This window comes from Triticum urartu, chromosome 3A (genome assembly GCF_056163025.1).
Source record: "Triticum urartu cultivar PI428250 chromosome 3A, HENAU_Tu73, whole genome shotgun sequence".
Classification (NCBI taxonomy): domain Eukaryota; kingdom Viridiplantae; phylum Streptophyta; class Magnoliopsida; order Poales; family Poaceae; genus Triticum; species Triticum urartu.
Window position 1 is genome coordinate 23,411,060 of NC_141875.1, and position 68,815 is coordinate 23,479,874.

Here is a 68,815-nt window from a genome sequence, read left to right on the forward strand (position 1 = left end):
TCAATCTGATTTTCTCAAAACTGAGAATTCGAAAGTATTTCTCCTTATATCCGTGTTACCTATAGCCCCCAAGTGCCGGGTTGTCGTGCTTGCATCAATCTGGGACTTGTAGTTGTCTTGTGCTCACAAAAACTTCAACCAGTGTAGCCCTAAGGGCCGGGTCATTATGCAATAATGAGCAGGGACTTTGTAAATAGGATCATGTAAACTTGAGCAGCAATGTGCAGCCCCCAAGGGCTTGCTCAGTAAGATAATATTGAGCTAGGACTTTATATATATTTCCTTGAAAAGAATACCATATGCTGTAATCCTATCCATGGGGCTCGAACCCACGTCCATAAGGTTAAGAGCTTTGCACTCTTCCAACTGAGTAGTGGACCTTTCAATATAATGGATTTAAACTTGTGTACCTTGAATTGTTGACAGGAGCAATTGGTAGCCCCCAAGGGCCGGCTCATTACAATGTGATGAGTCGGGTTTTCAATAAGGCCAGTAAAAATGACTTTGCATTAGCCCCCAAGTGTCATGGTGCATGCTGGCAGTGACATGGGACTTGCATATTTGATGTAATCTCAATTTAAATAATGTAGACCCCAAGTGCCGGGTCATAGGCCTGCAGCAACTCGGGACTATTCCTTCCATTGTAGAATAAATCATATCCATTGATAAAATAATAGCCATTGCACGAAAGCGACTTTGAATACCTCATTTGTTGATAAGTAAATCCGGAGTTTAAATACCCGACGGCTCTTGGCCGATGGCGATTTAATACGCCTCCATTGTAAGCCGGAATTTTTATAACCCGGCGGCTTGTAGACTTTGAGAAAATCAAGAATTGATAACCCTTTTGAGACACCAATTTCAATCTTTGGTGATGGGATTGAACTTAATCACTTATGTAAGTCATAGCTCTGTAAATTCTGCATAGAGTTTAAACAACATATGCCCTGGCGACTTTAAAGTCAAAAGCCAGGGCGGGTAACCACCCAAATGTAGTCTTATCCCGCACACAACTAGATCACAAGATCCCTTGGCGGTTTACCGTAGGGCGGGTCATAATATCTCACATATAACCACTGTGATATTGAATTTGTACTGCCGGTTTTCATGACCTGTGCAGTAAGGGTGATAACCCAAAACTTAGAAGTCAAACCTTCCAAGTATTAATATTGTCATATGCTGGCGACTTGTTCGTCGAAAGCCAGGGCGGGTTAATAGAAACCACATATATATGCTTCAGATATGAGCAAAAAGTCTCAAAACCCAAAAGGTTGTGTTCAAAAAACTTAATCCAGACAAAAAGAAAATCAAGGCTTCTGATTCGAATACGATCAGTAAACCGTTCCAAAGGGGTTAAGCTAGGATTCGAATACGATCATGTAGCCCCCAGTGGCTTTGGCGTTGCCGATCAAGAGGGTACCGACAGCTATGTTCTCTTTGGTTCGAATACGACCTATGTTTGAACAGGAAGCCCCCAAATGACCTTGAGAGTTGTTTAACGATGCTGATTCAAATACGATCCACATTAGACCCAAAAGGGGTTGAGCTATGATTCAAATACGATCAAGAAGCCCCCTACTGAGTTTGGCAGTGTGCCGATCAAAAGGGTACCGACAGCTTTGTTCTCTTTGATTCGAATACGACCTATGTTTGAACAGGAAACCCCCAAGTGCCCATAATAAGATAGGCCGTAAGGCAGGATACCCATATTTGAACCGCGCATCATGGCAGCAAGTTCTCTTTTGGCAACCCTTAATTTGTTTGAGAACTCGAACTTGCGAGAGATTAATTCTTTTTGAAACCGGATATTGAGAGCTTCAAAGCTTTGTAAGAGACAAATTTACCTTGAGCCGGATGTTTGAACCGGATTTGAGAGCTTCAAAGCTTTGCGGGAGAAAGATGTCTCTTGAGCCGGATTCTAAACCAGAATATTAAGAGCTTCAGTGCTTTGTGGGAGAGAGATGTCTCTTGAACCGGATTTTAAACCAGAATCCTTCTTTTTAAGCTGGAAATTTTCTGACGGCCTTTAAATTTTTCACCAATATAACGGTAGCCTCCGGAACCGGGTTACCTTCCCTCCAATGACCCGGAGTTCTTGAATTCACTAACACCGGCCAATTTCGCCGAGTCATGTCATGGAATTGTCACGGCAAATGTCCTTAGTGTGAGGACTTAGTCGCGAGGCCAACGCATCTATGTGGTAGCTTGAGAGGGGTTGAGCGGAATCGAGAGACGCAACACAAGACAAGGGTTTAGACAGCTTCGGGCCCCGGGAAACATCATCCGGTAATAACCCTACATGATGTTTGTGGCTAGGTCTCATTATGCTCATGAGGGAGTCACCGGTAAGCCGGCTCTTTGTGTCTAGCCCTAAAGATTGTTTCTTCTCCCCCCTCTTGGAGAGCCCTGCCCCTCCTTATATAAGTTAGAGGGGAGGGTTACATATGGAGTCCTAGTAGGACTAGGACTAGTTTATTCTCTTACTAGTTGATTACAAGTCCGTGTCTTGCTTCTTCATAAAGAAAATATTCCTCATGCCTTCCGTCTTAAGCCGGCCCACAATAACATGAGCCGGCCTACTGGGCCTTGGGCCGTTGTCATCCGTCTGACTCGCCGTTGGGGCCATCATTAAGTTGCCAGGCTCGTGAGTCGTCACACCGGTGAACCGCCAGACCTGTGAGTCGCCAATCCTCCGGCGGGTTACGATGAAGCGCCAAGTCCGGCCGGGTCATACTTTCGGCCGAGTCATGCTGCGGGGTATATCCCCGACACACACCACAACATATAAACAGGGGAGAACAAAGAGGGAAGACATGCCCCGACACAACATGAAGCTCCATCAGTGAGATCGAACGGCATGGCCAGCCAAGACAAAACCACGGTACTGCACCATCGGCGCAATCGGAGGCCTAACACAACCGAGACTGCACAACGCCACGACACCATCTGCGTCGGGGGTGCCTTCGAAAAGTCACGTGAGGCCGAGACGGCGTCACGGCGCCTGTGTACCACAGGCAAAGTCGGCATCGCCAAGCAGACAAGCCGATGACACTGTACCGTCGACGCAATCGAAAGGCTCCGCGGAACCGAGACTGCATAATGCCGCAACACCACCTGTGCTGCGGGGCACATTCGAAAGGTTACGCGAGGCCGAGACGACGCCACGGCACCTATGTGCACACCGACGAAGTCGCTTGACATCGCCAAGCAGAGACACACCGAAGAGCGCTGGAGCATGAACATAAGAAGAACACCGCCAAAGAAGGGCTCCAACCACCATCGACCCCAAACCGGCCGCACCACCACCACCTCAACCTCCTCAGCATAGCCAGCCTGAAGAAGGACGCCAACTTTCATCTTCATCTGACCAAACAAGGCGGAGCGCCTTGAACATTGGCTGTCTGGTCGCCACCCAACAAATCCCCGAAGGGGGAGAGATGGGAACGAGGAGATCTAGTACAGGACCACACCTCGCTAACCCGGCTTCCGACGAAAGAATCAGCCCCACTTCAGGGCATGGCCGAGCCAAGATCACGAAGATAGAGCACCACTTCTCCGCCACCATCGCCCCCACGAGCCACCAATGGAACCACCTCGAGCCACTGGTCACCCTAGCCAAGGAAAGCTCAAAGACGAAGCCCACGCAGGGAATGTGACGTTGAGCGCCACCATCGCCTGATCCGGGAGTCTGGGATCCAAAGTTTCCTCCGGAGCAGACAGGAAGGAAGACGAACACCGCACCATGACGCCTTCAACAAGGAGACGACGCCCACAGGCACCGCCGTCATTGGCTATGACCGAAATCGGGGCCCGGCATTACGCCGGTAGTGTGCGCGCCCCAAAAACCTGTAGCCTGCTAGTCCTCCTAGAGCCAAATCCACAGAGCAGAGGAAGCACTCGCTGCCAGCCCACGAACAAAGACTGCCGCGCCATGCGAAGCCTCCAGATCGGGGAAGAAGCGGGGACGAGCGAGAACCGCACCTGCTTTCACGCCTAGACCACCGCACACCTTGTGCGTGGAACCCGGCGCGCTCACCCACACCCTATTTCGAAGTTCCAGCTCACGGGAGAGCAAAGACTATCAGATCCGCCGCCGAGGCAGCGCACACCCAGGCCCGCGCACGGTAGTCCACAGCCGAGGAAGATGACTCTGCCGCAGGAAGACGTCGCCCTCACAGCCAAGGGACCCCCGCTCGCCACACGCGCCGATGGAGGGATAGCAGGCAGGGCCACCGCGCCGGATCTGGGAGGCGATGCGCCAACGCGCGCCCCACAGACACGGAGCAGGGGCGCAGCACCAGCCCGCCGCGAGCACCGCCGCCCTCCCCACCGTGCTCGGAGCACGAACGGCGCGCGCGGAGGAGCGACGCACCACCGCCGCCACACGAGCCCCCTGCTCGAAGACGAGCCGCTCCGGCGTGCTAGAGCCCCGCGCCGCCGGATCCGCGCGGGGCTTCGCCTGGCGGAGGCTGTTGGGCAGCAGCGGGGGGGGGGGGGGGGGACGCCGGGGGAGGCCGCTGCGCTTCGCGAGTTGCACCGCCGCCCGAGTCGCCCTGGGGTGGATGACGCGGGGGGGGGGGGGGCGAGGAATCGGGGACGAGACTTTAAATCTAGTGTTTGGTTAGAGGGATTGGGAATTCACAAGGGAATAGGCATGAGTCTTGAGACTTCAACTCCCACTGTTTTATTAATAGGAGAGGGGGTGGTGGGAGTTAGAAGGAAATTGTTTTAGTAAGTCAGTCTTAACCCTTCATCCTAACTTTCCTTGTCTAGTCTCATGTCAATTCCCACGAACCAAACAAGGACGTACAGTTTCTCCTCATATTATCACACAAAATTTCTATCATGCATCAAACAGAGGATTGGAAATAAAACGACTCATCTTATGTCTAATCTCAACACAACTCCCTACTCTAAACTCCCTTTCTCTTTTCCAAATATTGCCAAACACGATGTCAGTGTCCGGCCATAAAAGGTGATGCATGGGCTTTGATATCAAGTTGTAGAGATTATTTTTTTCTTAAGTGAATTGTTACCACGGATACGCATATGTATTCGAGAGAGAAGAGATGCAAGCGACCCGAGAAGTCAGGCACGCAGGCCTTGGGTGTGGCTAGTATAATCTAGGAGCACAAGTATACAAGACCGAATCATGTAACAACACAAGGTAACGTGCTAACAACAAACCTTGAGCAGGGCCGGCTTTTCGAACGATCGATTAGCCACAAAGTAATAAAAGGCGCGTGGACACATGCAGTGCATTTGATTCGTACGTGTACCCATGCCGCAGTTGAAATAATGGAGGGCGTGCTTCTCGTGCCTGCATGGCTGCATGCATGCGTGATGCGTGGCTGTACTGTCTACACTGTCTACCTACCACGGTCCAGCACCCATATGTGGCACTACGTGTCCAGATCTGAAAGTAAAGTAGTGGTGACCCGCCACGCGTTGGTTTTTCCATGGGTGTCACGCGGCTACATATACGGGCTGGAAGCTAGGCAGCTTCAAACGCACAGGCAAGCTTAGTAACCAGCCATGAAGACGATGAAGAGATGCGTTGTTCCTAGCATCCTGCTGATGCTTTCACTCGTCGCCGCCGGCCGTCCCTCCACGAGCACCGCCGCCGACGATGTGGGCACCATTCTCCTGCCGAGCGAAGGCATAGGTGACCACGACATCGGTTTCTTTTTTCCTAGTTCAGTTCACGTAGCCTGTGAATGAGGAAACTGATCACAACTTGGCTCGTTAACTGAGAACCTGCAGGCCAAGCAGGAATGATGGCGACCAGGCCGTGGAAGTGCTGCGACCGGGCCATTTGCACCAAGTCATTCCCACCGATGTGCCGCTGCATGGACATGGTCGATCAGTGTGCTGCGACCTGCAAGAAATGCGAGCCGGCCACGTCGGACTCATCCCGCCGCGTCTGCAATGACTGGTACCATGGCTTCCCCGGGCCCATGTGCACCCAGCCTGTTGCAACGGCGAAGAAGAAGGCGGAAGAAGAAGAGAGGCCATGGAAATGCTGCGACTTTGCTCTGTGCACCAGGTCGTTCCCGCCGATGTGCCGCTGCATGGACAAGGTCGAGCAGTGCGCTGCGACCTGTGAGAAATGCGAGCCGGCCACGTCGGACTCATCCCAGCGCGTCTGCAACGACTGGTACCATGGCTTCCCGGGACCCATGTGCTCCGAGCCTGTTGCAACAGCGAAGAAGGGGGAAGAGGAAGAGAGGCCATGGAAATGCTGCGACTTGGCTCTGTGCACCAGGTCGTTCCCGCCGATGTGCCGCTGCGTGGACAAGGTCGAGCAGTGTGCTGCAACCTGCAAGAAATGCGAGCCGGCCACGTCGGACTCATCCCGCCGCGTCTGCAACGACTGGTACCACGGCTTCCCGGGGGCCAAGTGCACCGCCGGCGGTAACTAGCATGCGCGTTGATCACCTGTGCAACGCCGTCCAGCCTGAGCTTTAGTAGCTGCAGCAGCCTGCAGTGTGTGTAAGCAATAAAATAAAATGGAAAGTCAGGCAATCACGAATAAAAATGTAATGGAGTTCGTGACCATGCTTTCACAAAATGGAATGCAGTTTTGTTATCTTTGAAGTTGTGTTTCACAATTCACACCACGGTAAATTATGTTAATCTGCAGTTCTGCACGGACGCTGCCTCCTAACCCTAGCTCCCGTTGTCGCCTCGGTCCTTGTCCTCCTCCCTTCTGGAGTCCGTCCGTCTCGTTTCAGTTACCAACATCGATATCGATGAGGTGGTGACGACGGCAACGTGTTGGAATAAGGCCTCTTTCTATGTCCCATCTGACACCGACGAAGGGCCGGTGGGAGTTTATGTCCCCGGATATGTTGGTTCCGGTCAGATTCTGGGAGTTCCAATCTTAGCAGTTCATGTGTCTCTCAAGAAGAGATACTTCGACATCTTCATTTGTGTTGTTTTGTGGCTTAGTCCAGAAACCAGTTTCTCCAACTCTCTAAATTGGTGCGAAGGGATTGCAACCTGTTTCATGTGAGATGATGCTTCAGTCGATGCTTATTCAATGATTGTTAGATTTCGTCTCAAGAGGCAAGTAGCTATTGCGGTCTTAAAAGCCTGGTTGTACGAGTACGACGGCGTTTGCACATATCGTTTTTCTTGTTGTCGTTGGTTCAGCGCAATTCTCAATCTCTAACGAACGATATTTAATTGAAGAAAAGGAAAACTAATATGCTTTAATATAATTTTGCTTTCTTACCGGTCGTTCTACGTCCAATTATATATTCATTGTGCTAGCCTTTGTTTTTCTGGATAGTAGTCAGATCTAAGTTATCCTTTGGGTGTCTTTATTCATAAAAACATTATAATAATCTGCATTGTCTAACAAGTTTAGTATCGTGTACTGAGCCTGGCTGATGAAACCGGCTCGTCAGATTCTTCTCCTAGACTTTACACCGGCGCTCGCATTAAAAAAAAAATTCAGACTTCTCGATGAAGTTCGCTCTGTGGGTAGAAACGTTCGTGTGTGTTTTTTTTGCAGGTAGAAACGTTCATGTTGACTACAAAATTTGACCATCTACGTTTATATTGTGTTTTTTTCTTCAGATCACGTTTATATTGTGTTAAGAAAAACAAAAAATTATAGCACAAAACTGGAGATAAACTGGTTAAGTATATCTAAAATTAGAGTAGTTATTTTTGACAGCTGAAAGAAATGTAAAAGTCTTGCTACATATACGGATAAATTGGCGTAGGGAGTACATATATATAGGTTGCCACGTCTTCACTTCATCTGGCTAACATGTTGCAGACACACCGGATCTCATTGCATTGGATATTGAGATTTCCTCGATTAAGCTCGCTGCAGCCGTACGTGACATGCATTAGATTCGGTCTGTCTCCTTTCGCAGGATCATTGTTGAACGCATCCACGTGCTAAGATGCATGCATGCATGTAGGGATATGCAGAGGGCAATTGATGGTAGTTTTGAGCCACCCTCGCGCCCCATGAGTGCAATTAACAAACAGTAGGTAGTACTACCAAGCACGCAGTGTGATGTACGCGTCGGCCTCGACACCAGGAGGCAAATTTGATAAATCTGACCTATAGACAAAATCAAATCACAGAATGAACTGTCTGTTAAACTATTTCACGCAGCTGACCCGTGGCGCCTAGCTCTCAGACGCTGCACTAGTGCAACGCCCGGGAGCTAGGCGCTGCACTGTATAGTGTGGCGCCTAGCTCTCAGGCGCTGTACACTGTTTTAGTAAATTTTCGGATTACACGGGTATGACGCTGGCCGTGTAGCGCCTATCTATGAGGCGTTGCACAGTGTAGTGTGGCGCCGTCGTGACGGGCGCTACACAAAAGGGTCAGGCGTGTGAAATAGTTTCACGAGCAGTTCATTCCGTGAATTGATTTCGTCCATAGGTTAAATTACAGGCACTATATTATTGCTTGTCGATCCAGATCTAGCAAGCTCGAACAGTCACAAGCTAAGTTCGTCTGCCGCAGATGTAAAAGTTTTTTACTGCTTGTTGATGCCTTTTGTTGCCTTGCATCAACTTTTAACAAGTGATTGTATGCTTTGAAATGATATGCAGAGTTTGGAGGTTTTAAACTTGTAAAAAAACCTAACTAAGTGCATCTAGAGCTGGACTTGGAAAATCCGGCCCTCTAAACGTCCGCAAACGTGTCCACGGACGGTCACAGACCCCTTATATTGGCTGCCAGGCAGCCGCCCTCACCAAATGCAAACCCTCAAATCCATGCACATCCATCGTACCCGTGAATATCACACGTAAATAAACATTTGTCGGTAGCGAAAATACATAGTTTGAACATAAAATTTATTTGAAGTCCACAATTCAAACATTAGCTCTTTAGTTTTCATTGTGGGTCCTCATATGCTTCACAAAATCACTGAGTAGATGCGCGTGCACCTGATAGTCTTGAAGATTATATTATGATGCATCTATAGAAAATTGATAAGCTGATGTGCACCTTCTTGTTCCGGGAAGTGGACTTGTTCTTTAGGTTTGTCAAAATCATTGGTTTGGGAAAACCATCACTCTCGTCCTCGACAATCATATTGCGTGAAATGACACAACATATCATCAACTGCCACAAAGTCTCTGCTTCCCGCATCATTGCAGCTCTATGAACAATTTCCCAACGAGTTTGAAGCACTTCGAATGCCCTCTCCACATCCTTAACAACTTCTTGCATTGTTGTAAAATGGCTTTGTTTGTTGCCTTGGAAATCATATAAACAAGAGGAATAAAAAGAACAGAAAAGACAAAGAACTGGACTACAATAACCCAAAAACACCCATTGTGATGGGACCTAAAGAAAAGCCTGAAAACAAAATGTAAGAGGCCTGCACACCCGGGCCGTTCCACACAGACAAACAAGCAAAGGAAAAAAGGAAAACAGCCCATCACATCCATCCGTGGTGGGCTTCTCTTTGGCAAAGAGCACACAAACCTGCCCATGCGGTATGAATCTTGATGTGCCTAAATCCCTCAAAAAAAATTACACAACTGAGACATTGTTAAATCAATATATTGCAATTAATTTGCATAGCAACATGTGAGGTATTATCTAGTAGTAACATACCTTACCACGTGACATATGTGGTAAGGAATCCAAACAATTTTAAAAAAAGTAATAGTGACATACCTTAAAGTTGATGTATAATGCCGGCGATGCACCCTGATTTTGCCTCAGCTATTAATTTAATAAAAAAGCAGCCAGACCACCGTTTCTGAAAATTTCTGGCCAACGGAGGCTACACTCTATAGTGGAACCACATTTCTTCACCTGCATAGTGTTTCCTTTCATTTCTCTCTACCTCTCTCCTTGCATAAATCAGCATAGCTTCCGAAAGTACCTTTCTACACCTGAACTCATATGCTCCTGCTATGAACAGTAAAATTTCATTTCTCTCTAACTCTCTCCTTGCATACTTTAAGAAATGTTTGTTGTGCATGCAAAATTTCATTTCTCTCTAACTCTTTCCTTGCATACTTTAAGAAATGTTTGTTGTGCATGCAAAATTTCATCACGAAATCACATTGGTGGAGGTCGTCGCAAAAAAAAAACAAAATCAAAGTTCCAAAATGCGTTGAAAGTAACATTTTCAGAGTATCGATTTTGTTTTCTTACCATGCCTTTCACCAATGTCATTTCATGACGAAATTTTGCATGCACAACAAACATTTCTGACAGTGCATTAGAGCTCAGTTGTAGAAACTCCACGTCCCATAGCTTCACCCTTCTTCCTTTCAACGGAGGTTGGTTCTTCTGCAGGCTACACTATCTCGTGTGAGGCTATAGCTTTTGGTCCAAACCTAACTCCGAGCCTACGTGGACCCGGGGGGCAGCAGGCTGTGGCTACCTATTGGCCGTGCCCTTACGTGCCTAGTGCACGTCGGACGAGCCGGACATCTCTGACAGTGCATTAGATTCAGTATAGGTGCGGTCATTGATCATGCACAGCTCATTGGCAGGTACCCATGTGGCCATCGTGCCCACATCAGCAATTGGCTCCTCGTGGAGCACGACTGCTAGACGTTAATGGTAGCATGCCATGCTTAGCTGATCCACTGGTGTCACGAGGCTACATATACGGGGCCGAATGCACAGGCAAAGTCAGTGAGTGAGTGACCACCGATGGAGATGAGGAGATGCAGTATTCCTAGCATCCTGCTGATGCTTTCACTGGGGGCAGCCCTCCTCATCGCCGGCCACCCCTCCGTCGCCGACGAGGCGAGCGCCATTCTCCTGCCAAGCCAAGACAAAGGTACGGTGATCCATGCCACGCGCGTGGACTCCTTTCTCTTCTCTCTAGTTCAGTTTAAACTTATCGCTGCTTGGCTCGTTGAGGGCTTGCAGACCAAGTGGTCATGGCGACACCCAGGCCGTGGAAGTGCTGCGACGTGACCGTCTGCACCAGGTCGATCCCGCCGACGTGCAGCTGCCAGGACGTGGTCGACAACTGTGCTCCAACCTGCGAGGACTGCAATGGTTATGTGCACCCACCCCGCCGCGTTTGCCTAGACCGTTACACCGGCGACCCCGGGCCCAGGTGCACGGACGCCGGCGCCGGCGGTAACTGAACTCTACGTACTACTCTACGCGCACCGGTTGGACCTACCGGTATGCGAACGTACGCCGTCGACGTGTGTTACTACATGAATGGCTAATTATGTTGTGTGTGGTCCTGCATGCCTAGCTGCTTGCTGTGCATGCTGCCTGTGTGTGTAATAAGAACGGGTGGCCTTTCATCAAAAAAATAAAACAGGTGGCGTCGGCCTACGTACGATGGATGGGTGGTCCTAGTAATTTACATCATTTTCTTTTCCTGGATACGACAGTCAACAAAAGCCGATATACAAAAATATAGATGAATACATGCATATATTATGGGCCCCAAAAGAAAACAACATCCAGAAACTTATACTAACAAGAAAAAACCTGCGGACTGGTACGTTAATTTCTGTCACTTCACTCTCGTCTCTCTCGCTCGTTCAAAAAAAAACTTTCGTCTCTCTTAAGGGGGTGCAAAGTAGTAAATTTGAGGCATGGCCGGTCAGTGCTTGCGGACACGTTCGGATCTACGCGGTCATCAAAAAAATGGGCACTGTAAAGTTGTCAGAAATACTAAGAGCAAGGTTAATAGTTTAGTCAACCAACCGACTATATGAAGTTACCATGTCAACTATATCGAACGTAATAGCGCACTGGTAGTTAGATCTATTCCCATGCTAAGTTATTAATGGGTGGCCCATTTTTTCTCACACAAGTGATGTTGCCACTCATGCTAGAGTCGACCGTATATCTAGATCCCGCTTCTCTTCTTTCTTCTCTTTTCTTCAACTAGGGAAAATAGTATGATGTTGCATTTTTTAATGGGGCATTTACATTTATGCCACTAATCTGGGGCCACTCTCAGATTTACCCCTAAAAAATCATATACTCAAATTTGCCCCTGCGCTTATAGAAATACCCTTCCATACATTTTCCGTCCAGTCAAAGGCCTTTGACCGCCTTTGACTGGACGGAAAATGTAGCGGAAGAGCATTTCTATAAGCTCAGTTAACAGAAGAGGGGCAAATTTGTGCACATGATTTTTTAAAGGTAAATCTGAGTAGGTGGGTCGAGTTAGGGGCTAAAATGCAAATGGCCCTTTTTTATAACCCGACTATGCATGTGACCCTATTATACTTTCTCTAATACCACTAATTCGTAGACAAGGAAACTGGCGGAGGGTAGTAGAGGCGGAACTGGGTCGCGACCCCCCCCCCCCCCCCCCTTTCCGAAATCGCAAAAAACAAATTACTAGGCATAGTCACCAGTTTAGTCCAGCCCATTAACTGATAAAGCCCACCTATAGGTACGATCATGGACTGTCTTCCGCATACAGCCTTCAACCCCAACTCCCCGTGCCTCCACTCCTCCGCTCGGTCTCCAATTCTCCATGGCCATGGTGATCTGTCGTCTGCCGACTAGATTTGAGCGACCGATACCGCCGACCCAGAACTTCTATGTTCTTTGGACCTCTCCTTAATCCCCTTCTCAGTTGGAGCCTCATGCCTTCGACGCCCTCAAGCTGAACACCCACGCCCTACACACTTGACCTGTTCCTCCACTGTTCGTCGTCGCTTTGATTGGAACCGCACGCCTACACCATCACGCCACCGACACCCATGCGCTACGCCGTTCATTACTAGTTAGTGCAGTAATGCCTTAGACTTGGTAAATATAGACTTGCGAACTTCTCAGTAGTATTGTGCAGTTGAACACCCATCAGTCTCTGATGCATATTGTGAACGAGACAGATCTATATATGAGTTTTTTTCACACTAGACAGAAATATTATTATGACATGGTCATCTAATTGTCACATATATCTGTTTGATGTCTTTAAGTAGCTTGTTTCATGAGTGAGGCGTTCTGGAGGCCGAGCTGCATGCAGGCCGTAATCACGTTAAGCATTGCCGTGTTGGTATCTGCGCGTCCTGACTTAGGGCATGTATAATGGTTGATAAAATAATCTTATCTTAAGTCTTGCATGTGATTTAGAGATGACAAAAAAACATGTCCACAATGGGTCATCTCTTAGCCTTATCTTCAATACCAGTTATTCCTAAAAAAGTGATGAGACATATTGTGCTAAGAGATCATCTCTTGTCTTCTTTTATTTAAAAGAAGACAAGCCTTTTCTTATGATTTCTCTCTCCTCCACCTCATCATTTATCTTACGTGGTGTGTCTAAGTTAGAACCATTGTACGTGCTCTTATCAATTCTATATGCTGACTATTTAGGAGAAAATACATCGGTGCCGCTGTCCAGTGTTCACTATTTGTACGTGGGCCTCCGTTGTGGCAGATGATGGTTGCATTGACAAGATGTTCCTCGTGTGCGGCTTTAAATTTGGGGAAACGTTAAACACCGGCTGACCGGCCGAAGCCAGCGCCGGTCTCCTCGCGTAGTGGGCTCAAAGTAGGTGGGTGGCCTACGCACCGCTTTGCGTTGCCTTTATCTCATCCACGAGACGCCCTCCTCCACTCATTTTTCCAACCCAAACATAATCTATCTTCCTCTTTCTCTGTGCTTCCTCCAAATAACACAAATCCATGGCAAAATAAATCATGCACAGCTTGCAGCTCCGGCGAGACTAGCATCTGCTGGTCGCGGACACGCGCAGCTCGCGCTTTGCCCCAGTAGCACGCCGCGTGCAGCTCTGGCGAGGGCAGCATCTACTCGCCGTGGCCTTCCCCAGCAGATGGCTTGCTGCAGACGAAGATCTGCGCGCCCCGCTCCGCTCGCAGGAGAGGGCAACCACCAACAGAAGATGATGCAACCTCGGCTCGGCAGAGCTACAAGCATAGGCTCGCGGAGCTGCAACCAGCCACACAAATGCTGGAACCGGCGACGGCCGTGCTGCAACGGCTTCGGCGGCGATCCAGCTTTGCTGGAACAAGCTACTTTTTTTTGCTGGAACCATCATTAATTTTTGCTATCACTCACCCGCCCAAATTTTTGCTACTAGGTGATTTTTGCTGCAACCGATGAACCATTTTGCTACAACCGTTTCGATTTTTTGTTACTATCGGTGTTTGTGGATTTTTGCTACATCCATCTTCTGTTTTTCCTGTCTTTTTTGTTACAACCATATTTTGATTTTGCTGAAACTGAAGACAATTTTTGCTACATCCACCCACGGCGGTGTTGCTCAACGGCGGCAATGGTTGTTATTTTGCTACAACTGTCTCGAATTTTTGCTACTACCGGAGGTGCCATTTGCTACCACCGGAGTTTTTGCTATGGCAAATGTTTACAGCCGGACGACCGGCTAAGTTTTGGGCCGGTCGCGCGTGACGCGCGTCCCATGTGGACCCACATCCAAACTGCCACGCACTTCTCTGGCTTCCGTTCTTATCCTTTCGCTCTTATCTCTTCCTCCATCGTTCTTTCTTTTTCTCTCTCCCATCGTTCCCCATCTCTCTCAAGCCATCGATGGAGCACCTCTCTTTTCGATCCGCCGGCTTGGTTCTCCGGCGTGCTCCCTTCCCACTATAACCCTCTTATCCAATGTGAGCTCCTCCATTCTCTTCCCTCCCTCCCTCCTACTTCATCAGCCCTCATTTTTCTATTGCGTGCTGCAAGGGCCGGAGGCGCAGATGCTGCGCCCAGGCGACCATCCCTCCAAACGGCGAGCCAGGGGACACCGATGATGCAACCGGTTTCGCGGGCTGCTACAACCGGCATCGTGTGGTGCTACTACCAGCACAGCGGGGAGCTGGAACTGGTTACACCAGAGCTGTGATGACACGTGGCTGTTTGCTGGAACCGGCACTCCGAGGAGCTGCAACCAGCTTACATATAGCTGCAACCAGCAATCTGCGGTGCTACAACCAACAGAGGGCGGCGGGCAAGAGAGGTATTTTTGCTGGAACCATCAGTTGATTTTGCTACCACCATCTAATTTTTTTGCTGAAACCGACGATGGGACCAGCACCACGTGGGAGCTGCATAGGTTGTTTTTGCTGGAACCTTAGTTATTTTTTGCTGGAATCAGGGCAATTTTTTGCTTCAAGCCATTTACTGGGTTTTGCTGGAACCTTAGTTGCTCAAGTCGTTTTGCTGGAAACTGTATTTTTTTTGCTGGAACCAATTTTTGATTTTGCTGCAACCGACCACCGGAGTCGTTTTTTATGCTGAGATATGTTTTCCTGCTGCTATCCGGTGGTGCAGGTCCACAACGACGGCGAGCCAGGGGCAGCGGCGTCGTGCTATATTGGGTGGCGTGAGTTGCTGGAACCGCGTATGGCAGAGCTGCATCCGGCAGGGGCGGTTGAAACGACAGCGAGATGAGGAAGGCGTATGATGATGGTGAATTCGGGCTGCGGAGAGAGCGGCAAGCAGTGGTGATCCAGCGCGCAACGGTGATCCGGCAAGCGGCGAAGATTCGGCAGGTCATGGGGCCCGTCCATGGCGCTCGCGCCTCTGTAGGTGCTCCCGTGATTTTCAAGGGAAAAGAAAAGGAAACAGTGATCGAGACGAAAGGGTCATGTATCTGACGGTTAAAAGGGGTGTCTCGGACATCCCGGATGCGACCGGCCCAAATTTGGGCCGGCGCACCGGCGCCTATGAGTGCCCTTTTGCTATTACCAGTCTTCCTGTAAGCATTAGGAGTTTTTGCTACCACCCTTTGTTTTTGCTGGAACCATCCTAAAAATTTGTTACCAACGTCTTTTGATTTTGCTGGAACCGGCATTTTTCGCTTCGGTGTCGGCGGTGATGGCAGGTGGTGTTTTGGTTTGCCGGCGGCGATGAGGCTGCAAGCGCCGGCGACGAGCAGGGGCAGCGGTGGTCCAAGCGAGAGCAGCGCAGCCCAGCATGCGGGATCCCGTGAGCGGCGGCGGCGCTTGCTTTTTTCTCCTCTTTTTTCCCGTGGAGGAGGATGGCAATAGAAGATGCGGGGCTGATCTGACGGTTACGCGCGTCCAGATCGAGCGGCTCTGGTTTGACCAGCCGAAACGTTCCGCCGGTGCGCTGGCTTAGAGTACTGCCCTTAAATTTGCCTCATCTAACGGGAGTCTCGGGATGGACAGAGAAGCCGGTAGGGCAGTAAAATCTCAAAAAAAAAAGGCCGGTAGGGCAGTAAATGAGTTGGAACGCCCCATGCTGGAGAGTATTTGGTTCGCATAGTAAGCTTGGTCGGCGCATCACCTCTTACCTCCCTCCCGCACACCATAGGAGTAGCGCTTTCGCCATGGATGGGATGCAGTTCTTCGAGGAGTGCGATACAGGGTAATGTTCTGCCTGATCTGAAGTGTTGCGTGCTTCTTACTCTTACGGGGTGTACTTGGGTTAGATTTCATCGTCTTGGCTTGGTATTAATTTCTCCCTTTTTCATCACTTAGGATCAGATCTAACCGGCTGTCGCTTTCCGTACTATTTGGGCTCGTTTGGACGCCGGACTTTTGTTAATGGAGGGAGTTGCTGGCGAGCAATCGGTTGATGATCAGACAAACAGATCTCCTGGTGTCTGACATGCTGGTTTCATTTTTACTGAATCAGGCGACGGCGGGACGCTCTGCAGGACCAAGGAGACAAGCATACGGAGGAAACAATCATCAGAGAGGATTAATAACTCGGACAATGGTGGTAGCAAAGGAGGATGGAGATGAGGACAGCGTGGTCGTGTCCAGTCACAGGGGTCTTGCTGGACGCGAAGGTAATAGCATTACCACAAAATCGGATGTGGTGTCTGCCGGATTAGTCAAATTTGTTCAACGTGTTCATTAGGCACAAGTTCTTTTGATGTGGCCTCAAATTTTGTGGGAAGATGGATGCGTATCTGTCGCACGGCACCTTTGAACATGATGGGTTAGACGATGGCAACTGTGCATGAGCTGGTAGGGCCGAGTGGTTAACATGGGATGGTACTGTGCATAAATGGAGAATACAGGGTCATGCAAAAGTGTATCAGGTGAAATACGTGCATGTAATACCAGACTGCACCTGATTCCTATGCAGACGGACGTGCCAGATAACGGCCTGCACGGAGCTCGGCCTCAAAACAGCATTTCCGCATTTTTGTTTCATACTGTACATACCGTAGGTTTTTATATGGAATTGTCACCTTCTTAAGCTTTGGTCACGCTCCGCCACTGATCAAGGACCCGCCGTCGGTGATGGGCTCCGGTTTTGGCATATCAGTGGTAGACCCAACTTTGGCATTGAAGGCAAAAAACTCACCGCATTCCTAATCTCTCTCTCTCTCTCTCTCCAGCCCACGAAGGTCTGTTGTGACATCGTGTGTTTACAAAATATGGACATCATCAATATTAAAGAAGATAAAATCCAGAATAAATAAATGTGTGCATGATTTGCTTCTTACTTGGATCTTCTTAGATCAATTCAACTAATATTTTGACAAGCAAATAAAATGTGATAAATGCAACGAAGATCATCTAATTACGAAAAAGGGTTTCCCCTCGCTTTGTATTACAAAGCAACCAACTTCGATACAGCCAACGATAGGTGCTGGGGCGGAAGCAGCACAGTCACGCCCAAAAAAAATGAAAGAGAAAACAAAAAAGAAACAAATGCGAACAACGACGGATCAACGAAAACGATGAAGACCCACAACCGTTGCGACCACCGGAGAGTTCCACCACACTCCGAGCACTCCGGACCGCCGCGTACCAAGCAACAACTTCAAGAAGGACCGCGACGCCGACGACGCTGCTGCCCGGACAAGTCCTAGGGTTTCCCCCGGTATGTAGAGGATTGCGGGGGAAGGGGCGAACCCGACGTCCTTCAGGAAGGCAAGGCGGCGCCCACAGACGTCACCACGTCGGTGCTGGACAAGCCGACACGGATTTCTCCGGACCACCAACCACCCACGCCTCCCGACGATCCATCATGCGCCACCAAACACACCGCCCACCAACATGCGCCACCACGGCCGTGCAGTCCCCATCGCCGTGTCACCGTGGCAAACGAAGCGAAACCGGCGGGAGCATAGAAGGCAACCGGGAACGAGGGGCGGCAGCAACAGCAGCCACGCCGGAGGGGACAACCTCCACCGCCCAAGGCGGGAACCGACCGGATGTAGCAACAGGGGCAAACCGGGCAACCGTGACCAAATCGACCGGGGGAAAGGGAAGGTGGAGAAGTGGCCCATGGCCACGACCGGCGCTGTGCCGGCTCCAGCTCCCCCGCGAAACCATGTTTCGCCCCCGCGCCGAAGGCCCAGATAGGCCCGGCCGAGCCCGAGACGGGCTCGTGAAGCCCGCGTCGCCGCGCTGCAGTACACGCGCCGCCGTCGCCGCTACCCCCCGCACGAGTCGCCCCGCCGTCCGCCGGAGACGCCACAGAGGAGTTTCGGCCAGGCCCGCCCAGACCCAGATGGGGCCCAAAAGGGCCCAGATCTGGGCCGGAAGGGCCTCGCCACGAGCTGCTGCAGCGCCCCGCCGCCAAGCAGCAGCGCCGCCGCCACCTCGCCACCCGGCACCGCGCCACCCAAGGAGCCACGCCGCCGCCGGATCCGCTGCCGCAGAGGTACACCGCCGCCAGCCGCCAGCTACCCGAGCCGTGGCGCTGCGCGGGGGGGAAGGACGCGCGGCCGCCGCCGCCGGCACCACCCGAGCAAGGCCCGGTGGCCCAGGCCGACGGCGGTGGGAGGGGGGAAGGGGGTGGGAGGTGCTGGGGAGGGCGGGGAGGGAGCCCCCGGTCGCCTCGCTCGGGGAGGCGACGCGGGGGTACGGTGGGGGGAGGGGGGAGGGGGGAGGGGGAAGGGAGGTAGACGCGGTCGGGGAGGACTAGCGGCGGCGGGCGCCGGCCGCGGCCGCGGCTACCCGCGACGGGGGAGCCGGCGGCGGCGCGGGCGGAACCCTAGGGAGGGGGAGGGTATCCCTGGGTTGGTTTCGTGTCTGGTTTTGGTTGAGTCCCAAGTGGGATTGTTCGCAAAAATATTTGCAGTTAAATTAATTTGGAAAAAAACCCTAAATGTTTCCAAAACATGAAATTGTTAAAACCATTTATGTGTATAGTATTATAAAATTATCTATCATCCCACTTCAAAATAAAAATTTACAAGTATTTTTGTATTTTTAAACCATCTAACAAATGCTAGAAACTAGCTATGATATTAATATCACATGTTTTTTTTTTGCGGGAACACATGAATATTGTCTAGTCCAAAACTAATCATGGTTTGATCAGGATGTATTTTTGTATTCCAAACCTTCCCAAGTGAAACCCTCACTTTGCAATGCTCGGAAATTTTAATACTAAATTACAAAAACAGAGACGGCTCAAATCAGGTTTAGCAAAAATGCTTGACTAAAAACCTTCTTAAAAATCCCGGGAAACATGATTCAAGAAACCTAGTTCTATTTGTGTTTTGCCATGTATTTGCTCTCAAAAATGGGTTTCTCTTTTCAACCGGAAAAGGCATATGAAAATCGATGATCGTATGGCTGATTGGCTCATAAATCTTGAGCCGCCGACAAAGGGACGCCTGATGGAACTCCATACCCGGAAATAGGAAATTGTGAGAAAGTGAACCATCTCACTAGACACTCATCCAATGCTTTGTTAACTCAATCTTGCCTTTTAAAACTTTTCCAAAACCAGATTTGTTTTTTTTAGCTAGAGGCCCTCGAATGTCCAAACACAACGAAACTTCTAATAGGTCATTGCACACCTGAGCATCATTGATTCCAAAAAAGAATATCAGAATTGTTTTTGAATTTTTTTAGTAATTATTTTCATTTACTGTTGATCAGATGGAGATGAGCCTGAGCTCAGACGCCAATTACCGCTATATGTGAGCTAATCTATGACATGCAAGTGTATAGATAGATCTCTGAGATGGCTGTGGTCCATACCCTGGAGTAAACAGGCCTGTGTGGCACTGTTTCCCAACTTGACCCTCGAGGAGGACCCGCTTTTCAAACTTTTTAGAATTAGCAAATCTGGATTTGGGTGTGTCTAGCTCTCATTTAGAGGAGAAAATTACTATGTCTCATCTAAGTTCTAGTACATCGTTGGGTGTTATGCCGAGATTCGTAGGAGTTAATCAAGTAGTGTAGGAGTTAGACGAGACTTTGTTAATTCTCATCCAGCAAATCCGGATCTTGTATTAGCCACGAGGGAAGAAGCGTGGTGTGCACGCAATGCATTTTATTCATCAGTCAATTCCAGACGTACCGTCACTTATCCTGTTCCATTGTCAGCGTACCCATGCTACAATCAATGGAAAACGCGCATATACGGTTTTAGTCAACACTTTATCATTAATCGATAGTCCTTATCCACACATATGCGATAGCGAGCTGCCATGTGTGCGTATTCAAATTTGCTCGTTGCATGGTAGCGATTTCCACGCGTTAGGTGATCCATCGGTGTCACGAGGCTACATATACTACGACTGGTTGCTAATTCCAAACGCACAAGCAAGCTCAGTAAGCAACGCCATGGGGATGAAGCGGTGCATCCTTCCCAGCATCCTGCTGATGCTTTCACTGGAGGCAGCCCTCCTCGTCGCCGGCCGCCCCTCTGTCGACGGCGAGGTGGGTGCCATTCTCCTGCCGAGCCAAGGCCAAGGTACGGTTGCGCGCGCGTGAACTCCTTTCTCTAGTTCGTGGCTTCATCATGCATCCATGATCCATGAAGAAACTGATCTCAGCTTCACCACGTTAACTGAGGGCTCGCAGTTGCAGACCAGCAAGCAGCCATGGCGGCGCCGAAGAGGCCGTGGAAGTGCTGCGACCGCGCGCGGTGCACCAGGTCCATCCCGCCGATCTGCACCTGCGTGGACGAGGCGTTCGAGTGCGCCTCCACCTGCAAGGCATGCGTGCCGTCGACGCGGAACCCGTCCCTCCAGGTCTGCGAGGACCAGTACGTCGGCGACCCCGGGCCCATCTGCCGGCCGTGGGAGTGCTGCGACTCGGCGGCGTGCACCAAGACCGACCCGCCGACGTGCCGCTGCGGTGACGAGGTCGAGCAGTGCGCTCCCACCTGCAAGACCTGCGAGCCGTCCACGTCGGACCCATACCTCAACGTCTGCAAGGACGCGTACACCGGGGCCATCCCGCCCACATGCACGCCGCCAGAGGCTCTTGCCGCCGGCGGTAACTAGCACGCACGCGCACGCGTTGGTGTGCACGCTACGTCTCTACTCCTGCCTTGCTGCTGCTGCAGCCCGCAGTTTGTGACTATACATAAAATAAAAAATGGATAAGCAATCATGTATAAGACAGAGTGCTATTTAATCTTATCTTTTTAATTACTGAATGGTGCGGGTTTCTTCCATTTCATGATGAAACGGCATTAACCATGAAACTTTCATCCAGTTTGACCAAAGTTCTATTTCTAAAATCACTTTAGCTACTTATAAGTTGCCTGATTTTTGAATTTGAGTCATTCAATATCTTGGACGTTGATTGTTGTTCTAAGATCCGTGCTTCGTTTTTTTTCCACGACTGTGATGTTTGTTCCGTTGGGCTTGTATTTTCAACTGACCCCACGATTTGCTACTGGGCCGAAGCCCAGTAAATGTGTGATCCAGTCCTCCTCGCTAACTGTTTGTTTATTTTCTGTTTTTATGTGTGTTTTCCTTTTTTTTGTTACTTGATTTTTATTTTATTTTGCGGGTACTTTCTTTTAAACACAGTACAGACGCAAGCGCTCATATGCACGCGCATACACTCATTCCTATGAACGCACACTCACACCCTATTCCTATGAGCATCTTTGAAAGACTGAGCCGGCATATCATCATGAAATTTACGAAGTCACCGTAGGCACCTCGTCGTCGACGGGAACGTCTCCTCTCACTGAATGCGCATCACCGGAAATCTTGAAATAAATCCAGGAATAAATGCAAGCACCAGGACTTGAACACTGGTGGGCTGGTGATACCACAGTCCCTCTAACCATCCAATCACAGGTTGGTTACTTTTGGAATGTTGGGTGAGTGGAAATGTACTCACATAAATACAATGCAACATCTGTGAAAATTGCACTATTTTATTATTATTGCATGCTATAAAAAGTGCAAGTTTAAAACGAAGTTGTGTGGATGTTTTTTGAAACTTTTTTGTTGTGTTTCTTCTTTAAACGGCAATACTATTGCTACTAAGAAGGTGAGTGTCCAAATCTTATTCAATCGCTGCCGTACAGCTAGCACACCAGCACCTAGCGTAGTAGAGCTACAACATCACACACAGCAGCTTATTAGCACCGTCCATCTCGAACAAGAAACAGATATCAGAATCAGAGCATGCACTTGGGCCCGGGACTGCCGTGGTAGGCGTCCCGGCACATGTAGCCGGAAGGGGCCGACTCGTCCGCTCGCTTCGCCGGCTTGCAGCTCTTGCAGGCGGGGAAGCACTGCTCGACCACGTCCTTGCAGCCGCACCAGCTCCTCTTGGTGCACACGGGGTGGTCGCAGCAGTCCCACGGCCTCGTCTCCTCCGTCCTCACTGCATCTGCAAGATCCGTAGATCGATAAACTCACGAACTCCTGGAGCAGAGTTGGCGCCGAGCTGCAGTTCAAATCGGAGGAGCAGACTAATTTGAAAGCTCACCGGAGTGGAGGCGAATAATGGCGTCGTCGGCGACGGCGGCGCCGACGAGGAGGAGGGTCGCGAGCGAGAGCATCAGCAGGACGGCGGTGCTGCTTCCCTTCTTCATGGCTGGTTGATTGATTGTTACTGCTTCGTTCGCTCTGTGTGTATGTGTGCTTGTGGGTCGTTCGCATCGCATTTTGTACCGGTATATGTAGCCTCCTCGGACCAATCGGGAGGTGGCACGGAGAAGAACCTAGTAGATCTGGATCTGGAGACGAGCTGCATGCACAAAAGCTACTGCGACATGGATAAAGGCACCGCCGACGCGTGCATCACTTGATCTACTGCTTGTTAATTGCACGCATGGGGCGCGTGCATGGCTCGATACCTTCAGTTGCCATTTGTTTTCCAATATCCATCCGGCCAGGATTCCTGCCACGAAGAGTAGTAGCATCTAGCATGTGGCTACAAACATGGATGGACGCGTCATCAATGATCGTGGGAGAGACAGGAGACAGATCGAACCAAATGCATGTGCCCGCGTAAGGCTGCAGCGAGCTTAATCGAGGCACTCTCAATCTCGATGCAATGAGAACTGATGTGATTAGAGTATGTCAACAAGATAAGATGAACACGTGGCAATCTCTTTTTTTTTTCAAAAAACTTCTTATATATCCATTAACTGTCATCATAGTACAAAGAACACCAAAAGTAAAATTACATCTAGATCTGTAGATCACTTAGCGAAGACTACAAGCACTAGGGCAAGCCGAAGGCGTGCTGCCGTAATCGCCCCTTTATCGTCAGAGCCAGGCCAACCTTTTTGTAGTAGAAAATTAGGAAGTCATTGTGCGAAGGCCCTAGAGGACCAGCGCACCAGAATAACAACCGCCGACGATGAAGAGAATCGTAGATCGTAAGGATCCAAACATGAACATAGCCGAACGAAGATCGGATCCACCGAAGATAAACGCCGACCCAATCCCGCGAGATCCGCTGGAGACAAATTTCCACACGCCCTCCGATGACGCTAGAAGTATCGCCGAAATGGGGGTTATGCGAGGAGAACCTTATTTTATATTCAGATAGCTGTCGCTGCCTCGCCTTTCTGAGCAGGACACAAATCTTATCAAAACTGTATAAAAATAAATAAAAATGAAGCCCTCTTGTCGGCAAGGACCGGGATCCACCGCGTCTCCATGACCCTAAGGCCAGACAAGGCGAGGTACGCCGGCGTTTGCGCGGCGAGAGGCAGCAAAACCCTAGCGCTGGGTGCATTGGTGCGTGAGCACGAAGGGGTAACCTCACGTGGCAATCTCTATATAGTAAAAGCCATCAAAAAATAATAACAGATTGGCTTATTCTCATCAAAGTTGTGGTCGCATGATCTTTTTTTTTTAAATGAAGGTATACCCCGGGCCTCTGCATCATGATGATGCATGCGGCCCTCTTATTAAAAATCCAGAAAGTATCATCGTAAAGGTCTTACAGCTCGCAAACGGAGCAAAACAGAGTACATAAACCTGAAAATTACAAGCGGACAAAGACAACCGATACGGTGATAATAAGGATAAGCTCTCTAGACTCCTATCTTGTTATGCGAACACCATCCGAACCGGTTGAATATAACCCGAACAACCATTCCCCATTGGTTGCACCCAGTAAGCAAAGGCTTCCTGGAGTCCATAGAAGTGAATAAGGACCACATACGGATCCAAGCTATAACTCTGAAGATAACCTGCAAAAAAGTTAAGTTGTGTTGTCTGTTAACAATCATATCATTTATGCAGTTCCATATAGCCCATAATAACGTACATATTCCAATCCGAATACAAGTTGTCGTGATCTGTTCAACCCCAGCTAACCACGTCCCAAACAAAGACACATTACCTATTGGAGGATTGATATTAAAAGCTATATGAATCGTTCTTCAAAGTAACTTGGCAAGTGGGCATTCAAGGAATAAATGTTGGATTGTCTCATTCTGAGCACAAAAACAACACCGCGAATTGCCTATCCATCGCCTCTTAAGTAAGTTGTCATTTGTGAGTATTACTTGCTTGTGGACAAACCACATAAAAATTTTAATCCGGAAAGAAACCTTAACCTTCCATATATGTAGTGACCTAGAGAGGGGCCCATAATTGATCAGATCCGTATAAAAAGATTTCACCGTAAATATCCCATTTTTAGTTAACTTCCATTGTGTTGAGTCTAGCATGTCGGAGAGTCGAACTCCAATCAATCTCTGAACCAAGTGCATCCATGCTGTCCATCTCTCACCCACTAACGTACGTCTGAACTGGATGTTCAAGGGAATAGTTTGAAGGACGATACCTACGTAATCCTCCTTACATTGCACAATATTGTATAGGGTGGGATATTGTAAGGCCAGAGGCGTCTCTCCTAACCATGTATCTTCCCAAAATCTTGTTGACATCCCGTTGCCAATCAAGAATTTGACCATACGAAAGAACATATCCTTCGCTCTCATAAGTCCCTTCCAGAACGATGAATTAGTCGGTCTGATGGTAACTTGGGCTAGCGTTTCCGAGTGTAAATACTTATTGCGTAGGATTTGAGACCACATGCCCTCCGGCTCTGTCTCTAACCTGTACAACCATTTGCTCATAAAACATTTATTCGTAATTTCCAAGTTCTTAATACCTAGACCCCCTTGGTCTTTAGGTCGACAAAGGATATCCCATCGCGCGAGGCGGTATTTTTTCTTGGCCTCATCAGACTGCCAAAAGAAACGAGGTCTAAATCCATGGGGCGGCAGCCCCTGCCGGTGCGGCATCACCGTTCTTGCCTTGGACGGCGTTCACGTGGTGCTCGGGCTAGCATCCTCAACCACGGGGGTGGCTGGGCATCGGTTCCTGGCGGCTGCAGCGTGGAGGCCTCCTTCCTTGCCAAATCGGGAGGTCTGTCGCCCCCCCCCCCCCCCCTCTGCGTTTGTTATCCTACGGCTTGTTGCTGGATCCCGTGGAGTTTCGGGTTGGTGGTGTAGATCGGGGCCGAGGAAACCCCTAGCCGGCTGGTTTGGCCCGTCAGCGACTTCAACCTTGGCCGGCATTTCATTCTTGGAGGCGGCCTCTGTTTCCTCTCCGAAGTGAAAACCCAAAATTTGGCCTAGATTTGGCAGTGGCGGCGTCGTGTGTGGTGTTCCCTCCATGGTGGCGTTGCCCGGGAAACTTTGGATTCGGGTGTGGGTTCCTGAAGGTGGGGTTTGGCCAGCGGCTGGTGCAATGTCGGTGTGGTGTCTCAATGCCCTGTTGTCCGCATCTCTGCTGCTGCTCTCAGTGACTTTCCTGCTTCCTTTAAACGTTCCAGGCTCGGGTAGGTTTGATCTTCTTGGTATGCTATCTTCGTCAAGCAGGCCATGACCTGTGTTTTATCTAGACCTTGGGATAGTCTATCTCTACCTCTCGGTGAGCGCCTCCCATGTTCGACAGTACGCCATCTTTCCACCCAAGACAAGAGGGTTGTGGCCCTCTACGGCGGTGGAGGGAGGTGTTGTTTTTACCTTTTCAGAGCTCAACCTTGTTCATGCCATCCACTCAGTTCGAGTTGTCCCAGTGGTGCTCCTCCTCTTTGTCCTTTGCGCCTGAGAGTTGCAGTCATCTGCTTATGCTAGTTGTGCTCTAACTATGTATCTCTAGTAACTATCTCTGCGATGTGTTGTAAATTCAGATTGCCCTCTTGTATCTTTCAGGCGTTTCTCGCTGTTCTTTTCTGTCTCATTTATATTTAGTTCATGTAATCCTGACCAGTTGATGCCTTTGTTAATTGAAAGCCGGGTTTGGTCCGAGCCTATGTCAGGCTTGGGCCGAGTCTTTTCTCTAAAAAAGAACCAATTCTGATCTTCTCTCCTGCATGCATGTTATGAGAAACGATCGAAATAGTGCCCGACTATGTTAATGTATATATGGCATATGATCGTATGTGTATCATATCCTGATCGTATAGCGTTTGTAGTGATTTAGGATCCTGTAGATTGATTCCATAGAGATTTACCTTGCTGTACAAGTTGTAATGCTAATCATATATTGAATGGAATGCCAAGAGGCAATAAACGGCAAAACACATTCTTTCTATCTTAACTTGGTAACCAGAGCCCGATCTCATCTTCTCGCCATGACCGGCACCACGGCCGGCGCGCTCGTCACCACCACCGCCGGCGCGATCGTCTCCGGCCCCACCACCACCATGCCGTCGCTCGTCGGACTCACCACCGTCTGGCTCACCCGCGCCAATTTCCTGCTATGGAAAGTGCAGGTTATACCCAACCTCACCGGCGCCGGCCTCTTCGGCTACCTCGACGGGTCCGTCCCTGCGCCACCGAAGACGGTCGTCCAGGGCACTGGTGACGCCGCACACTCGGTGCCCAACCCCGAGTACAAGCCATGGCGGCACACTGACCAGGCCGTGCTCGGCGCGCTCCTGTCCTCCATGACGGAGGAAGTGCTCGCCCAGATGACGCGAGCGACCTCGTCGGCGGCCGTTTGGTCCTCCCTCGGCGCCATGTTCGCCGCTCAGAACCGGGCCAGCGTGCGTCAACTTCGCACGCAGTTGTCGCACACGAAGAAGAACGACATGTCAGCGGCAGAGTTCTTCCACAAGATGGCGGGCTATGCGGATGCGCTGGCCACCGTCAGCGATGTACTGTCCGATGACGAGATCATCGGGCACATCATCGGTGGGCTGGGTCAGGAGTACGACCCACTCATGACAGCTCTTTCTGTCTTCACCGGCCAAGTGAGCCTCTCTGAGTTTTACTCATACCTTCTCAGTTTTGAAGCCCGCCAGGAACAGCACGCTGCCAACAGCGGCAACTACTCTCCGTCCGCCAACAACGCCATGCGCCATGGCAATGGGTCCCGTGATGGCAGCCGCAACAGCAACGACAATCATTCAAATAGGAACGGCGGCCACAATGGTGGCAATGAAGGCCGCTGTGGCACCAGCGGCAATGGTGGCCACAATGGCGGCCAGAACCGTCGCCCACCCCGGTGCCAGATATGCCGCATGGAGGGGCACTACGCCATCAGACTGTCGCGAGCGCTACAATCACGCCTACCAGTCGGACGAGCATCGCAGCGGCAACATGATGACGTACGGTCACCGCGACAACAACTGGTACCTCGATACCGGTGCTACCGACCACCTCACCAACGACCTCGACCGCTTGACGATGCACGAGCGCTACGGTGGGAAGGATCAAGTTCAAGTCGCAAACGGTGCAGGTTTGAAAATTTCTCACATTGGTCATACTAAACTAGCTCGCTCACGTGATCCCATCCATCTTAATAATGTGTTGCATGTTCCTGAAATTCACAAACATCTCCTTTCTGTTTATCGTCTAGTTTCGGATAACCGAGTGTTTGTGGAATTTCACAAATTTTTCTTCTGTGTGAAGGACAAAATCACGAGGAGGGTCCTTCTTCACGGTAGAAGTCGGCATGGTCTCTACCCCATCCCGTATGGTAGGCCATCATCCTCATCTTCACGTCAAGTGTTTTCTGGAGTTCGATCTTCATCGAGTCAGTGGCATCATCGTTTGGGTCACCCTTCAAATAATGTAGTTGAGTCCGTCGTTCAGTCAAATAAACTCCCTTGTTCGTCGAGTCATGATACTTTCGTTTGTGATGCTTGTCAACGCGCCAAAAGTCATCAATTACCTTACAATAATTCTTCACGTGTTTCTTCGAAGCCGCTTGAGCTTATTCATACCGATGTGCGGGGGCCTGCTCTTGCCTCCTCCGGAGGTTTTAAATTTTATGTTAGCTTCGTTGATGACTTTAGCCGTTTTACCTGGATTTATCTTCTCAAACATAAATCTGATGTCGAACAAGTTTTCTACAATTTTCAGGCCCATATTGAACGACTCCTCAACACAAAATTCGTGCGGTTCAATCCGATTGGGGAGGCGAATACCATCGCTTGCATAAATTTTTTCAGCGTGTTGGTATCTCTCATCGCATATCATGTCCACACACATCCCAACAAAACGGTATTACTGAACGAAAACACCGTCACCTAGTTGAAACCGGGCTTGCTCTCCTAGCTCACTCCAATCTTCCTTTGCGTTATTCGGATGAAGCTTTTCTCACCGCATGTTACTTGATCAATCGCATGCCTAGCCGGACCCTTCGCAATATGCCACCACTCACACGCCTCCTTAACATCACTCCCGATTACTCTTTTCTTCGTGTCTTCGGGTGTGCATGTTGGCCTAGTCTTCGTGAATATAATTCCCGGAAACTTGAGTTCCGCTCCAAGATGTGTGTTTTTTTCGGATATAGTCCGTTTCATAAAGGGTATAAGTGTCTTGACAAGTCCACTGGTCGCATCTATATCTCGCGAGATGTTGTTTTCGATGAAAAAGTTTTTCCTTTTGCGACTAGTGTGTGTCCTGATTTGTCTCTCTTAAATCCTCCTGTGATGACTTTTCCTTCCGATGAGCCAGTAGATCAGGATGCTAATGTGAGGAACTACAACCTGTGTTTTTTGTTTCCTGAATCTTATTCTGCAGGTGCAGCAGCGCGGCCCTCCTCCACGACCAGCATGACCGGTGTAAACGACGTGCATGCTACGCCGCCATGCACCCAGCCGGCCTGCGCCACGCGGCAGACAGATGGCCCAGCCTGCGCCCCGTCACCATCGGTTGCTGGGCCTTCTGAGGCTAGCCATAGTGGGAGTAATTTAGGTAGTAACTTAACATATCCCAAGACAATTTTACTTATGTGGCAACTATTTAATGAGGAAAGAGGTGCTTGTGGTAACATAATATGTTACTATAACATAGCGCTTCCCGAGACAAAAAAGAGTCTATAAGCTAATAAATGAAGCAATCTATGACACTAGTACTATGTTACTTTGCACTATGGAGATAGTAACTTAGACTAGTGTCATATGCATGACACTAGTCTAAGTTACTCCCCACTATGACCAGCCTGAGTCCGCTGGTGCTTCCTCACTGCATGGCCCGGATGTGGTCCAGCCACCCCAACCGATGCGCGACACCGCCGACGCGCCCGCGGCAGCTGGGCGAGTCACGCCTGCTCCAGACGCGCCTGAAGTGTCCACATCCGACGCGCCCTCACTTGACGCATCTGCTCGCATGCATGTGCATGCAGATACGACCGAAGGGGGATCGGCGGCAGTTCCTTCGTCATCGCCTACGCCCGCTGTTCCTTCGTCGTCGCCTGCCACTTCGGCTGCATCACCGCTGGAGCGTACTCGCACACGCTCCAAGAACAACATCCGACGTCCCAAGATTCTCACGGACGGTACTGTCCGCTACAATCCATATCGACGCGGTTTCAGTGCTATTGTCTCTGTTCCGACTACGCATCGGCAAGCCCTCGTTGATCCTGCTTGGACAGCTGCCATGCGCGAGGAGTTTTCTGCTCTTCAGCGCACCGAGACATGGACGCTTGTGCCTCGACCCCCCGGCACCAATGTCGTCAGCTGTACGTGGATTTTTAAACTCAAGGAACGGTCGGATGGCTCTCTTGATAAGTACAAAGCTTGACTGGTTGCTCGTGGGTTTACTCAGCAATATGGTGTTGATTATGTTGCCACTTTTAGTCCGGTTGTTAAATCGGCCACTGTTCGGCTTGTGCTATCCCTTGCTGTTTCACAGGGCTGGTGTTTGCGTCAGATTGATGTCAATAATGCATTCCTTCATGGTCTGCTTGACGAGGATGTGTACATGCAGCAGCCCCTGGGGTTTGAGGATTCTCGGTATCCCCATCATGTTTGCAAGCTTCGGAAGTCTATTTATGGACTCAAACAGTCCCCTTGGGCTTGGTACTCCCGTCTCACTACTCGGCTGCACCAACTTGGTTTTCATTCATCCAAGGCTGACACCTCCCTCTTTATTTTTCGGCAAGGAGCTGTTGTCATTTACATGTTGGTCTATGTTCACGATATTGTTATTGCTGGCTCTTGCCCCCGTGCAGTGGATCATTTGCTTCGCACTTTGGCTGGGTCTTTTCCCATCAAAGATCTTGGTCGTCTTTCGTACTTCCTTGGGATTGAGGCCACCTACAATCCAGGGGGAATGGTGTTGTCTCAGCGAAAGTATGCTGATGATCTTCTTCATCGTGCTCATATGGAGAATTGCAAGGAGGTCTCCCATGTCAGTCACTGATAAGTTGGCAGCGAATCTTGGTACTCCCCTCACTGATGATGATGCCTTCCGCTATCGCAGTATGGTTGGAGGACTACAGTATCTTACTCTTACTCATCCGGATATTTCATTTGCGGTCAACAAGGTGTGCCAATATTTGGCCAAACCCATTAATGTGCACTGGGAGGCAGTCAAGCGCATATTGAGGTATATTAAGGGTACTCTGGCCACTGGACTCTCCATTCGCCGGTCAAGCTCCACACTTCTTAGTGTCTTTGCGGATGCTGACTGGGCAGGATGTATTGATGACAGACGCTCTACTGATGGTTTTGTGGTTTTCCTTGGCCCTAATTTGATTTCGTGGAGTGCTCGAAAGCAACCCACCGTTTCACGATCTAGTACCGAGGCAGAGTACAAGGCGCTTGCCAATGGCACAGCTGAAGTCACTTGGGTACAAACTGTGCTTAGGGAACTGGGAGTGTTCCTACCACGACCACCAGTGTTATGGTGTGATAATTTGGATGCCACCTATCTGAGTGCAAATCCAGTATTTCACGCGAGGACAAAGCATATTGAGGTGGATTTCCACTTTGTGAGAGAAAAGGTGGCGCAAGGAGCTTTGGATGTTCGTTTTGTGTCCTTCGGTGATCAAGTGGCAGATGCCTTCACTAAACCTGCGACAAAGATCATGTTGGAGAAATTACGACGCAATCTCAACCTTGTGGCCGGTTGAGATTGAGGGGGAATGTTAATGTATATATGGCATATGATCGTATGTGTATCATATCCTGATCGTATAGCGTTTGTAGTGATTCTAGGATCCTGTAGATTGACCCCATAGAGATTTACCTTGCTGTACAAGTTGTAATGCTAATCATATATTGAATGGAATGCCAAGAGGCAATAAACGGCAAAACACATTCCTTTTATCTTAACTGACTAATGGCTAGATTCCTGAAGACCAGGCCACCTCAATGCTCCGAGCATTTTTTAGGTCCCTCAAATCCGGTTGATAACTCTAAGTTGTTCTCGAGTCCGTAGGAGGGGCTTCATCCTTGTCTTCATTTGATTTTTTATTTTCCCAGAGATTAGATGAGTACTTAAATTTTGATCCCAGGGCCGGAAAATGGCAGATAAGCAGGAGCATTTTACTCACTACAAGAATATGCGACTTATAAACTTCTAAATGATATACAAGACCTGTACGTTGACTGTCCAACTCTATGCAAGATTGAGAAAAAACTAAGTGATAGGCACATCATGTAGGAAAAATGAAAGAAATCCACAAATGAGCACATCCATGCATGTCTATAAGCAGTAGCTTATATAACAAATATTGGACAAACGAATGAATATCTACACAAATCAAAAAATATAAACGACTACCGAACGGATTAGTGAATATCTATATACAAATAATATATAGTGCTTGTCGGTCTCATCAAATTTGAATAGTAAGGAATGCCCCAAGTCTCTAGAATTCAACACCACCATTCTGTCGAAGCCTGGCTTTGCGCTCCTCTGACAACATGCGTGCGAAATTGACCAACTCCTCCTCATTTGTGCCCCTGTTTTGGTCGGGCTCGTTCTTGCCCGTCTCGATATTCACCTTGCACACCTGCCTCTTAAGCAGTGTCTGGCCAACGTCGACGAGCCAGTTGAGATTCTCTGGCGTGGACACGCCGACGGAGGCCGCTTCTCCCTTGAGCTCGCCGTCCTGGATCCGGAGGTAGCGCTTCTCGCAATGCAATGCCTGGAAAAGCACAGACGCATGGATGTCGACGAGGTCCGCGCTGGCCTGGCAGAAGCTGTCGATGATGGGTGTGGCAGTGGCACCCTTGTTGGAGAGCCACCCGAGGAGGCCCCACTTGCTGCATTCAGCGGCATCGAACTTCTCTTCGATCTTGGCAGTGCCGGTGCCCAATGAAAGGATCATGAACTGGCCGTAGTCCGCCGGCTTGATGGGGAAGAAGTCCTTGGTCCCCATCAGGATCTGCTTGCTTACATCCGTCATAGCCAGCAGGGTCTGTATCCATGCCATTTTGTCAAATAGAGAACGAATGATACATTAACGTCACATCGAGATAAGTCAACTGTTACTAGCTTATAAGCCTAGTTTAGATTATCAAGTTTCATCGAGGTTGCTTGTCGTGTTAGAATTTATAAGAACAAAGGACTCACCGGGTTGTTTGCGGCGACGCCACTGTCGATGAGGTTGAAGTCCCGGAGCTTGCCATCCTCGCCCTCTGTCTGAAAGTGGTGGCCGGGGAGGTAGGTCGGCGCAGCGGACGTGCTGATGCAGACGTCCGACCGAAGAGCGTTCTTGGACTTATCCTTCATGGCCTACATTCAAGTTCCATATAGTTCAGTCATTCAATGGGCGTGGTGCAACCGCGCAAGCAACACGCGTGCATGCATGTACCAATAATGGGTGACAAGCACGCTACTAGGAATGGCTTATTAATCTATTCTTCACACATCACATACGTTGTAAGTGGAGAAGATGGTGGGCTGCAGGAGCTTGATGTCGAAGGTGGGGACGACGACGTTGTTGAGCGTGTCGCGGACCGTGTGTCTTCGAGGAGCTTCTTGACGATCGTATGGAGGTACACCGTACTCGTCGTCGTACTTGGTCCCATCATGCTCCTCATCAACCTAAATGGCCATTTGCTGCACGCACTACAGAACAGTAAATTGCTCAAAACCATCACATTTGTGGATAGGGTACTCTAAAACTATCATTTTTACCAAAAATCATCAATTCTGTGGCAAGTGAGGTACTGGCGGAGGCTGGGGGCTGTTGCCCCCCCCCCCCCCCCCCCCTCATATTTAAATCCTGGCTCTACCCCGGGCAGACAGGTTTGACTTGAAAATCAAGTGTGTTAGTATGTACTGTATTACATCTTGTTGTTCTTGCAAGCGTGTTAAAATTGTCTTCTATGAAGACTTCTTAGATCGCTCACCGAACATCCATATCCGCGGACTGGTCCCCTTATCCGCAGACAGATGTGGGAAGAAATTTACGGATTACCGTTGGTGATGCGCATAAAGGATTCACACAACCATCTTTATTAAATTATTCAACAAACATCTTGCAAAAGTATACATCAAATAACCTGAAATCATCACGTCACACCTACAATCTCGACGATGAGAATGCCATCACAACGCCCCAGCTAGATCCGAGGGCATCACCGAGCCACATGCATGGTGTACTGGGAGCTCACATCCGCTCTAGCACACCTTAAGCATGCATCGTTTGCACACGTTCTAGAAGCCGCCGCCACCAGAAATGAACCGTCGACCTGTCTTCATGGCAGCGATCCGCATTATCCTTACCAGGCCAACCGTCGACACCGGCACGGCGCCAAACAATGCCATCTGGTCTAGTTTTGTGGTAATAATTTTGTTAGGATAAAGTAGATTAATATAATTTACCGTAGGGCCAACTACAACTTCAAGAGAATAACATATCCCATCCTAATAGTTACATAGAAATAGCTTCCGCGAGGCGAAACTGCATGAAACCAAAAGAGCCACCATTTCATTTGAACATTGTCACGTACTCCGTTTTTATTTTATTGCTCACACACTGCAGCCTGCACTACTAGGCGTGTGTGCAGCGCAGCACATACGCCACGACTAGGCACGTAGCGATTCAAGCTCAGGCTGGACGGCGTTGACCAGGTGATCAGCGCCGCGCGCTAGTTACCGCCGGCGGCAAGAGCCTCCGTGCACGTGGGCCCCATGTCGCCGGTGTACCGGTCGTTGCAGACGCGAGGGGATGGATCGGACGGTGCCGGCTCGCAGCTCTTGCAGGTCGGAGCACACTGCTCGACCTCGTCAAGGCAGCGGCACGCCCGCAGGAGTGCCCTGTAGCACAGACCGATGTCGCAGCATTTCCACGGCCTCTCTTCCAGTCTTCCTCTCCCCCCTTCTTCTTCGCTGCTGCCACGGTCACCACTCCTGCCCGGCCTGCAAATCCTCGGTTAAGGAGCCAAAGCTGTCATCAGTTTCTTCCTGCACCAGCTAGCAAACTGAACAAGGAAAAAGGAAATGTCGGCAGGCATGGTCACCTTTGCCTTGGCTCGGCAGGAGAATGTCGGCGCCCATATCGTCGGCGACGGTGACCGTGGATGGGATGCCGCCATGCCGGAGACGACGAGGAAGGTGGCTCGTGTGAAAGCAGGAGCAGGGTGCTAGGAACAATGCATCTCTTCTTCATCTTCATTGCTGGTTACTAAGCTTGGTTGTGCGTTTGAAGATGGGTAGCTCTCAGCCCGTATATGTAGCCGTGTGACACCCATGCATGGATACCGAACGCGTGGCGCGTCGCCATTAATTTAATTCCAGATTTGGACACGTACCGTACTTGATACATATGTGCAGTGATGGAAGCGGCACATGCATCCAGGCGCGAGAAGCACGCTGACCATTATTTTTGTACGTACGAAATCAAATGAGCTGCGCAAGATCAGTCACGTACGCTACGAGTCAAATGCCTTTTACTTGTGGCTAATCGATCATTCCAAAGCCGGACCTGCTCAAGGTTAGTAACCCGCGAACTTTGTTGTGGATTGTGAGAGATATGAAGACAAGTCCGAGAGGACTGTACTTAAGAAGAAGTTCAACAAGTTCACAAAAATAAAAGATGACAAAGCGCTTGTTGACGAGGAGTACATGTTCGGAGATGAAGATGACGGTGATGATGATAATGTGGGAACGGCCGCCATTGTCATGCATTGATCAAGGTTGAGAAAAAACCAAGTGACAGTTACCCAACATGTATGGGCAATGAAAGAAACTCACAAATCGGAACATCCATGCCATATACGCAGTAGTTTATACAAGGAATATTGGACAAACGAATGAATATCTACACGAATTAACAGATATAAATGACTATCAACAAATTAATATGTACACAAATATGTCTATCTATACAAATAATATAGGTAGTGCTTGTCGGTCTCATCAAATTCGAATACTAAGGAATGCCCCAAGCCTCTAGAATTCAACATCGCCCTCCTTCCGAAGCCTGGCTTTGCGCTCCTCTGACAACATGCGTGCGAAATTGACCAACTCCTCCTGGTTTGTGCCCCTATTTTGGTCGGGCTCGTTCTTCCCCGTCTCGGCGTTCACTTTGCACACCTGCCTCTTGAGCAGCGCCTTGCCAACGTCGACGAGCCGGTTGAGGTTCTCCGGTGTTGACACGTCGACGGAGGCCGTCTCGCCCTTGAGCTCGTCGTCCTGGATCCGGAGGTATCGCTTCTCGCAGTGAAGCGCCTGAAAGAGCACAGAGGCATGGATGTCCACAAGGTCGGCACTGGCCTGGCTGAAGCTATCGATGATGGGTGTGGCGCCCCGGTTGTAGAGCCACCCAAGAAGGCCCCACTTGCCGCACTCAGCAGCGTCGAACTTCTCTTCGATCTTGGCGGTACCGGTTCCCAGCGAAAGGATCATGAACTTGCCATAGTCCGCGGGCTTGATGGGGAAGAAGTCTGGGTTTCCCATCAGGATCTGCTTGCTGACGTCCGTCATTGCCAGCAGGGTCTGTAATGTATCCATGTCAGTTGTCAAACAGAGAATGTTCGATACATCAACATCATTACCGGATGATAGTCAACTGTTTCCATACATCAACATCATAACCGGATGACAGTTAATTAACTGTTATACTATTAGATGATAAGCTAATTAATTAGGTTAACAAGTCTCACTAATTGAGGTGGCGTGCCGTGCTAGCACGACGGACTCACCGGATTGTTTGCGGCAACGCCACCGTCGATGAGGTTGAAGTCCCGGGGCCTGCCGTCCTCGTGCTCTGTCTGGAAGTGGTGGCCGGGGAGGTAGGTCGGCGCAGCCGAGGTGCTGATGCAGACGTCGGATAGAAGAGCATTCTTTGATTTATCCTTCATGGCCTACATATGCATGTTTCACATATAAATCAGCAGGTGTGGTGCAACCGTGCAAGCAACATGCTTATTAGTAATCTGTTCTTCACACATCACATACGTTGTAAGTCGAGAAGATTGTGGGCTGCAGAAGTTTGATGTCGAAGGTTGGGATGACGACGTTATTCAGCGTGTCCCCGACCCGCGTCTCACCGAGGAGCTTCTTGACGACCGTGTGGAGGTACTCGCCGTTGTACTTGGGTCCCATCATGCTCCTCATCAAGCCAAAAGGCCCTTTGCTGCACGCACCATAGAACATACATACATCAAGATGTGGTCGATCACGCATGCATAGGCTCTCATCCTGGAGATAGATTTGTGCGTGCATGCGATTTGTGTAACCTGGCTTGAGGGAAGATATTGGGGCAGTGGTCGAGGTAGAACTGGTTAATGTCCTTGGCGGCGAAGAGCGGGCGGCCTGCGTCATCGGGCGCGCTGAGCATGGCCGTCACTAGACCGCCCGTGCTCGTTCCGGCGATCACGTCGAAGTAGTCGGAGATCCTCGCCTCCGGTCCGTCAAGCTCCTAAATACGTATATTCATGGCAACTCATTAGAACTAGCAGTGTGAATTATATCACACAAAGCCAAAGGTGCGTGCATGTAAGTGTCTTCAATTGGGAACGTACCTGGAGCTTCTCCTCGAGGAAGGCGAGGATGGTGCCGGGGATGATACCGCGGACGCCGCCACCGTCGATGCTCAGCACGGTGACGATGCTCCCGTAGGAGGGCGGCGGCGACCTGGGGCTCCCCAGCGACGACGACGCGCCGCGGCTGAGGGCACGCTGCGCGGCGTTCATCAGGATCCGGGGGCCGCTCCTCCTCTGCCCCGCCCCTTCCGCTGCTTGCATGGCCGGCGGCATGGCTACGCTGGACCTTGGCAACCTCAAACTAAGACCACCTGAGAAGAGATTCCTGAACTCTCGCTTTACGAAAGTTGTACGATCGGCTCGCTGGTTCGCCTGTGACGATCGACGGCGTTGCTGGTGGTTGAGGTGCACGCCCGTGCACCATATTTATATCCATGGAATTAGGAAAAGTCGTGCTCCCTGCCGGAGCGCCGGAAGCATCGTGCATATGCAGGTGGTCATGGCCGCACCGTACGTGCGACGAGTCCACAGGTTGAATTGAAGGAGCCAAAGACGCGGGGACGGGCGCCGTGGACCGTAGCCTGCCGGTCATGGCCGCACCGTGCACGCACGCGATATAATAGGAGAAAAATGATTCTAAATTCTTTCTAGTTTCGATGGACCAGGCTGGCAAGAACTCTTCATCCAATCGGGTGGTGCCACTAGATTTCGTGTGGCAAGCTCTGCGTCCATGTCCAGCACAAGGTACTCATTCTTTGTTGTTTACCTGGTTCGTTTACTCTTGTGGAATGTTGGATGGGTAAACGCTCCTACGATGAGAAGTTTCTCCTGCACGGAAATGTGCGGAAGGCTCCTGCAGTCGAGAGCGCCAAATTAGTAGCTTCGCTGTGTCCTGTGTGAGAGAAAGCACGTAGTACACCAGATGTTAGCGCGCGTGGTTATTAATTACTTGCAGGTGAAAAAAACTACTGGCTTGTCATCAGAAACAAAATCACAAGTGACAGGAGAACGGGCTTCCGTCGTCTTCTACCTAGCTGTTTCCAGCACAAACTCGGTATGCTTATTCAAGCTTTTTTTTTTGACATCACATAGACTAGTTCAAGCTGACGCACACGCAGAAATTCCTATTTGAAGCTCTACACGGCAAATTGCCGAGAAATCAAAATTTAAAAAATGAAAAACTTAAACCTTTTATGAATATTTTTGTGAAATTATATATCTTTTAGATTGTGAACATTTTTAAAGTTTTAGAAACTTTCTAAGAATTGTGACCATCTCCAAAAAAATAAAAATCAAAATAAATAAATAAAAGAAACAGAAACCCAGCAGAGAAAAGAACAGAAAAGAAGACAACATATGCTGAGTTGGAGCAATGAGTATTCTGGCCTAACTGATATGAACTAATACTTAGGGGCACGAGCACGCGGTGACTTTCCCGGATGCTATAGGTAAGATCAGGCTGACTCTGGTAAGGGAGGGGCGATAACGGTGCTTCGACAGCTTGCTTTGATATGTTGGTTTTTTTATACAGCTGACCACATATATAGGCAATTGCTATTATGTTTATGGTGCTTCGTACTTCTGATTAACTTATATAATATATTCAATCCTTTTCTGTTTCAATCACAAAATTCATATGTATACTAGTTCAAGCTAACACATACATGTTCTGTCTGATACCTTCTCTTGATTTGCAACTATGGTTTTGAGTTTAGTCTGCTGATTTTTATCGCAATAACCATATATTTTTTGCGAGTGATGGAAATAACCATTAGTGATATTTTGACATTATTTTGCTGATACACTACTGGTGTGTTGGCTGATGATGGCTATAAAATGCATGACTGCGGAGCACGAGAAGAGTTTCTCTTCCAAGAAGATCTAGAGAAGTCTCGTGCGGTGGTGCTCCCTCTCTGAGCACCAGGGATTAGTATAGGTTCGTGAGATAACGTACGTGGACCAAATACCAGTGTGGTTCCTTCAAGGTGAAAGAAACTTCACGGTTGGTCATCGAAAACAAAATAGAAAAATAAGAAGTGACAGCAGTACTATTTTGGTCGCGTTCTAGCTGTTTCAAACAGAAACCCTATAGACAAGTTCAAGCTGACACAAGAAAGAGACATGTTCTGCCTGATACTTCTCCTGAGTTGGAGTTGACGGTTATGAGTTTGGACCACCGACTTTTTCCACAGCATGCCATATATTTTTTTTTGAGAAGCACCTGCAATTTTATTCATACTCATAACAATTAGAGGTACACTAATTCCAATCTAAAATACAAGAAAATACAAAGTAACTTCTATGACTAAGAATTACTCCCTCTGCAAGCTAATATAAAAGCGCTTAAATCACTACTTTAGTATTCTAAACACTCTTATATTAGTTTACAGAGGGAGTACAATGATATCTCTTGAAACACCTTCTTCGCACCCCCAGCTACAAGAGCCCGGCCCATGTAATGCACAACATACGCTACTGTTGTTTCACCTTGAAGGAACCATCACCGCATCACCGCCTACATCCAAAATCTGGGCAATCCCTATCTCACACTTACTGCCTCAACTTGACGAAAAATGCACAGCGACAGTATGTAACAAAATGCCAGTGAAAAAAGACAATATGGCACAAAATCATAGGACGTTGTCTCAAGACAGGTTTTGGGAGTGACCATGTTATTTTTTATTTTTCTATGGATTTTCTGCGATTTTTCTTCTGATTTTTTTCATTTTTTGTTTATTGGTTTATTTTTACTTTGGAAAATAATTTTGTAATTTCAAGAATCTTTTCTCAAATTTATTATATTTTCTTGAATAGGCATAATTTGTTTTCTAAACTGAATAATTTTTTATAACTTTATGAACTTTTTCCAAGTTAATGAACATCTTTTTAAATTAGAAAATATCTTTTATAAATTCCTGAAGATTTGTTTTAAAAAATAGAATTTTTTAAAATATTTTTCACTATCTATAGCAAACCAACCAGCCAGTTTTTGAGGGAAAACTGGCTAGAAGACACCGGAAGAAATCAATTAGATGAAATAAATTCTGGAGAATTAGAGCCCTCCAACCGGACACCTACCCAATTGCTAGCTATGTGTGTTTCCCCGACATTTCTTCGCAAAGAGCGTCAAATAGAATCTCTCTACACAAAAAGATTATCAAACATCTTGGCGACATAGAGAACACAAAAATGCCATGCAGAATGGAAGCCCATATTTTTATAAAAGGAGGTTTCAACCTCCTACCTATGTATGTTTGAGATGCACAAAATAATATAAAAACTACTAAGGAAAACACAAAAATAATAAATAGGACTTAATATATTAGATGTTTTGTCTTCTATGTGATCATATATATTCTTATTTGCCATCTCATAAATATCTAAGTCCTCCCCCATTCCAACAGAGCTAAATCATGGCTTTGTCCCTATGCAGCCACATTTGACTGGAGAATCAATTGCGTTTGAATCTATTACTATGTTAAATCTTTTGTTTGACGAACTGAATGGTACCGAAGGACCCATAGATTCATTAAAAATAAAATGGTACTAATGCAAACTACAACTCACACATGACCCCAGAATAAGAAGAAATTATAACTCGGTCCAAGAATTTTATAGGAAGGACCCTAACGATAAGCATAGATTGTGATTACACCCTTGTCCTTCCACGAAGCTTCAGCGCAACATCCATCTTATCGTCACCGGTGATCATACCACTTGGGATGAGAAAATGGATGTAGAACGGGCATCAGAACTTCCCAGAGGTGGATGAAGCATATGTTGAACTAATCACCACTGACTTTTTATTGGCCTCCATCGAGCTTGAGGAAGAAAATGGGAGGCGGTGCACACTTGTATCCGCCTTTTGGCAAGAAGAACAAGAGGCTGAGAGAGGCATATCCGCCTTCTATCACCAAGCACCGCCAATAATGACCTCAAGCAGCTAGAACAACCACAACTTCTGCACCATGCTACATCGCTCTTCATCTCCTTGTCTTCCCATCTCCTCTGATGTAAGATACACTTCGAAGGGTAAAGAGATTCTTCCATGCCGCACCAGAATCCCCCCTCCTCCTCCATCCACATGCGAGCCGGAGGGAGAGGGCCTTGAGAAGTGCCCTAAGATCCACAAAATATACCTATAGATACATATATATATATCACGAAGGATCCACCATGTACATGTAAGAGCAACTATAGCAGAGTTAAGAGCTACTTTAGCAGACCAAAAGATTAGCCTCCATAACCGTTATGTTATGCACTTCAAAAAAACCATGAGGGATTGAGATGCAACGTGCAAACTCAAAGTCTTTGTTTTAGTTTTTAGTTAGCAGAGCCTTTGCATTTCAAAAAAAAAACTATGAGGGATTGAGATGCAACATGCAAACTCAGAGTCTTTGTCTTAATTTTTAGTTAGCAGAGCCTTTGCATTTGCTTCCTCCATAATCATGGGACCCATTTGTGAATGGGATATCCTTTTATCTGAACCACCCAACCATGGAGGCATCACATAAAAATCTCTACATGAAACTGTCATATGCAGTTCGCTGCAAAAGTCAGCCCCCAGACACCATAACGAATCTGATAGTGTGCTTTCTTTTTGTTAAACATGACTATAATAGTGGTTAGTACGACGATCAAACCAACTCTACTAGAGTTGCTTAACACAATGGACTCTCTTTTTTTTTGCTGGGAAACCCACACACTTTTTACAACTACTTTTATGTAGGACCTTGATAAATCTCAAACGTTCAGATTTTAAGCATTTCATCCGAACGTTTTTTCATGGCAATTTAATTGACGCCGGGTGGCAACTTTAGTTGTTAAAACATGACAACTTTGTCCTAGTTTATTTTTTTTTGCCAGAAAATTGCCATGTTTGACAATCTTGTGTGCACTAAAGTTGCCATGAAAAATATTCGGGTTGCCATGCTCAAAATCTGAACGTTCAGGTTTTATCATTTCTGTTTATCTATTTGTCACAAATACAACATTTTTTTGCGAAGCGAAACAGACATTTTTTTCCTTTTTGCGGGAAAAGAAATGCACACAGAGTTTTAACGGCTGCTTTTATCTATTTTCCAGAAGAGAAACATCGATTAGGACTACAACAAAAAGGCACACCTCCTCTTCTTTTTCCTTATTCGAGTCGACATACCCTACCATTTCTACACTTACATGCGGCACGGTTACGTGCGCCATCCCACATACCATGATGCATGGCGTCGTCCACAGTACTACCATGAAAGTACACGCAGGCATCTAACGACTCTGGATAAATAACAAGATGAGAGAAACCAGCAGTAACTGCGTCGGTGCGGCGGCAGCGAGGGATGGCGAGCCGGCTGGGACATCGTCGTCCTTGCCGCACCTGGGCCCCGGGTCGCCGTGGTACTGGTCGTTGCAGACATGGCGGTTGGGGTTGATCCCGAACGGCTCGCAGCGCTTGCATGCGGGGGCGCACTCCTCCACCTCGTCGAGGCAGCGGCACGTCGGCGGGAACGACTTGGTGCAGACGGTCCGGTCGCAGCACGTCCACGGCCTCTCCTCCTTGGCACACGTCGGCCCTGGGTCGCCGTGGTACTGGTCGTTACAGACGTGGAAGGCCGGGTTGAACCCGGACGGCTCGCAGCGCTTGCACGCGGCGGCGCACTCCTCGACCTCGTCCAGGCACCGGCACGTCGGCGGCATCGACTTGGTGCACACGGTGCTGTTGCAGCACGCCCACGGCCTCTCCTCGTCTTCGAGGACGTCGCCGACGTTCTCCTCCCTCGCCGCCACTACTTTGTCAGGGAGTGCGAGGGTCAGCTCCTCGCCTCCTTTGCTCGTTGCGAGACCTGAACGAACGACGTAGGTGCTCAGTAAGATAGATGAACTACCAGTAATTTAAAAGTTGCGGCATCACCTTCGCCGCCGTCGCTGGGGAGGCGGATGGTGTCGACGCGCACGTCGTCGGCGGCGACGAGGAGGGCCGCCGCCGGGAGGGTGAGCATCAGCATCAGGATGGCTGCAGCGCGTCTCGTCATGGCTGGTTAACTGTAGCTAGTTAAGCTGAAGATGGTAGTGGTGTGGCGTTCACGTCGACTAGATGGAGTATATGTAGCCCCGCCGGACCAACGGCGAAGCGACGGTGGAGACGATCTTGTGGCGTGGCCCGGCGATCGCGGACATCGAGTTTGGAGCCAGAGCATTTGTAAACTGCGTGCATTCATGGCCTGGCCGCGTGGGACGCATGCGTTGTATGCATCTGGCACGTACGTACCCACCGGCCAAAACCGAACCCCTATGCGCCTTTTAAAAAAAAAACTCGAACGCATATGCGCTGACTATACTACTAGCTAGCTGATCAACGCACGGTCGGTCGCTGGCCGACACTTAACCAGGCCACGCACTTGCCTCGTCCTGCTCGCCGAGCCGATAAGGCCAACTCCACCGCGCGACCCTAAACAGACGTCTGTTTTATCTAGATTTTGTCCGTTTGGATAGAGATTTGGGATCGTGTCCGGATGTGTTCTGGGATGCGGTGGCCGTGCGCCCAACGCGCGGACGCATTCTTTTGCCCCATCCAGTTTGTCAGGGTCAAAAATGCCCAAATTTTCATCAAAACTAGTTTCCAACCCAAATATTTGTCTGAAAATTAAAATAGTTTTACAACCCAATTGAAATTGTCTTTAATAAAATAGTTTTACAACCAAATCGAAATTGTCTTGACTAAACATAAAATGGACCAATACATATATTGGTTGCCAATGTGATCCCACACATGCTCAACCAAGTCATTTTGAAGATTCAAATGAGTGTGACAATCACGCATCTCATGGTGGAATTGGGCAAACTGTTCAAATGTGGCCGGGTCTTTGTGCATGGGCTCAATATTTTCACCTTGATAGTCAAATCCTTAGTCGAAGATACTCTCATCACGCTCGTCCTCGACGATCATGTTGTGCATGATCACACAAGCAGTTATCACTTCCCAAAACTTCCTTTCATCCCATGACAGTGCAGGGTTTCGAACGATACCCCACCGGGATTGAAGCACACCAAAAGCACGTTCCATTCTAACACTCTCTTGCATTTGGGCAAATCTCTTTCTCTTCTCACCTTGGGGTTTCGAGATTGTCTTCACAAAAGTTGACCACTGAGGATATATACCATTTGCTAGATAGTATCTCTTGTTGTAATGATGGCCGTTGATCTCAAAATTGACAGGTAGGGAGTGGCCTTCTGCAAGCCTCGCGAAGACTGGAGAACGCTGCAGCACGTTGATATCATTGTGAGAACCTGCCATGCCGAAGAAAGAATGCCATATCCAAAGATCCTGTGATGCCACCGCTTCTAATATGACAGTGCACGCCTTGACATGCCCTTTGTACTGGCCCTGCCAAGCAAATGGACAGTTCTTTCACTCCCAGTGCATACAATCTATGCTGCCAAGCATGCCTGGAAAGCCTCTAACTGCGTTGGTCGCCAACAATCTCTCTGTATCAGCGGCAGTTGGCTGCCTCAAGTACCCTGGGCCAAACACCTCGATCACAGCCTGGCAAAACTTGTACATTGACATCAGACATGTTGTCTCACTCATACGCACATACTCATCCACCAGATCGCCTGGAATTTCATATGCAAGCATGCGGATGGCCGCGGTGCATTTCTGGTAAGAGGAGAATCCAAGCTTGCCAAGGGCATCCGTCTCGCACTCGAAGTATGGGTTATGAGCAACCACTCCCTCTCGGATATGATTGAACACATGCCTAGCCATTCGAAAACGGCGACGGAATTTATCCGGCTTGAAGTGAGGGGTGTTGCCAAAGTAATCAGCATAGAGCAGGGCGTGGCCTCTCTCCCTGTTGCGGTTCAGGTTGGGAGCACAGCCAGGGAGTGACCCGATGTACCGAGGAAGCTGCTGTTGAATGTGTTCTTGAACGATCAGTGCAGCCACCACAATATCTTCATCATCCGACGACGAATCGTCCGATGAACAAAGGAAGTGATGGAAGAAAAACTCGTCTCCACTGTCCATACCTTTGTGGGCAAAATGCCGAACACCTTGCGGGCGTGGTGACGAAGAGGCCGCGATGATCACCTCGGCGCAGCAGGGGTGGTTGCCGGCCGGCTACTGGCCGCTGTGGAGCTCTCGTCGGAAGCTGCCGAGGAAGCTGTGGTGCGTCGCTGGCGGTCATGTCCTCTCTGCAGCCGGCAAAGACGGCGGCGGCCAAACCTCCGATCGACGGCCAAAACTACGGCCACAGCACGTGCGTGGTGGCGGCCATGTCGAGAAGTGGTTTGGTAGGGACGGTCGGAGGCTGCGCGGTGAGGAGGCGGCCGAAGAATAGCGGCGGCGCCGGCGGCGGGGCGGGGCGAGAGAGAGGGTGGAAGCGTTGGGAGCGGAGGGACTGCTAGTGTCCCCGACAGACGGGCCACGGGGGAGGGGGAAGGACAAGGGCGTGCATCCGGGCCGTCCGCGCGCATCCGTTTCATCCCAAACCGAGTGCAAGTTTGGGCCAGGGATGGGTCAAAAATGGACGAAATCCGAACATTTATCCATTTGAGACCGTGCGCTGGGCCGTACTATTCATTCGTTTTACCTCAAACGGACGGGAACGGATAGAATAGGGTCGTGCGGTGGAGTTGGCCTAAGGACAGGTTTGCTCCGTCACGGGCCGCTACATCCCATAAATCTTTCCCCAAAGTACGTCGTGCCCTTGAATCTTATTTACTCATGGATTTTTTTTTCCTTCTAAATCTCACGTGCCTGGGATTCTGTTGATTTCGTAGCGAGACTGAAAGCGGTGACGGCTTGGGGAGCGACGGCCACGGCGAAGCCAGACCAGAACCTCGCCGGAGAGGGGATAATGTTTGCGAGCGGCAGCGAGTTAGAGCATCTCCAGCCATTGGTTTCCAGGAGGCGCTAAAAATCGTTTCTTAGGGCACATCGACGCAAAACGCACGCTGGGGATGTAATGCCATTCAGTCGCAGCGCCCACAAATTTTTTTTAAACGGCACAAACACGGCGAATTCATACATATTTCGGCGACTTCATACCAAATTAAACCAAACATGGCACAAACACGGCATGTTCATACATATTTCGGCGACTTGAAACTAAATTCAACTAAACACGGCACAAACACGCCCGCTCATACATATTTAAAATATTTTACAAAAAGAAAAAACACACTACTAGGCCCGCCCGCCGTCTCGCTCGCCTCGCCGCTCCTCGTCGGCCGCCGCCCTTGCGGTTCTACATGCCGAGGAGGCTGTAGAACCGCGTGTAGTCGCCGCCGCCGTCGTCGTCGTCGTCGCCGCCGCCTCCCTCGTGGCCGCCGTCCCTGCTGCAACCCTCCTCCGGTTGGCACGGCGGGTTGGATGGTCCGGCGGCGTCCTCATCGTCGTCGCTGTCGAGGATCACGACGCCGTGCTCGTCCTCGCGCCCACACTTGCGGGTGGCGATCTCCTCCGGGGCCCGGGTCTGCCGGGCCATCTCAGTCCGGAGGTAGTCGTCGCGCGCCCACCGCAGGGCGTCCACGTCGGAGAAGCCGCGCCGGGCTATCTCCTCGTACTCCGGGGGGAGTCTGGGCTCCGGTTTGGGCACGACGAGGACGAGGCGCTCGGAAGCGGGGGTGGAGTCGGCGATGCGGATACCGGAGCTGCGGGTGCACCGGCTGACAGGCGTGTCCTGGGGCTCCGGCTTGACAGGGCAGAGGCAGGGAGAGCCGGTCGACCGACCGGACGAGGAGAAGGACGCCCCGGGGTCCATGCGCCTCGGCGTCCACGAGCCCCCACGGCGGCGAAAAAAGGACAGGGGGAGGGGTACTCCAGCCTCGGCGTGTTGCCGCCCTCGATGTACTCGAGGACGGCCTCCAGCGTGCGGCCGGGCACGCCCCACCATCGGCGCCGCCCCTCGGAGTTGAGCCTGCCGGAGGGCACGACGCCATTGGTGGCCTCGAGCTGCTCGGCTCCCAGAGCGGGCTGTCAGGGACGTAGCGCGGCCCCTCCCTCGCCGCCCGCGGCAGAGAGGCGTGGATATGCGCGATCTCCGCATGTCGCGCCATCCTGGTGGGCGGTGGTGGCACCGGGACCCCGCCGGCGCTGATTCTCCACGCCTCGGGTACCCGCATGTCCGGCGGGACCGGGTACTCGGCCTCGAAGAGGAGCCGAGCTTCGTCCTCGTGAAGGTGGCGGCGGCCGAAGCCGTTCGCCGCCCGCCGTCGCCTGGAAATCGTTCGGCCATTTCTTTGAACTGGGACGATGAGGGGAGAGGGAGGAAGGGGAGAGAGAGCGCGTCGGCGGTGGAGACTCTGTGCGTGCCACCTGCGCGCTGGGGTCGGCTTATATAGACAGAGGCGGCGCGAGCACACGCGGCATGCGCGGGGACGCGCGTCGGCACGCCTTCACTGCGCCGCCCGTGAGGCATCAATGGCGGAGGCTGACCGGCGCGGCAGCGCGCGGCAGCTTTGGCATTGATTCACCGTGGGAAACGAGGCGATGAGGACGACGAAGCGGCGAGAAGCGAGACGAGTCGCTGGCAAGGAGGGCCCGCGGCTCTTTCGCGCCAAAAAGATTCGCCCGGCGCCCCCGAGCGCCCCCCAGCACGCCGGGGTTGTGTCCGTCGGCGCTAATTTCAGTCCGAGCCGGTGAAAATTGGGCTTTTAGGGACGCGATTGAGCCGATTTTTTAGCATCGGTGATCGAAAAGTCGCCTGGGGGCTTTGTTGGGAACTCGGTTGAAAATGCTCTACGGTGTCCTTTTGACGGCTCCAAGCACGATGGTATGAGAGGACGAGGAAAGGCGGGATGACACACGGTAACAATGATTGCAAACATGCTTCATGCTTCACAAAATGTCAAAAATTGACATGTCGCATATCATGATGAGTGTTCAGTGCTGTGGTTTGGAGAGTGATTTTTCTTTCACACTTGGGCTTTGCCGACTGTTTTTCACTCGCACTCCGCTTTAGGGAATCTCTAACCGAACTACTAAAATTTAACACTTCAATCTTTTTTTTAAGAAAAAGTGGACCTAACGGAACTCCTACAGTAAGCTTTCTAGAAAACTTTATTTGCCAACTCTTTTATCTTTGTCTATATACTTCAATTCATCCCGATATTTACACTCATATTAGGTGGAAACTTGATAATTTAGCTTCACACAATTCAACAACATTACACATATAGTTATCAAATTTCAAGCACATGAAATGGTTCAAATAAAGTAATAATCCATAAGAAACTCGATAAAAGCACAAGAATCAAGTGCTGTGAAGTCGCCACAAGTTCTCAATAAGATCATCTTCGAACAACGTATGAACCTCTCGGTTCTCAATCCTTCGATGTGTTGTGCGCAATTTCTGGATTATATTTGTTTTGTGTTCTGGCTTTGACATGATCCCTATTGGAGACGTGCCCAAATTTCTCTGGCATCCCTCTAATATCTTTGATTGTCATGTTGTGCAATATGATGCAACATGTCATGATTTGCCAGAGGACCTGTGGCTTTTCATACTTGGCAGAGCCAGGAAAAATTAAAAGGCGCTTTTGAAGCACATCGAAAGCTGTCTCAACGTCCTTTCTTGATGACTTTTGACATGTCGCAAAGTGGGATCTCTTGTTGTATTGAGGACGATGAATTGCCTTCACAAATGTCAACCATGGAGGATAGATGTCATTGGCAAGGTAGTATCACATCGTGTACCTACGACCATTGAGAACATAGCTGCAAGGTGGAGCATCTTCGACCACAAGCCCTCCGAATAGTGGTAATCTTGAAAGGACATAGAAGCCATTATGAGGGCTAGGGTACCCAAAGTACGAGTGCTAATCCACTGATCCTCTGATGCAACTGCCTCGAGGATGATGGTTGGATCTTTGCAATGCCCTTTGTACCGACCTTTTCATCCCGCAGGACTTCTTCCTTTTCCAATTCATGTAATCAGTTGATCCAAGCATCCATGACCACCATCATTCCTCAATCAGACCCATGAGCCTCTCGGTGTCTTGATCATTGGGTTCCCTCAAATGTTGTGGTTCATAAATCTTGATCACAGCTTGTGTGAATCTTCGAACCGCCTCGAGGATTGTTTATTCTCCAATGCAGATGTAGTCATCAATGGCGTCGGTCGAGCACCCATAGGCAAGGCCTCGAAGAGCTGCTGTACACTTCATCAAAGGACATGCACTAATTTCCCCAAATGCACTTCTTGTTAGTTTAATCCAAGAATCTTGACCCTCAACAACTTTTGCAATGGTGTTGAAGAGACTTCAGTGCATCCAAATCACCAGCTAAAACTGACTGAGCAAAAGTAAAAAATTAAGTCACCTGACATATAGCTAAAGGGCAAAAGTTGTAGCTTCTTGCAAAATTTCGTGACCAAATAACCGAAATTCCGTGACCAAATAACGTTCGAGTAGAAAATCCAGTCTTAACTAATACTTGAGGTTCAGATTGCGACATGCCCATCCCTCGCAAAAAAAAAGAGATTGCTACATGCCCATGCATGCGTACGTACGTATCTACTGCTCGTTGTGTATGGAAGAATGTAGCAAATGAAGAATAATAGGCCGGGAGGCACCATGGTTGAGAGGGAAAAAACTTAAGGATATCGCCCCCTCATCTTCACAGCCTCCAAGCGAAGGAAGTGAGTGGTGAGGGATGCACTGTGAGACAATGCTTGGTTGCGCAAGATCGATCCTTCCATCAACCTAACGATCAACCACATTGAGGAGTTTCTGGACCTTTGGGTCCGCTTGGAGCAATTCCAGCTTTCACCGGACATTGATGACGCCATATCCTGGAAATTTGAGGCGAACGGTGAGTATTCGGCGGCCTCTGCTTAAGGATCCAATTCTTGGGCTCCACGACGACGACCATGAACAAGACTATTTGGAAGGTTTGGGCACCTCCCAAGGTCAAGTTCTTCTCTTGGCTAGCGATTCAAAACAGGATATGGACGGCGGATAGATTGGAGAAGCGAGGTTGGGAGAATTGCGGCCTATGCACCCTCTGCAGAAGGGCAATCGAGACGTCCGCGCACCTCTTCTTCCGGTGCAGGTTCACCTTGCGCGTATGGAGATTGGTAAAGGAGTGGCTTGGCCTAGGGGCTCTCGAGATCCATCAATGGCAGGCGGAGCGCAACATCAAACATTGGTGGACAAACATGTCGAAGCCCAATACGGCGAACCGGAAGGCCATGGCTTCCCTTACTATGCTTGTCGGTTGGGCCATCTGGAATGAGAGGAACGCTAGAGTTTTTAGGAAGAAATCAACGCCCCCCTTCTACATTCTAAAACTAATCCAAGATGTAGCCAAACTTTGGGTCATGGCAGGAGCTACGCACCTGAGCATTATCATGCCGCGAGAGTAGTTGTTATTTTTCTTTTGTTGACGGACGGGCTATGTTGTGGAGCCACTAATTTATACTTTAAAACTCTTCTCCTTTATTAATGAATGAGGCAAGTTTTTTGCCTTTGTTTCAAAAAAAAAGAATAATAGACCACGCATGCCTGATGCCCTCAAGAATCCTCTTCCCATGTTCAACCTAATTCAAACCGAACTCCATGGCGCCACATTTGCGTCGCATTGCTCCGGCCAACTGATCCGTCCATCGCATTCTTTCTCCCTACAGATCGATGGATCGTGAAAACGCACTCGTATAAATCTGTACCCATGGCATGCATGTTCTTCTAACACCAGCCCGGCCGGAGGACATTGTCAACTTTCTCCTTACATACGAAGCAAAGTGAGTGAATCCACATTCTAAAATGCATCTACATACATCCGTATGTGGTTCATAATAGAATCTCTTCAAAGACTTATATTTAGGAATGGAGGGAGTATATTGCAAACGTGCTGAAGAAAATATAAAATTTGGACATGTTACCCATCTTAATGATGAGTGTTGAATGTGAAAAAAAAAATACAAGCCTAACAGTCGAACTAGCGGTTGCCTCGGTTCAAAACCTGACCCGAGAAAGAAAAATAACGGAGAAGAAAGCAAAGCTAAGAAAATAAAACAAAAATGTCAAGAAAGACAGAGGAAAAATATAATATAATATAGCAAAGAAAAGAGAAGAAATTGCTTTGCCAAGTATTGTTTGTCTGGCACTTGGGAAAGGTGACCGCACTTGGGAAAGGCGGACACATACCACCTTGTTTGTCGAGTGTCCTTTTGAAGAGTTCGGCATAGGTTGATATTGTCGAGTACCAACGTTTGTCAAGTGTTTTTTTTCTTTCACACTTAGTAAAGGTGGGCTATGCCGAGTGTTTTTCACTGGCACTCACTTTCGGGAATCTCTACCCGAACTACTAAAATTTAACTGCTCAAACACCTTCTCATTTTTTTAAAAAGTGGACCTAATGGAACTCCTGAAAGTTAATTTTCTAGAGAGCATTGTTTTTTCCAATTCTTTTACCATTTTGTCTATAACTCTGGAAAGCTTGTTTTTACTTTTTGTCTACTATAATGGGATCTCTTGTTGCCTTGAGGACACTGAATTGTCTTCACAAATGTGACCCATGAAGGATAGATGTCATCAGCAAGGTAGTACCCCATCGTGTACCCACAGCCATTGAGAACATAACTGCAAGGTGGAGCATCTTCGATAAAAAGCCCTCTGAACAGTGGTAATCTCGAAAGGGCATAAAATCCGTTGTAAGAGCCGGGGAAACCAAAGTACGAGTGCTAATCCACATATCCTCACATGGAACTGCCTCGATGATGATAGTTGGATCTTTGCAATGCCCTTTGTATAGACCTTTTCTTCCCGCGGGACAATTATTCCATGTCCAATGCATGTAATCAGTTGATCCAAGGATCTCTGACCATCCTCATTCTTCAATCAGACCCATGACCCTCTTGGTGTCTTCATCACTGGGATCCCTCAAATACGGCGGTTTGTAGATCTCGATCACTGCTTGTGTGAATCTTCGAACCTCCTCGAGGATTGTTTCTTCCCCAATGCAGACATTGTCATCAATGGTGTCAACCGAGCACACATAGGCAAGGACTCAAAGAGGAGCGACACACTTCATCAATTGACATGAACTAATTTCTCACAATGCACTCCTTCTCAGTTTAAATCAAGGATCTTGACCTCAATTTTTTTTTTGCAATGGTATTGAAGAGACTCCAGTGCATCCAAATCGTCACTAGAAATACTTCTCTGGATATGTTGCATTGAAGTAATCCCTGACAAGATTATCATGGACTTCAACCCAATCACGGTTGATATCCAAGCTGCCGAACCGATAATCTAGCCTCGGACTCCTATGTTCCTTGCCAAGAATCACGACAATGTCCATCGTACTCATCCTCATCTTCTTCTTCCTCTCCGAAGAAAAAGTTATCGAAGAACATCGTTTTTAACCTCTTCATCTACCATTGCAATATTGAATGATGAATTTGATTGCAAAAGCAATAAAGAAAATAGAAAAAAGGTTAAAAAAAAGTTGTATCTAGGTGATTTGTCAAACACTTGGCGGGCAGAGGAGGTGAGAGCCACAATGGGAGGCGTTGCGGCGATGACGAGGCTGCGAGTGAAGGCGGGGCTGAGGGGATCTTCTGTTGGCGTCGAGGACCTAGATTCCCCTCGAAGACATGCTCGCACTTCATGGAAAAATCCCATCACGGCCAAACTCCAATATTCGGAATGACCCCGATTTGGATGATATTTCGGTGCTCTATGCCATCGTGCTCCTCCGGCGGATGCATTTCCGTCGACCAAGAGTTCCCCATGCATGGTGGCATCCAGAGAGCAAACCGAAGGAGGGACATGGGGTCGGCAGGGCTATAAGGTGTCGTCGGGCATGCGTGGTGGCCGGCTGAGACAACGAACACGAGAAGGTGAACGAGCCAGAGGAGCAGCAGCCGAAAATGAATCTTTTGCTAATACTTTGTTTCGGCTACTCAAATTTAAGAGCCCGTGGACATTTCTCCTCAAATGGTTAAGGAGTTGAGCCAATGAGAGATACCCTAGAACGAAAAAGCATATTTGCGTAGGAATAGGATTTTTGTTTGAGGAGTTAATCCTTTTGCAAGTTCGGCCAGAGATGTCCTCAAGGCATGTATAATGGTTGATAAGATAATTTTATTTTAGGTTTTGCATGTAATTTAGAGATGATAAAAAAATGTCTATAATGGGTCATCTTTTAGCCTTATCTTCAATAACTAGTTATTCCTAAAAATATGATAAGACATATTGTGCTAAGAGATCATCTCTTCTCTTATTTTTAAATAAGAGAAGGCAAGCTATTTCTTATGAGCTCTCTCCTTCACCTCATCATTTATCCTACATGGCACTCATAAGATATCACCATTGTACATGCCTAGGTGGCCGTTTGCCAAGTATCCGACGTAATGTAGTCGGTAAGCAGGCGAGCACTGCATACAACCATTTCCCCGTAGCTCAACTAGTGTGCAGGTAACTGAGTACTCCCTTCGTTCCGAATTACTCGTCGCAGAAATAAATGTATCTAGATGTATTTTAGTTCTAGATATATCTATTTCTGAGACGAGTAATTTGGAACGGAGGGAGTAATTAAGTTTGGCAGCAAACAAAACAAGTTGGTAACACATGCGTGCGTACGTATCTACTGCTCGTTCTGTATAGAAGAATGCAGCAGATGAAGAATAATAGGCCACGCATGCCTGATGCACTCAAGAATCCTCTTCCCATGTTCAACCTAATTCAAACCGAACTCCATGGCGCCACATTTGCGTTGCATTGCCCCGCCCAACTGATCTGTGCATCGCATTCTTTCTCCCCGCCCCCCAGCAGATCAATCGATCTATGAAAACATAGTATAAATCCTTACCCAACGCATGCATGTTCTTCTAACACCAGCCGGAGCCGGAGGTCGATACGATACAGCGTCAAGAAGTAGACAGAAAGAGTGATCGATCGAGATGCCGGAGTACTGCGTGACCGGCGGGACGGGGTTCATCGCGTCGCACCTGATCCGGGCGCTGCTCGCCGCCGGGCACACGGTGCGCGCCACGGTGAGGGACCCGAGCGACGAGGCCAAGGTCGGGTTCCTGTGGGACCTGGAGGGCGCCGACGAGCGGCTGCAGCTGCTGCGCGCCGACCTGCTCGTGGAGGGCTCCTTCGACGCGGCCGTCAGCGGCGTGGACGGCGTCTTCCACGCCGCCTCCCCCGTCATCGTCAGCTACGAGGACGGCAAGGACGCGCAGGAGAAGCTGGTGGACCCGATCGTGAAGGGCGCGGGCAACGTGCTCCGCTCCTGCGCCCGGGCCGCGGTCCCGCCGCGCCGCGTGGTGTTCACCTCCTCCTGCTCCTGCGTGCGGTACCGGCATCACCACGTGCACGGCGGCGCCCCGCCGACGCTGAACGAGTCCCACTGGAGCGACGCCGACTACTGCCGGACGTACGGGCTGTGGTACGCGTACGCCAAGACGGTGGCGGAGAAGGAGGCGTGGCGGCTGGCGACGGAGCACGGGCTGGACCTGGTGGTGGTGAACCCGTCGTTCGTGATCGGGCCGGTGCTGGGCCGGGCGGCGCCCACGAGCACCGCACTGGTGGTGCTGGCGCTGCTGAAGGGCGACCTGGGCAAGTACCCGAACACGACCATCGGGTTCGTGCACGTGGACGACGTGGTGCTGGGGCACGTCCTGGCCATGGAGGACGGCAGGGCGTCCGGCAGGCTCATCTGCTCCGGCGACGTCGCGCACTGGTCCGAGGTGCTCGGGTCGCTCCGGGAGCGGTACCCGCAGTACCCCATCCCCACAGAGTAAGCTCCTAGCTCTAGCTGCAGCAACTCATGGATGCATCTCATGGTGTTGGCATATTGAATGGAACAGGTGCAGCGGCGGGAAGGGGGACGACAGGGCGCACAAGATGGACACGAGCAAGATGGAGGCGTTGGGGTTCCCTCCATTCCTCTCCATCCAGCAGATGTTCGACGACTGCATCAAGAGCTTCCAGGACAAGGGTCTTCTTCTTCCTTGACATGGCATCGAGCCATCCATCGATCGGCATAGTTATATATATCGAGGAACTAACCGGAGGTGGTGGGTTCGGTCCAAAGTGTCAGCTTCTGTGTATCAACATTATGTATCAACGTGGAGGGCTACAATAGGAACCTCCAGTGTGTATCAACATTATGAACTGTTTCTTAAGGTACAGAAAAATGAAAAATTCGAATCTGAGCCCGAGCTCATCTGCACCTGCGCTCACGAAAAAAAACAAAATAAATACTAGAAAAATTCAAAAAAATTCAAAAAAAATTTGGGTGGTGGACAATTTGATGCATGAGGTACGCTCCAATTTTCAAAATATTTAGACTTCTGTGCAGCTCTCAGCAAAAAAGACAAATCGGAGGTATGTAAAGAGAGAGAGAGAGAGAGAGAGAGAGAGAGAGAGAGAGATCACAAAGCAGCAGCGGCGGTGAGGTGGCCGGCCGGAGCAGAGCAAAGTAGAGCAGACGGTGGATGGAGATGGCCGGGCCGGCAGGAGCGAAGTCGCCGAGGTGGATATACAGTTATCCACATAGTACCCCCAACGTGTGGATCAGAGGAGGGGAGAAAAGCAGGTGGTGGGCGGTGATCTGATGAGAAGGCTCAAGAGACTTCAAAAGTAGGTGGTGGTGGTGGGGCTGGGGCAAGAAAAGGAAAGATTTTTTTAAGATTGGAGGCTATAGTGCAGCATACCTTTCTCCTCCTGCACACGAACGATCGGTTCGGAATCTGGGAAAAAAGCACCGTGTTTGGCTCGGAACATCGACCGATCTTCTGTTGTTTTCGCACAAAAAATTCTTTCAGAGTACAGTACGCATGCTCTGCAGCTGCTAGGTTGGTACAGTAGTGCATTCGTATTTCGGGTGGAAATTGATTAATTTTTTGGTTGGGTGTGGTCGGCGGTTGACGATTTACTGCTGCTCGCGGTTCAGCAACAATGCATGCTGTTACACGATACTGTAGACGAATTTAATGAATGAAATATATGGGATCCTAAGGTGCCAGTGCTGCTCATGCTCAAACACTCTGTCAGTGCATGCTTTTCCCGGGACGCTGGAATTAAGTAGTCTCCGCCGGTTCATCACGCAGATCAGGTTCTACCATCGTGCCACCGGCTGACCGGCCTATACAACTTGGATGTTCTACGGATATAATTTTCACTAAACCAGAAATACAATGTGCACGCATGAATGTACTATGTCACTTCAGTCCGTTCATCAAGAGACTGATAAACAAAGCTCGAGATGGCTCGAAGGTGTATGTGTTAAGAGATTAATGTAGTTTCCCAAGGCACCAAGAAGGGACCCACAACCTCAACGCACAGAAATCGTATTCGACTCGGCAAGCCGACCCTTAGCCGTCCTCAGATCCAACCAATTTTGAAATATGCAAAGACATAGTAGGACCCCAGTTTGAAATCAGCAAAAAAAAATTGTTGGGGCGGCCGACGAACTTATTATAAGCAACCAATAGAAATTTGTATTCATTTGCTACTTGCAGACTACATCGTGCATGTTGGTGAGTAATTTTAGTGATTTAGTTTTGCATAAGTTTATACAAAGATTTGTTTGATCATCATGTGCAGAGGTAATTCTGCATTTTGCATAAAGTTTTTTTTAGAAAACAAAGGTAGTTGATTTTGATCCAAACCCAATGATGTTTTTCTCAATTCCTTGTGAAATCTATGGAAGTGGAATATATTTGATCGATGATCTGGTAAAAAACTTTATAGACCAATGTTACATAAATATATAGACAATATCATTTTTTTTGTTTGTTTTTAGGATCGATGTTGTAGCCCAATAGTTACACACCAATGGCAAGATAATAAACATAAATTTTTCTCCCGTTGCAACGCACGGGCATTTGTGCTAGTATATATATATATGAATGAATGAAACTCAACACAAATGATGGTAATAAAATAAAATTATGAATGTTGTTATTTACGCACTTCATATTGTTTGTCAGAGTAGCCCCGCTCACAGGTCGTGTGGCGGATGGACTCGCAAACGTAGTATCCACAGAAATCATTTCCTTGTTCCTGCCACAACCACTTTACAAGAAATAGAGGTCAATCAAACTGATAAGCAAGAATGCCAAATGGTATTGATGAAACTAGCGCTTGAATCAATAGGAGATGCGCGGAACATGCTACTATAGTACTTACTTTCGGGTATCTAAATTGCACCTTCTTCGGGAGTCCCGGAGCTTTTTTGGTAAAAATTTTCCAAACCCTGCCAGACAAAGAAAACAATTACTTGATATATCAGGAAATGAACAAAGTTGCTGATATGGTGGATAATGATCGATTTAACTTACTTCTCGAACATTTGAGTCATGTCCGCATAGTCCTGGGGATCTTTTCGTCGTGAGTCTAAGACAGTTACTAGTCTCTGCTCAAGCTTAATCTCTAGGAGAATATAGTGGAAACTGCACACGCATGCATAACTCATCAATTACATTACTATAACCTTGACTAATATATAAGGGAAACCGAATACGCACAAGACAGTAACACTCACTTGAAGTTGTAAGGAAAGAGTATTATATCTTTGTTTTCATTTATTACCAACGATCGTAGCAAGTTGTTCTCGATATCTGCGGCATGAAATTTAACCTGAGTTGCATCTATGATATTTGTGTTAATGAACCCAATATCACCGATTTGTCGTTTCTTCAATTCGACGATATTCAATCTGCATAATATAGTGAGGATAATTATAAATACATGCAATGAAAGAGCTGAGCTATATAGAGATATATAGAGAGACTTAATGATAGAAGTAGTACTATTTACAGACAGTAGCAAGTGACCGTTGCTTTATCGAGGGCCAATTGATTGAAAAACTGAAAGAACTCCTCAAATGGAACATGCAATAGGTCAATTCCAACGAGGTCATGCTCCTTTTTAACTCTCACATACAAAGTACTCCTCCCCTAGACTCTCTGCAGATTTTTAAGTATCAATCATGCAATCTTCGCATCATCGTTGATAGAGATCTTTCATCTTTGACGAGAGGCTTCCCGTAATCGTATCTTTGTATCTGCACCTCCATGAAACCATAATGTACATCGTCGGGCAGGTAATCTCCAAGATTGCTATAACCGGGCACCATCCTCGGATCATTAGCGACGATGTCACTGGCCTCCTTGAGCGGGGGGCACGATTGCTTCGCTTGTTCGCCGAGCTGGGCAATTTGTTTCCCGGCTCGTCGTTCTTTCAGCCTTTGATCACTGACAGTACTTCCCGACCGCTCCGCTTCGGCAAATTCCTTTCCAATAATGCGCTCATAGTTTCCTTTCGGCGGAGACTTGGGTGGTTTTGTCAGGGCAGCCAGAGTGCGCTTCGCTTTCACCGGATCTACCTTCTCCTCCGAAGGTGGATGTTTCTTTGCTTTCACCCCTTCAAAGAAGTTCCTCATTTCTTCTCGCGCGATCTCGGTGTTCTCCTCCGGGGTCCTCTCGTATGGTAACTTCTCTGGAGTCTTCAGAGAAGGACCGAATCTGTATGTCCTCCCGCCTCTGGTTGTACTGCTAGACGTCGGCAGAGCAGACGGAGCGGTTGTCTTCTTTACTTGCTTACGAGGCGGAGGAGAAGGACTATGAGAGGACCAACCGGGACCAATGGTGGTAGGCCAGGAGCGAGGCCATTGGTCCTCGTTCGTCCCACCAACCGAGACCAAAAGGTCCAGACGAACCGGGACCAATGGCCCACGTGGCCCGGCCGGCCCCCTGGGCTCACGAACCGGGTCCAATGCCCCCATGGGTCCCGGTTCTAGACTGAACCGGGACTAATGGGCTGACCCGGCCTGGACCGTTGTCCCTTTTCTACTAGTGATGAAACCCTTCCCTTAAACCGGCTGATAATCATCCGGCGTCGGTTGTCGGTAGCACTACCAAACGACCTATGAAACCCTTCCCTTAAACCGGCTGATAAATGACTGACCATCAGTTGCGGGCAGCACTGTTCGATTACACGCGATCCTGCGGCTGGGAAACTACCATGTGATGATTCGGGTGCCACATGCCCCACCACACCAACCACTAGCCTTACCTCTTCACTACATCATACATGGCGATGCTTCTGCAACAAGGGTCATTACACAATTGCAACAAGGATCTTATTGCAATGGCATGTTGGCTGTCGTGAGCCAGAGATGCTTGGACAACAATGGTCAGTGGAAGGCGATTCATCCATAGACCTCCCTGTTTTATTTTGCAACCTTGAGCCTTCCAAAAAGAGGCCTTCGTCCGTTTCTACTTATTCCGAACATTAGCTTTTTCCAAAAGTGAAACTTTATAAACTTTCACCATGGTTGTAGGAGAACATATTAACATATGCACCGCCAAATCAAGACCATTAGATTAATCAATGAATATATTTTCATATCATATAGCTCTTTTATTGTAAAATCTCGCATTGCTTTCTATACACTTGGTCAAACTTTATAAAGTTAAAGTTAATATGCGGGAATAAATAAAACGAAGAGAGTACATTGCAGGAATAAAACAGTTCAAATTTCGTAAGCAACCATGTAGAAAAGATAGATTACAAATTGGTTCACAAGGGACACGCACACCACTCGCCGCTGCACAGGAGTTGCACCAAAGCTTCAGAAAGGCTTCCAAGGTCCAAGTCATTTCCATTAACTAGAGGAGGCCTGTCCACGAGAAGCCGACGCTCCGGCTGCTACCAGCAGCAAGGCGACGACACCGCCAATGGCCTGCGGCAGACACTAATGACCCCTCTTGGCTCACGGGCACAAGTAGTAGATGAAAGAAGAAGCCTAGGCCAACGAGCAGGTCGAAGACAGCAGTGAAAGATTATTGGAAAGGAAAACCTAGCTAAAGGACCTGCAGGCATGGATATCTTCTCCAACTCCCAGCAAGAGAAGTGGAAGAGCACGCAACCGAACAGATCCGTAGGTTATTTGACGAAGCGGCCATGAGACCCACACTAGTAGAAAAAGGGCCTGTTGTCCCGGTTCGTAAGGGCCTGTTGTCCCGGTTCGTAAGGGCCTTTTGTCCCGGTTCCTGAACCGGGACTAAAGGGTCGGTACTAATGCCCTGTCCCTTTAGTCTCAGTTCAATCCAGAACCGGGATAGATGGGCCTCCACGTGGCCTGTGCGCGGAGCCCAGGCAGGAGGGCCTTTGGTCCCAATTGGTGGCACCAACCAGGACCAATAGGCATCCACGCGTCAGCATTTCTGTGGCTGGGGTTTTTGTTTTTTTTGAAGGGGGGGGGGGGTTTGGGAGTTTTGGGGGGTTAATTTAGGTGTTTCATATATTGTGTTAGCTAGCTATAATTAATAGAGAGAAGTGTCCTATCTTATGTCCGTGCTTGGTCGACGCTACATACTATACATACGTATAGAGAGGACTAGACACACTAGCTAGCTAGTAAGCAAACGAAGGAAACAGAAGATCGTCATGAACATATATGCATACAGAGAGAAGTGATATCGACCACCTCTCCTTCTCCGAGAGATTGGTCGAACAACAAGTTCTCGTATATCTATCCGACACTACCGGCTACGTATATACAATAATTATCTCTTACAAATATAATCTCCTAACATACGAACTCATGGTCCACATAGTATTCTCCGTCTTCAGCGATCACGTGGTCAAGAAAGAATGCCGCCAATTCCTCTTGAATTGCTCGCATGCGAGCTGGTGCTAGGAGTTCATCCCGCTTCCGAAACATCTAATTTGAAGAAGGAGGTCAGTACATATATATATATATATATATATATATATATATATATATATATATATATGAATGAATGAAACTCAACACAAATGATGGTAATAAAATAAAATTGTGAATGTTGTTATTTACGCACTTCATATTGTTCGTCAGAGTAGCCCCGCTCACAGGTCGTGTGGCGGATGGACTCGCAAACGTAGTATCCACAGAAATCATTCCCTTGTTCCTGCCACAACCACTTTACAAGAAATAGAGGTCAATCAAACTGATAAGCAAGAATGTCAAATGGTATTGATGAAACTAGCGCTTGAATCAATAGGAGATGCGCGGAACATGCTACTATAGTACTTACTTTCGGGTGTCTAAATTGCAGCTTCTTCGGGAGTCCCGGAGCTTTTTTGGTGAATTTTTTCCAAACCCTGCCAGACAAAGAAAACAATTACTTGATATATCAAGAAATGAACAAAGTTGCTAATATGGTGGATAATGATCGATTTAACTTACTTCTCGAGCATTTGAGTCATGTCCGCATAGTCCTGGGGATCTTTTCGTCTTGAGTCTAAGACAGTTACTAGTCTCTGATCAAGCTTAATCTCTAGGAGAATATAGTGGAAACTGCACACGCATGCATAACTCATCAATTACATTACTATAACCTTGACTAATATATAAGGGAAACCGAATACGCACAAGACAGTAACACTCACTTGAAGTTGTAAGGAAAGAGTATTATATCTTTGTTTTCATTTATTACCAACGATCGTAGCAAGTTGGCCTCGGTATCTGCGGCATGAAATTTAACCTGAGTTGCATCTATGATATTTGTGTTAATGAACCCAATATCACCGATTTGTCGTTTCTTCAATTCGACGATCTTCAATCTGCATAATATAGTGAGGATAATTATAAATACATGCAATGAAAGAGCTGAGCTATATAGAGATATATAGAGAGACTTAATGACAGAAGTAGTACTACTTACAGTCAGTAGCAGGTGACCGTTGCTTTATCGAGGGCCAATTGATTGAAAAACTGAAAGAACTCCTCAAATGGAAGAGGCAACAGATCAATTCCAACGAGGTCATGCTCCTTTTTAACTCTCACATACAAAGTACTCCTCCCCTAGACTCTCTGCAGATTTTTAAGTATCAATCATGCAATATTCGCATCATCATTGATAGAGATCTTTCATCTTTGACGAGAGGCTTCCCGTACTCGTATCTTTGTATCTGCACCTCCATGAAATCATAATGTACATCGTCGGGCAGGTAATCTCCAAGATTGCTATAACCGGACACCCTCCTCGGATCATTAGCGACGATGTCGCTAGGCACCTTGAGCGGGGGGCACGATTGCTTCGCTTGTTCGCTGAGCTGTGCAATTTGTTTCCCAGCTCGTCGTTCTTTCAGCCTTTGATCATTGGCAGTACTTCCCGACCGCTCCGCTTCGGCAAATTCCTTTCCAATAATGCGCTCATAGTTTTCGGCGGAGACTTGGGTGGTTTTGTCAGGGCAGCCAGAGTGTGCTTCGCTTTTATCGGATCTACCTTCTCCTCCGGAGGTGGATGTTTCTTTGCTTTCACCCCTTCAAAGAAGTTCCTCACTTCTTCTCGCGCGATCTCGGCGTTCTCCTCCGGGGTCCTCCCGTATGGTAACTTCTCTGGAGTCTTCAGAGAAGGACCGAATCTGTATGTCCTCTCGCCTCTGGCTGTACTGCTAGACGCCGGCAGAGCAGATGGAGCGGTTGTCTTCTTTACTTGCTTACGAGGCAGAGGAGAAGGACTACGACACATCGGAGCAGCCGGAGCGGCGGCAGGTCTCTTCCGTCCTTGCTGACGAGGCGGAGAAGGAGGAGGCTGGCTGCTCGGGTGCGCCGGCGCAGGCGGAGAAGGAGGCGGAGTGCCGCCACGCGCCGGAGAAGGAGCCGGCCGAGTGCCCTGATAGTCACTCGCCGGAGGAGGAGGCGGTGGAGGAGGCGGAGTGCCCTGACTCGCCGGAGAAGGAGGAGGAGGCGGAGGCGTCCAGTTCGGAAGTTGATGAGCTCCTTCCGCCATAGGCATGGATGAAGGAAATATGCCCTAGAGGCAATAATAAAGTTATTATTTATTTCCTTATATCATGATAAATGTTTATTATTCATGCTAGAATTGTATTAACCGGAAACATAATACATGTGTGAATACATAGACAAACAGAGTGTCACTAGTATGCCTCTACTTGACTAGCTCGTTAATCAAAGATGGTTGTGTTTCCTAACTATAAACAAAGAGTTGTTATTTGATCAATGGGATCACATCATTAGGTGAATGATCTGATTGACATGACCCATTCCATTAGCTTAGCACCCGATAGTTTAGTATGTTGCTATTGCTTTCTTCATGACTTATACATGTTCCTATGACTATGAGATTATGCAACTCCCGTTTGCCGGAGGAACACTTTGTGTGCTACCAAATGTCACAACGTAAAAGGGTGATTATAAAGGTGCTCTACAGGTGTCTCCAAAGGTACATGTTGGGTTGGCGTATTTCGAGATTAGGATTTGTCACTTTGATTGTCGGAGAGGTATCTCTGGGCCCTCTAGGTAATACACATCACATAAGCCTTGCAAGCATTGCAACTAATGAGTTAGTTGTGAGATGATGTATTACGGAACGAGTAAAGAGACTTGCCAGTAACGAGATTGAACTAGGTATGGGATACCGACGATCGAATCTCGGGCAAGTAACATACCGATGACAAAGGGAACAACGTATGTTGTTATGCGGTCTGACCGATAAAAGATCTTCGTAGAATACATAGGAGCCAATATGAGCATCCAGGTTCCGCTATTGGTTATTGACCGGAGACGTGTCTCGGTCATGTCTACATTGTTCTCGAACCCGTAGGGTCCGCACGCTTAAGGTTTCGATGACAGTTATATTATGAGTTTATGAGTTTTGATGTACCGAAGTTAGTTCGGAGTCCCGGATGTGATCACGGACATGACGAGGAGTCTCGAAATGGTCGAGACATAAAGATTGATATATTGGACGGCTATATTCGGACACCGGAAGTGTTCCGGGGAAGTTTCGGATAAAATCGGAGCACCGGGGGGTTACCAGAACCCCCCGGGGGGTTAATGGGCCTCATGGGCCTAAACTGGAGAAGAGGAGGGGCTGCCAGGGCAGGCTGTGTGCCCCCTCTCCCCCTAGTCCGAATTGGACAAGGAGGGAGGGGCGGCGCCCCCCCTTTTCTTCTCTCCTTCCCCCTCTCCTACTTGGACAAGGAAAGGAAGGGGAGTCCTACTCCCGGTAGGAGTAGGACTCCTCCTGCGCGCCTCCTACTAGGGCCGGCCGCACCCCCCCTTGGATCCTTTATATACGGAGGCAAGGGGCACCCCTAAACACACAAGTTGATCCACGTGATCATATTCTTAGCCGTGTGCGGTGCCCCCTTCCACGATAGTCCTCGATAATATTGTAGCGGTGCTTAGGCGAAGCCCTGCGACAGTAGTACATCAAGATCGTCCCCACGCCGTCGTGCTGACGGAACTCTTCCCCGACACTTTGCTGGATCGGAGTCCGGGGATCGTCATCGAGCTGAACGTGTGCTACTACATCAACCAAGTTAACGCTTCTGTTGTCGATCTACAAGGGTACGTAGATCACACTCTCCCCCTCTCGTTGCTATGCATCACCATGATCTTGGATGTGCGTAGGAATTTTTTTTGAAATTACTACGAAACCCAACAATGGAGTCTTCAGAGCAGAACCCAGCCAAGTCTCCCCTTCACCGGTAGGGTGGTCAAGCTGGAGGTCCTCAAATCCCTCCGTTATTTCATCCACCATCACCCTAGCATATCCTTCTGGAATCGGCCGACAGTGAAAAGTTGCGCCAGGTTCAGTAGGAAAAACAGAGCCAACAGCCGCCTTGACCTTCATATTAATCCATTGCGTCATAAGGTGGCAATTTTGAGACTCCGTGATAGCATCCACGGGATAGCTGACAGGAGCCGTCAAGACATGCTTCGGCTGAAGCAGCTCGGTGGAAGCCACGCTGCTTCTCCGCTGAGATGGCGGGGTAGCTTCGGGGGAAGCTTCGGCAGTTCGTTTGCTGCGATTTTCTTCTCGTTCCTCTATCGCTTGTACCCTTGCTTCCAGCGCCTGCATTTGGGTCTGCTGCACTTTTTTCCTCCTCTCCTGGCATTTGTAACCGCCTGCATCCGGAAACCCAACCTTCCACGGAATGGAGCCTGGCGTGCCTCGTGTCCGTCCATGAAAGTGCGTTATATCGACTAGAGGGGGGGTGAATAGGCGATTTTTATGAAAGTCTTCAAAACGTGGAAGTTATGAAGACAAACGATAGAAATAAACCTACTACCCTGCAGCAGAAGGTAGACTACACTAGGCAAGCCATAGTCAAGTATTCAATAGAGTGAAAGCACAATGACTAATAGCAGCAATGTAGTAAGGATCAGGTAGGAAGATATTGTGAAGCCACACAGAACATGCAGTCACTCAGTGAAGACAAAAGATAGTGCGAACATACAATGACTTCACAAGGAGTAACAGTAAGTAAAGGGAAGGGAAGATGAAACCAGTGACTCGCTGAAGACAATGATTAGTTGGACCAGTTCCAGTTGCTGTGACAAATGTACGTCTAGTTAGGGCGGCTAGGTATTTAAACCTTAGGACACACAGTCTCGGACACCCAATCCTGAACACGCAGCTTAGGACACCCAGTCCTCACCGTATTCCCCTTGAGCTAAGGTCACACAGACCTCGCCCAATCATTCTGGTAAGTCTTCAAGGTAGACTCCCAAACCTTCACAGACTTCGTTCACCGGCAATCCACAATGTCTCTTGGATGCTCGGAACGCGAGCCTAACCGGCTGGAGGATGCACAGTCCTCAAGTGTAATAAGTCTTCAGATCACACAGACAAGAAGACTTAAGTGATGCCTAATTCTCTTTGGCTCTGGGTGGTTAGGGCTTTATCCTCGCAAGGAATTCTCTCTCAAAGGCTTCGAGGTGGGTTGCTCTCAAACGACAAAAGCCGTACTCTGAATATAAGCAGCCAACCGTTTATGGTTGTAGGGGGTGGGCTATTTATAGCCACTTGGCAACCCGACCTGATTTGTCCGAAATGACCCTGGGTCACTAAGGAACTGACACGTGTTCCAACGGTCAGATTTCAAACTCACACGGCAACTTTACTCGGGCTTCAAGCAAAGCCGACTTGCCCGACTCTAGACAAGATTCGCTCTCAAAGTCTTCACTAGAAGACATAGGTTTTGTTTAAGCATCACTTCAGTCATTCTGACTGGTTCTCTTGGACCCCACGTAACAGTATGGTGGTTCCTATGACTCAACACAGAAGAAAGAGAACTACGAAAGATCTAAGTCTTCGAGCTCCATAGGCTTAATGTGGTGTCTTCTCTTGTCATAGTCTTCAATGTGAATATCTTCATATACCACCTTTGACTTCAATGTCTTCATACATTTTTAGGGGTCATCTCTGGTAGGAAAACCGAATCAATGAGGGACTTCTACCTGTGTTATCCTGCAATTCTCACAAACACATTAGTCCCTCAACTAGGTTTGTTGTCAATACTCCAAAACAAACTAGGGGTGGCACTAGATGCGCTTACAATCTCCCCCTTTTTGGTGATTGATGACAAACTAGTTGAAGTTTTCAACGGGGAATATAATCTGTGAAATTGTAAAGGATAAGGAATTGTCTTCATAAGTTGCAAGGGCTCCCCCTGAAGATGTGCATATAAGTAATTTGCTTTTGGAATGCAAATGCACATGGAAGGTTGTACTTGTGGAGTTCCACTTCAACTTATGATGACAATCCACTATGCATGTGAAAGTATATGAAGATAATGACATGCATAATGGAAAATGGACGTCTGCAGAATGATCTAAGTGCGGAATTTATCGTCGCACATGCGGAATTTATCATCGCAACACAAGGTGGCAGATAAGTAGCAGACGACCATCGAGTTTAAGTGTTACAACTCAAAGAACCAAATGTAGCAAAACGAGAGTTGTAAGCACGAAGCAAAATATAAAGTACCCGCCCATATGGACCCGCTTGAAGACTATCAACCTCATATGCTTCTCCCCCTTTTGTCAGTAAGGACCAAAAAGGTTTGAAGACATAGAGCATCTACTCGTTCCCATGAGGAGTAGGTGAAGCAGTAGGGCCATTGGTGGTGTTTGGCGGTGCTGAAGAGCTTGGAGCAGAGTCGAAGCGTGCTGAAGGTGGTGGCGGTGAAGTAGCATCGTCTTCATCCTCGATCACTCTGGCATTCACAGTTGCAGCAGAGGAAAAGAACTCAGAGTCTTCAAGGGATGGAGTTCGTCGCAGCACTGCCCTTTGAGGAGGTGTGGAGTCAAACTTGAATCGCTCAGTGAAGCCATCCTCTTGAAGATCATCTTCAGAACACATCAGCGTTAGCCCTTTCCATGTGCGGTGAGAGGTTTCATGGGCAACAAAAACATTCTTGGTGGCAAGATTGCGAATGCGACTAACATCCACCAAGAGGCTTTGCATCTGACGCTTCAGCCGGTCATGATGCCTATCCTATTTATGATGAAGAGCCACAAGAAGCTCTCGGTCATTGAGAACACGAGTGCGCTTCTTGGGTCGTGGAGCCGTTGTACTGTCAGTGGCTTCAGTGAGAGCAGGATGCGGTGCACGTGTAGTGCCAGCCAAAGGATACACACGAGTTACGGCTTCCACGCCTTCAACATTCTGACTGAAACTTTGATGCTCTGCATTCTGAAGACTTAGGGGTTCCTTGGCAGGCTCAGGATAGATGGCTTCAATCGACATATCCACATCAGGCAGAAAAATCCGATGATTGCAAGCAGATGGCTGATATGAGATAGTGGAGTGAAGTTTGATCAGCCGCATGACCCATGTGGCGTAGAACTTCAAGCCAAACAGATCAGAGCATGATGCAGCAAGTTAGAGAATGAAGAAGTCCTGTGCATTGAAGCATTTTCCATGAAGAATATAGAAGACCAAAGTCTTCATTGCACCTTCAAGCTTGGCATGTGGAGAGTGCCGTTTGATGGGCCAGAGAGTTCGCCTTATGATGTGATAAATAGTCCTTGGCAGATACTCTAGGTATTCAACAAAGAACTCTTTGGGATATGCAGCGTCTTGAGGTAATGGCTACATCATACTGAGCATCTGACTCATGTTAGGTTCAGGCTTCTGAAAGATGCTCTCCACAGCTTCACTTTGAAGTTGACAGCCAGATTCGTAGAGATCTCCGGGAGTGGGCAGACCAGTGAGCTCAATGATGTCAAAGGCTTTGGCTTCGTGATGAACATTTCCTGTCATCCACTCCAGGACCCAAGTCTTCGGATCTCTGTTATACCCGCGGATGTGAAGTGTGGCATAGAATTGGAGCAGCAACTCTTCATTCCAATGCTCTTGGTCAGTGACGAATGGCAGCAATCCAACTTCTTTGAAGCAATCCAGAGCTTCTTCTGGACAGGGCAGACCAGCTATAGCTTCAATGTCAAGACGCTTGTGGGGGAAGATGCCACCTTGATTGTATAGAATGCATGAGTAATAGCTTCGCTGCGGATAGCTCCAGAACCGATCAGATGATATCCTTTCCCTTGAGTAGGGGTTCCTGGAGCTATTGAAGAATGTGTTGTCTGCTCTAAAGCCATTGATATTGAAGGAGCCAGGTGCTGATGCAGGACCTGGGAACCTTGGCAATCTTGGGATTGGCTTCTGTACCCGAGGCCTGTGCTCAACATGATAGTCGAACTGGGGACCGGCAGCAGACTCAGGTGAAAGTGCGTTATATCGACTAGAGGGGGGGGGGGTGAATAGGCGATTTTTATGAAAGTCTTCAAAACGTGGAAGT

At 48.6% G+C, this 68,815-nt stretch overlaps 8 protein-coding genes, 1 long non-coding RNA gene and 1 pseudogene across 13 annotated transcripts; 5 read left to right on the plus strand and 5 right to left on the minus strand.

The window, feature by feature from the left end:
- Positions 1-5,486: 5,486 nt before the first annotated feature.
- On the plus strand, positions 5,487-6,597 carry LOC147978022 (Bowman-Birk type bran trypsin inhibitor-like). Its single transcript, XM_087546080.1, has 2 exons — positions 5,487-5,665; positions 5,764-6,597. The coding sequence occupies exons 1-2, from the start codon at positions 5,536-5,538 to the stop codon at positions 6,420-6,422; spliced, it is 789 nt and encodes a 262-aa protein (XP_087402206.1). The 5' UTR covers positions 5,487-5,535; the 3' UTR covers positions 6,423-6,597.
- A 4,016-nt stretch (positions 6,598-10,613) lies between these two features.
- Positions 10,614-11,306, plus strand: LOC147978023 (Bowman-Birk type trypsin inhibitor TI1-like). The gene is made up of 2 exons (XM_087546084.1): positions 10,614-10,784; positions 10,877-11,306. Exons 1-2 carry the CDS (start codon positions 10,655-10,657, stop codon positions 11,098-11,100), a joined length of 354 nt encoding a protein of 117 aa, XP_087402210.1. The 5' UTR covers positions 10,614-10,654; the 3' UTR covers positions 11,101-11,306.
- A 2,068-nt stretch (positions 11,307-13,374) lies between these two features.
- Positions 13,375-16,895, plus strand: LOC125528189 (uncharacterized). 4 transcript variants are annotated; one of them, XR_015618012.1, is made up of 4 exons: positions 13,476-14,928; positions 15,243-15,669; positions 15,796-16,301; positions 16,572-16,895. It is a non-coding gene; the product is annotated as an uncharacterized LOC125528189 (long non-coding RNA). The 4 variants fall into 4 exon arrangements; XR_015618013.1 differs by lacking the exon at positions 16,572-16,895 and adding an exon at positions 16,415-16,559; XR_015618014.1 differs by lacking the exon at positions 15,796-16,301 and having other exon boundaries at positions 13,515-14,928.
- Positions 16,896-20,379: 3,484 nt separating this feature from the next.
- On the plus strand, positions 20,380-21,294 carry LOC147978024 (Bowman-Birk type trypsin inhibitor-like). Of its 2 annotated transcripts, none has more exons than XM_087546081.1 (2): positions 20,380-20,609; positions 20,720-21,294. In XM_087546081.1, the coding sequence occupies exons 1-2, from the start codon at positions 20,480-20,482 to the stop codon at positions 21,142-21,144; spliced, it is 555 nt and encodes a 184-aa protein (XP_087402207.1). In that variant the 5' UTR covers positions 20,380-20,479; the 3' UTR covers positions 21,145-21,294. The 2 variants fall into 2 exon arrangements, with proteins under 2 accessions (XP_087402207.1, XP_087402208.1); XM_087546082.1 differs by having other exon boundaries at positions 20,385-20,609; positions 20,726-21,294.
- An 849-nt stretch (positions 21,295-22,143) lies between these two features.
- On the minus strand, positions 22,144-22,786 carry LOC147978025 (uncharacterized). The gene is made up of 2 exons (XM_087546083.1): positions 22,595-22,786; positions 22,144-22,495 (listed from the first exon to the last, which is right to left on the minus strand). Exons 1-2 carry the CDS (start codon positions 22,770-22,772, stop codon positions 22,281-22,283), a joined length of 393 nt encoding a protein of 130 aa, XP_087402209.1. The 5' UTR covers positions 22,773-22,786; the 3' UTR covers positions 22,144-22,280.
- Positions 22,787-32,068: 9,282 nt separating this feature from the next.
- On the minus strand, positions 32,069-34,864 carry LOC125529937 (patatin-like protein 1; annotated as a pseudogene).
- Positions 34,865-35,508: 644 nt separating this feature from the next.
- LOC125529935 (patatin-like protein 2) lies at positions 35,509-37,826 on the minus strand. Its single transcript, XM_048694363.2, has 5 exons — positions 37,295-37,826; positions 37,010-37,191; positions 36,729-36,906; positions 36,473-36,634; positions 35,509-36,266 (listed from the first exon to the last, which is right to left on the minus strand). Exons 1-5 carry the CDS (start codon positions 37,526-37,528, stop codon positions 35,721-35,723), a joined length of 1,302 nt encoding a protein of 433 aa, XP_048550320.1. The 5' UTR covers positions 37,529-37,826; the 3' UTR covers positions 35,509-35,720.
- A 4,484-nt stretch (positions 37,827-42,310) lies between these two features.
- Positions 42,311-43,541, minus strand: LOC147978026 (Bowman-Birk type trypsin inhibitor-like). Its single transcript, XM_087546085.1, has 2 exons — positions 43,161-43,541; positions 42,311-43,092 (listed from the first exon to the last, which is right to left on the minus strand). The coding sequence occupies exons 1-2, from the start codon at positions 43,279-43,281 to the stop codon at positions 42,518-42,520; spliced, it is 696 nt and encodes a 231-aa protein (XP_087402211.1). The 5' UTR covers positions 43,282-43,541; the 3' UTR covers positions 42,311-42,517.
- Positions 43,542-44,153: 612 nt separating this feature from the next.
- LOC147978027 (uncharacterized) lies at positions 44,154-45,275 on the minus strand. The gene is made up of 2 exons (XM_087514622.1): positions 44,712-45,275; positions 44,154-44,633 (listed from the first exon to the last, which is right to left on the minus strand). Exons 1-2 carry the CDS (start codon positions 45,273-45,275, stop codon positions 44,154-44,156), a joined length of 1,044 nt encoding a protein of 347 aa, XP_087370748.1.
- Positions 45,276-54,019: 8,744 nt separating this feature from the next.
- TKPR2 (NAD(P)-binding Rossmann-fold superfamily protein) lies at positions 54,020-55,216 on the plus strand. Its single transcript, XM_048696326.2, has 2 exons — positions 54,020-54,998; positions 55,069-55,216. The coding sequence occupies exons 1-2, from the start codon at positions 54,157-54,159 to the stop codon at positions 55,214-55,216; spliced, it is 990 nt and encodes a 329-aa protein (XP_048552283.1). The 5' UTR covers positions 54,020-54,156.
- The last annotated feature ends 13,599 nt before the right edge of the window (positions 55,217-68,815 follow it).

What these genes read in the sequence shown, in the direction of transcription:
- LOC125529935 (XM_048694363.2), bottom strand. Translation starts at nt 37,528, where the DNA reads ATGCCGCCGGCCATGCAAGCAGCGGAAGGGGCGGGGCAGAGGAGGAGC. An exon ending in AATATCTTCCCTCAAGCCAG is followed by an intron (nt 36,907 to 37,009) that starts GTTACACAAATC and finishes TGGTGCGTGCAG; the next exon opens with CAAAGGGCCTTTTGGCTTGA. An exon ending in GCGTTGCCGCAAACAATCCG is followed by an intron (nt 36,267 to 36,472) that starts GTGAGTCCGTCG and finishes GATACATTACAG; the next exon opens with ACCCTGCTGGCAATGACGGA.
- LOC147978027 (XM_087514622.1), bottom strand. Translation starts at nt 45,275, where the DNA reads ATGGACAGTGGAGACGAGTTTTTCTTCCATCACTTCCTTTGTTCATCG. An exon ending in GATTGTTGGCGACCAACGCA is followed by an intron (nt 44,634 to 44,711) that starts GTTAGAGGCTTT and finishes TTTGCTTGGCAG; the next exon opens with GGCCAGTACAAAGGGCATGT.
- LOC147978022 (XM_087546080.1), top strand. Translation starts at nt 5,536, where the DNA reads ATGAAGACGATGAAGAGATGCGTTGTTCCTAGCATCCTGCTGATGCTT. An exon ending in CCTGCCGAGCGAAGGCATAG is followed by an intron (nt 5,666 to 5,763) that starts GTGACCACGACA and finishes GAGAACCTGCAG; the next exon opens with GCCAAGCAGGAATGATGGCG.
- LOC147978025 (XM_087546083.1), bottom strand. Translation starts at nt 22,772, where the DNA reads ATGCGATGCGAACGACCCACAAGCACACATACACACAGAGCGAACGAA. An exon ending in CATTATTCGCCTCCACTCCG is followed by an intron (nt 22,496 to 22,594) that starts GTGAGCTTTCAA and finishes CGGATCTTGCAG; the next exon opens with ATGCAGTGAGGACGGAGGAG.
- LOC147978026 (XM_087546085.1), bottom strand. Translation starts at nt 43,281, where the DNA reads ATGACGAGACGCGCTGCAGCCATCCTGATGCTGATGCTCACCCTCCCG. An exon ending in CCCCAGCGACGGCGGCGAAG is followed by an intron (nt 43,093 to 43,160) that starts GTGATGCCGCAA and finishes TCGTTCGTTCAG; the next exon opens with GTCTCGCAACGAGCAAAGGA.
- LOC147978023 (XM_087546084.1), top strand. Translation starts at nt 10,655, where the DNA reads ATGGAGATGAGGAGATGCAGTATTCCTAGCATCCTGCTGATGCTTTCA. An exon ending in CCTGCCAAGCCAAGACAAAG is followed by an intron (nt 10,785 to 10,876) that starts GTACGGTGATCC and finishes GAGGGCTTGCAG; the next exon opens with ACCAAGTGGTCATGGCGACA.
- TKPR2 (XM_048696326.2), top strand. Translation starts at nt 54,157, where the DNA reads ATGCCGGAGTACTGCGTGACCGGCGGGACGGGGTTCATCGCGTCGCAC. An exon ending in CAGTACCCCATCCCCACAGA is followed by an intron (nt 54,999 to 55,068) that starts GTAAGCTCCTAG and finishes TGAATGGAACAG; the next exon opens with GTGCAGCGGCGGGAAGGGGG.
- LOC147978024 (XM_087546081.1), top strand. Translation starts at nt 20,480, where the DNA reads ATGGGGATGAAGCGGTGCATCCTTCCCAGCATCCTGCTGATGCTTTCA. An exon ending in CCTGCCGAGCCAAGGCCAAG is followed by an intron (nt 20,610 to 20,719) that starts GTACGGTTGCGC and finishes GAGGGCTCGCAG; the next exon opens with TTGCAGACCAGCAAGCAGCC.